At 33.3% G+C, this 72,089-nt stretch overlaps 3 protein-coding genes, 1 long non-coding RNA gene and 2 other non-coding genes across 6 annotated transcripts; 3 read left to right on the top strand and 3 right to left on the bottom strand.

Moving 5' to 3' along the window:
- The first annotated feature begins 18,341 nt into the window (after positions 1-18,341).
- On the top strand, positions 18,342-19,720 carry LOC136070548 (uncharacterized). Its single transcript, XR_010631766.1, has 4 exons — positions 18,342-18,432; positions 18,836-18,960; positions 19,109-19,174; positions 19,597-19,720. It is a non-coding gene; the product is annotated as an uncharacterized LOC136070548 (long non-coding RNA).
- Positions 19,721-25,015: 5,295 nt separating this feature from the next.
- Positions 25,016-34,001, bottom strand: LOC112019242 (cationic peroxidase 1). Its single transcript, XM_065780653.1, is given in 6 exon segments — positions 25,016-25,367; positions 30,961-31,036; positions 32,251-32,416; positions 32,544-32,705; positions 32,708-32,731; positions 33,771-34,001. Coding segments are annotated over 6 exon segments (1,011 nt in total).
- Positions 34,002-40,644: 6,643 nt separating this feature from the next.
- On the top strand, positions 40,645-44,962 carry LOC112030737 (uncharacterized). Its single transcript, XR_010631789.1, has 3 exons — positions 40,645-40,766; positions 40,873-40,935; positions 44,655-44,962. It is a non-coding gene; the product is annotated as an uncharacterized LOC112030737 (transcript).
- Positions 44,963-51,113: 6,151 nt separating this feature from the next.
- Positions 51,114-61,299, bottom strand: LOC112030742 (uncharacterized). The gene is made up of 12 exons (XM_024063409.2): positions 60,441-61,299; positions 59,070-59,154; positions 58,858-58,947; positions 57,594-57,667; positions 57,255-57,339; positions 57,075-57,164; positions 56,447-56,577; positions 55,152-55,233; positions 55,021-55,068; positions 53,356-53,428; positions 53,141-53,244; positions 51,114-51,624 (listed from the first exon to the last, which is right to left on the bottom strand). Exons 1-12 carry the CDS (start codon positions 61,214-61,216, stop codon positions 51,505-51,507), a joined length of 1,758 nt encoding a protein of 585 aa, XP_023919177.1. The 5' UTR covers positions 61,217-61,299; the 3' UTR covers positions 51,114-51,504.
- Positions 61,300-62,529: 1,230 nt separating this feature from the next.
- On the top strand, positions 62,530-62,602 carry TRNAK-UUU (transfer RNA lysine (anticodon UUU)). The gene has a single exon. It is a non-coding gene; the product is annotated as a tRNA-Lys (tRNA).
- Positions 62,603-63,747: 1,145 nt separating this feature from the next.
- On the bottom strand, positions 63,748-71,087 carry LOC112030733 (probable methionine--tRNA ligase). Its single transcript, XM_024063396.2, has 14 exons — positions 70,820-71,087; positions 69,375-69,519; positions 68,537-68,690; positions 68,229-68,384; positions 67,916-68,146; positions 67,558-67,701; positions 66,397-66,487; positions 66,140-66,246; positions 65,943-66,057; positions 64,905-65,023; positions 64,717-64,782; positions 64,498-64,626; positions 64,252-64,392; positions 63,748-64,150 (listed from the first exon to the last, which is right to left on the bottom strand). Exons 1-14 carry the CDS (start codon positions 70,950-70,952, stop codon positions 64,031-64,033), a joined length of 1,851 nt encoding a protein of 616 aa, XP_023919164.1. The 5' UTR covers positions 70,953-71,087; the 3' UTR covers positions 63,748-64,030.
- Positions 71,088-72,089: the final 1,002 nt, after the last annotated feature.

Genomic DNA, 72,089 nt, shown 5'->3' with positions numbered 1-72,089 from the left:
TAACAAGGGGCGCGGGATTCTCGTTTTGGGGGATGCTCGGGAAAGGGATCTTGCTACTATCCCTCAACGGAGAATCCTCGGGAATCCCCAAGGCTTGAAGAGCGGCGAACCAGCCCTCCTCATATCCGAGCCTGTGGGCCTGGCGAATGACCGGTTCGGCTGAATTCTCGGCATCCGCGAACCCCTCGTTATACCACTTGTTTTCACAAGCCTCCAGCGCCGCCTTCGAATCGGCCAATTGTCCTTCCAGCATGGTATTCAAGCTCTGAGCCTCCACCAATTTAAGCTCGGTGCCGCCCAGTTGCAGTTCCAGCTCCTTAGACTTCGTTTCGGCAAGAGCCTGGGCCTTTACGGCTGTGGCAATTTATTCTCTGCCTACTCGGCAATTTTCGACTTCTCCTTCGCCGTGGCCTCGGCGACATCCTTCAGAGCCTTCTCCCGCTCAACCTCCTCAGCCAGCTCCTTCATCCTCCCGTCCACAACGTACGACATTTGCGCAGCCTGACCATACAATATTCACTTTGTAAGGTAAAATGGAAAGTACACGTACATAAGCAAATAGGAAACCGAGAATCGTAAAGAAAAGTGAAACAGTTACCGCTATGGTGTGCCACTGCAAACGCCTCCCCAAAGACTCGTCCGTCGATTCCGTAAAAGCGTTCAAGTCCTCGGGCAAGAGGATACCGCGCGCCAGACTCTGCGCTACACGGCCACCATAACCTTTGTCCCATACTCGGGCACTGCCGTCGATGGTAGAGGCTCGCCGCCAAGTTGGAAGGAGGGTCGCCATGCTGCCCGAGCCCGGGAAGTAGACGCCAGGTCTATCTCGGTTTGCGCTACCGGTTCCCGGATGACAATACCGGCCGAGGGTCGAGGGGGCACGTTGCCCGAGCCCGTCTGAGTCTGATCGGTTATGCGCGGCCTTTTTCGAACTCGGGTTGATGGGACAGCGGGAGGAGAAGCATCTTGGCCGGAGGTTGTCAATGCACGGCAGGCCGGGCACTCGGGACAAAGCGGTCGATCGTCATCTTCCTCCTAGCCACCATGGCGTTGCCTTGATCGGATCCTGTTTCAGAAGAGTCAGTTGGTTCTGCGGCTGCACCCTTCCCATCCCGAACAGGAGCCTCGGGCTCTACGGTTCTCTCGGGCTGAGTAGGAGCTTCTTGCTGGATTTGCTCGTGGGCGCGTCTCTTACGCTCGCCAGATACGCGCTCGGCTGATTCGTCACGGATGGGCTGTCACTCGTCTAAACAAATGAACCGGGGGCCGAGATCACGTGTCTCGCCTACAGTTAGCCTTGGGGGGAAGAAGTTTGCGTGCCGTACGTCGATATATGAAAGGAGAGGGCTGTCAACTAGCAAAGCTTGGCTGAACGCCTGCCAAGTTGAGTAGACGAGATTGACACCGAGGATGAGGTGGGACGCTCGAAGTTGTCCGTCCGTGTGTACGAAGATTTCCGACCTGAACACGAAGTTCAGGTCCCGAACATGTACCACTCTGATGTCCGGCTTGAATCTTTTGCTCTTTGCACAAAGGAAATAAGGGTTAACAATTACATAACTGGACCAAAATCAAAGGAGACCAAAGTAAATAAAGGCTAGTCACCGACCAACGTCGTGCGGCGAAAATGCACAGGGGACCTCCTCGGCAAACCAATTGCCGCTCACCCGAACGAAATCTTTTGCCGAGTTACGATTTGAATCTGGTAGGCATGAAATAAGTCGTACCCTCACATCCCTAGTCTTTATATAATAGCCAGACTCGATATTGCCGCACAGACTATAGATCTGATTAATGTCATAGTGATTTAGTTGCAACCCGTACAACTGGTTCAGCCTACTCACGCAACTCACTACCCGGTAAAAGTTGGGAGGGAGTTGGTCAGGACAAAGGCCGTAAAATCTAAGGGTACTAAGAATTAGAGGGTCAACCGGGAACCTAAGCCCACCCTCTAGAATGGCCATCAAGGGAAAGAACACCGTGTTTTCACCACAGCGCCTCTGGATGTCGATATCGCCCATATTGCAGTAGGCAATGTCTACGTCACTAAGGACATTATATGCTTCCCTAAATCTAGCCAAAGCATGTTCGGAAGAAAGGAGGTGAGAGTAACTCATTTTTCAAAGCGAGTGTTTTTTAAAGAAAATCAAGAAAAGAAATGCTATGATTATCAAAGAATAGACTGAACTGGCTAAACAGAAAAAGTAAGAAGAGGGAAAGGAACTTACTGTGGGCTCTAAGAAGGAAGTGTGTTCTGGGCCAGAGGGTGAACCACGAAGGAGGGATGCTCGGCAGAGTAAGATATGGTAAAATGAGGAATGCAAAAGTGAGAGCCAGTGACTAGAGGGACTATTTATAAGTGTGGGGAGTAAAATGAGAAGCATTAAAATCCACTGGCAGGAAAACACGCGGACCGTCGCTTCAACTGCCACACGCGTAACGCCTCGGTTCACGAACCGTCAGACAGTAATGACGGATAGGCCGTCGGTCAACTCCAAACGCGTCTTTTGAGACACGCATTAATGCACCCATCAACGGCCGAGCACTGACCCTTCGACTTCCCAGATGGGTATCTACCCCCTGTGATCCTTGATTCACCCCCGGGAATGGGGAGCGAATCAAGGGGGGGCTATTGTACGGCCCCCGCACCATGTCCTATATTGGGCTTTGGACCCTGGCCTGGGTATATGGCCCATAAGGCCAATCTCCTTCTACCTGGCGGCCCACCCCCGGGCCACGCGTGCTACAGGCCCAAGCCTTGCCTCTTCATCGTTTCTCGGCAACACCTTCCCAAGCAGTGATAAATATTCGACTCTCGGGACGCCCCGCCCTGTACCTACCCGGCTGTGCCTCGGAGAGGCACCGCTGCCGAGAACTATCGTAGAGGTGGGAACCAAGTTCCAATGCCACCTTCACCGCTTCCCACTCCCACCTGACCACCCACTTACGATCGATAATACTGGACCGCCAGTTGCACTCACTGGCAAGTAATTATGACCTCTCCACTAAACTATGGACTATAAATACAAGAAGTTTTGAGAAGACAAGGGTTGGAAAAGGGGCTGGAAGAATAGTGTAAACAGAGAGAAAGCAGAGTAAGAAGGTGGCCCGGACCCCCGAGGAGAGAAAAGCGATCACATTAAGTCTTAGCGTGAAGAACGACCCAGTGTAGGAAATCCAAACCCACAATACAAGTAAGTTGTGAGTCCAAGTGAGGCCCAGCCCAGCGGGTTTCAGTTTCGAGTGCGCACAGAAGCAATCCTCAGCCTGCATGAACGTACTCTCAAAGGTGGTCACCGGTGTGGTGCCTGCCACAATGCCTCCGATGCTAAAGTCAGTATAAGAAGCTCTCTTAGGAATAAACAATATAATTGAACAGAATGAAAGAGATCTCTTAGTGTCTAGATGTGCATGTACCTTTTACTTGGCAATGTGTGGGCTTTATATATGCTTTTCATAGCTTCTAGCCATTGGAGTAGTTATGGAGGTCTTAATGCTCCTCTTGGTAACGTTTGGTGCTGTGTAATGTGGCTTTAATGTGCTCCAACGGTTCATACGATTGGCTTTGTAACCGTCCGGGGTGTTTATGGGCGGCATTGAATGAGGTGTTTATCATCATCAGTGGAGTGGATATTCGTCACTGAAAGCTGTTCTCGTCTATACTTGATTTCGTCAGTCCCATCATCTTTAGTTATATTTGAGAGGTCAATAACATCCTATAGGCTAAATGTACACCTTTTATTTATTTTATTATTTGGAAGCCTGGTACACCTTTTATAATTTCCCCTTTAATTGTTATCCTTTTTGTAAAGAACACCTAAGAAATTCACCAATGCAGTGATTCAAACACAATTTCAGACACTTTGAAATCTCATATGTGAGTCGTAAAAAGCCAACAAACCCGCACACCTTTAGCACATCATGCTCTACATATTGATCATTTTGTAGCATGCCTAGGGGAGAATCTGTGTTTCTTAAAATACGCACTATTTACTGACGTAATTTCTAAATGAAGTTTATTTATTTCTTATAAAAAAAATTAAAAAAACATTACATCTGAATTTAATTTAATATGATAATTCAAAGACTTTAATGTTTACCGAACAAGGGGGAGTAGCAATTGTACTCTGGTTATGTAATTTATTATAAATTCGGTTTAAAATACTATTATTACTATTTTTGTGTGTGTTCTAATAGGTATTACTATTTATTAAAAAAAAAAAGATGTTTATCTCAAATTGGTTGTATGTGTCTAGTGTTCGCTGTTTATAATCTCAGTTTACAATTACAAAAGTTAGTCTTTTTGTAGTTATACTCTGGTTATGTAATGTATTATAAATTTAGATTAAAACACAAGTATTACGGTTTACTCAAAAAACAAAAAAAAAAAAAAACAAAAATACTTAAATGAGAGAAGTGTAAAATTGAAATAGGAGGAAAGTGACATTACATAAGCTTCTCATTTTCTTTGTGAGCGTTTGGATCCGGAGTCCATGGCCACATTTGCGTTTTTCACCAATTTTTTTTTTTTTTTTAACCAGCAACTATTGCTATATTCATGGAACATGAACAGTGCAAATAGGCAAATGAATAATAACCCACGCGTGAACAGTAATTTTTTTAAAAAATTGTTTTCAATTTTCTCACAAGAATATGAAAAAGGTTTTCCCAATTGAAATAAAGCAAAGTACAAAAGCCAAATCTGGAGCCCAAGCGAGTTATTGCGTTTGCTAACCTATTAGGCTATTACAGTAATACAGCTGTGCGCACTAAAAGCAAAATGGCTATGTCAATGTGAACATCATTGTTTTGATAAATCCTTCTACACAAGTTGGCCATATTAGAGCAAACCGTGTAAGCATAAAAAGAAAATCTAATGGGACAAAGACAATAGTGTAGAATCTGTAGACTACATTTAATATTATTTCGTATTTTATTATTTTGGTTTCCTTGTGTTTTATTTTTATTCTTTTGAGCAGAAATTTATATTTCATTAACACAAGAAAAGGAATACAACAGAGGCCAAAAGCATACAATAAATCATCCTAGGCCTAATTGAATTAGATGATCTAAAAAGGGCGGGGTAACACCCTTCCAAAGGCTGTTCACTTGATTACATTTGGCAAACTGGGCAAGCTCATGCGTAGCCCTGTTGTAGTCCCTTTTCACTTGATGAAAAGAACATAAAGAGAAGGAAGACTTTGCTAGTTGAATACCTTGGATCAAGTGACCCATTTCACTGCCATTGAGGTCTTGGGAAATTGCCTGAATGACCGAGATAGCATCAGTTTCAAAGATGACATTGGGGAGAGTCATCTCCTGGGCCAAGAGAACACCCTGCTCCATTGCAAAGAGCTCTGTCCAATCAGCAGGGTAATGCAAGGGCAGTGCTTTACTAAGGGCTGCAACCACCCTTCCCTCCTCATTGCGAATGATCACACCAACTCCAAAGGTCCCAAGCCATCCAAGGATGTTGCACCATCCACATTTACTTTGAAATAACTAGATAGAGGAGCTACCCAGCCCCTTTGAATAGGCTGCTTTAGGGGAAAATCCACCGAGATGGCTTCCTGGAAATCTTCAACAATGCTTTTAACCATTTCTTAGATTTGCAAGGGTGGCAGACCATTCTCATCATGGATAAGCATGTTCCTATTATACCAGATAGACCAGGAGATAGCAAAGAAAAATTCAAGTTGTTTAGTAGTGGAGTTTAAGCTGATTTGGTGCACCAGACCAGTGAAGTCTTTTGCTTTCAGTGGTACCTCAATAGGGTAGTCTTGCCATAGGGACCACACCGAGAATGCATAGTCACAGGAGATTAAGGCGTGAATTAGACTTTTAGGCTCCTCTCCGCAAATTGGGCAGACGCAAGAAACTTGCAAACCCTTTGCAGCCATATTTGTAAGCACAGGGAGGTCATTTACACATGCTCTTTTTTGCTATTTGGATTCGGTCATATTGTGTGTTTTGCAAGTGCAACTAGGCTCTTTTTTTTTTTACTTACTCCTTACTCATTGTCACATTATCCATCCTGACCACAAATTGCCTCTACATTCTCAAGTAGTGCACTATTGCTAGCATCTTTTCTCCTGGACCATGCCTTTCGGCTAATTTTGAGATGCCCCTTGGCTAATTAAATTCTTAAAGGTCAAATATAACTTTTAAGCCCCAAACTCTCAACTCTAATTCATAATTATATGTTTTTTGAAATATGGGTCTGCCTACGCATACAAGTAAGATAAATAATATTACATAACAAGCTCTCTCTAAACATCAAGATATTAATGAACTGCATGGCTATTTTGTTTTAGGTAAAACATGATAGGGCAATAGGCTTCATGATAAGGTTTGGTTATTATTTGATTATATGGGTAAAACGTGTCTTGTTAAAACAAGATTTTGTTTTGTTTTTGTTTTTTGTTTTTTTTTTTTTGTTTTGTTTTTGTTTTTTGGGAAGAGTGTTAAAACAAGTTGATTCATTTATAGATAAACTCCATATATATAATCTATTTTGAGTTGAACGCGTCTATCTCCTTTCCATGTGCCTGGAATAATTATATTGCACACTGCGCAACACATACTTTGAATCATTTTACAACGTACAAAAAGAAAACTTTGAATGTGGTCTCTACATGGAATGCTAGCAAACAAGTCTACCACTATAAAAGCAAAGCGTGTGGGGCACGGCCGTACTGGTGGCCGTTGAAAATTTCACTCCGGCCGTTCTTCGTTTCACATAAAAATGGATAAAAAAAGAAAACCAATTTTTTTTTTTTTTAATTTCTTTTAAGAGAAGGACAAAAATAATAAGAAAATGTGTAAAAGTTATAAGAGTGGTGTGAACTAGTCTATTTCCAAAAACAGTTTTATAATTCAGTCGGTTATTAAATTACAAAAAAGAAAAAAGAAAAAGTGGTGGGCTATTTTTTAATTAATTTTTTGGGATAATTTTTGGCGGTGGACTAATTAAATAACACTAATCCTTCAATTAGTTTATTTTACATTAATTTTGTGTGAATGTAAAAAATTAAGGCCTAATACTTTTATTAACAAAAGACGAAACATGACTGGATCACAGATAAGCCCACGGTATTTTTTTATTCCGTTTCAGTATCTGTTTGGATCACTTTTTGATTCTTTGCAACAGCAGAATATATACTAGTCTTCCAAAGTTATTCACTTATAATGGGTTAAATGAATCCTAGCTTTCTCTCTTTTTTCTTTTTTCTTTTTTTTTTTTTTAATTTTTTTAAGGAAGATAAATAAGCTAACTGAGTATAAATTCTACGTAATATATAGTATTTTAATTTTAAGTTTGTGAAATAATTGAGTTGGTAATAGAAAACTAAAGATAATATGTGCTTGGATGTAATTAGTTCTATTTTGTAGTATTGACAGCTACCGCAGCCTTTGCCAGCCATATCCAACAAAACTCATTTAGTTTTAATTGTTTTTGGAGAGTAATTATACTTTCATAAACATGTAGTTTTATTTTTATTTTTATTTTTTATTATGGGTCAAATTTGAAGTTTTTCTTTTTTTGTTGACTTTTTCCCTATTGGAACACAACTTTTGTATAAACAATCACTTTTCGTTGGTCTAAAGTTTTGACTATATTAATATTGGATATTTTGAATCTTCCGGGAAAAACTCTAATGAAAATGACCGGTCAATTATTGCCCAGTAATTAAATAACGAAGCTTTACACACACATGAGCTTAAATAAACAAGAAGATCTTAATTTACTATCCTAATTGAATTCCATTTTGAAAAGGATCCAATTCATATTCCAAATTATATGTTATAAATCTAAATATTATTGAATATTAGATTATTTAAAATTTTTATAAGATAAGCTTTATACATTATTAGATTCAAAAATTTAAAAAAAATTTAAAGTGAAAGGATATTATCCATTGCAAATGAAATGGAGAGGATTGTATTCTCTTGGCTCCACTTACTCAAAAAATACAATAAAAATGTTTATAGTATAAATTAACACATATTTATTTCATTTAAAAAAATATATTATTTTTCATTCCAAAGGGAGATCTGCTCTTGTATAAAACTATAAATACACGAGAAGTCTAGTACATAAACCACACAACAAGCTAGAAAGCCTTCTTCTTTATCTGCTTCTTTATATCATTATCATGGCTCCCTTGTTCTCTGTCCATCAGTTCTCACTACCATAATTAAGTCCTGCCTGCTATTTTCACTTCTTGTGGGTATGGTTTCTGCTCAGTTGTCCTCAACTTTCTATGCAAAATCATGCCCTAAGCCCTTTCCACCATTAAATCTGCTATAGACTCTGCAATATCAAGTGAGGCACGAATGGGAGCATCCTTGATTCGCCTGCACTTTCATGACTGCTTTGTTAATGCAAGTTACCTTTAACTCTCTTTTTTTGTGCCTGTGTGTCTGTGTTTTTTGCCCCTTATTAATTATCTTATCTACAAGTACAAATGTTTGCTTGTTTTGTGCATGTGTTTTGGGTGTGTATTTTAAAAGGTAATATTAGAGAATACAATATATTTTCAAATGAACTTGTTAAAGTGAGCATGTTATGTTTAAAGCAATATTACTTTTAGTTAGATCATTATAAACATATCACTTTATTATATGCAATCACAATAAATTATATTAACGTTGTGAAAAAAAATGTAAAAATAAAAAAATAATGCATCACCTTCAAATCAAAATAGACTTCTGGTGTGCTACCCAATCATTTACACTAAAATAAATAAAGAAATGAATTTTTTGTAGTTAACGTTTTCTAAGTTCAAGTGGTGATTCCATATGAAGGTGTCAACAATCTTCAAGTGTTGCCATGCCATCCACAACACTTGCCATGCCGTCCACAAACTACTAATTCCTCTAAGCCCTTAATCATGCTGTCCATAGAGTACTACTAATTCCTCTAGGTCCTTAACGCACCAAGGGCAGCGGATTAAAAAAAAAATAAAAAAAGGTTTCTCTCAAACTAGGGAGAGAAATCCTTCAAACTTCTTTTATATATTTTTATTGGGTGTGAATTTTGAAAAACTAATCATTGGATTGTATGTTCTTATTATATTCTTCATACTTACACAAATTTCTAAAAAATCAAAGATAATTGCTATGACATTAATCAAATGTTTAAATTCCAAGTTTTTATGGTCTAAAATTATGTATAAAAAATAAGTTTATTGATCAAATAGTAAATAACATCCAATTTAAAAGAAATTTGACAAACATGTTAAGAGCATAAAAAATATGCAATCTAATGGTTAGATTTTCATAATTAACATAAAAAAGATATATGATGAGTTTGAAGAGTTTGAAGAGTTTCTTTGCAATCTAGTTTAGAGAGAAACATTATTCTAAAAAATACTTGAATTTTAGGATTGAAAAATGTATATATAATTTCATTTACAATTTTCCGCCAATTGATTCACAAATTTCAATTATAAGAATTATTTTTTAAAAATGTAAGTGGATTTTAACTGTATGATTGGGTATTGATATAGCTAAGAGAACATGGAACAATTTTTTTTTTTTTTTTTTGGGTAGTATAACATAATATTGAGTATTGATAGATTCTTGCTATAACTATGTCTATTGTTTTTTTTCTGTTTGTTTTTTATTTTTGTTGTTTTTTTAGATTACTCCAGAAGTTTCATGGAATGACACTCACTCTCCTAATATTTCAAAAAATGACACTTTCTCTTGAAGTTCTAATAAATGCAATAGAAAAGTATACACTCTTTCACACGGTTACTTCCCTAATAGAATATTTCATTTAAAAAAGAAAAAAAGAAAAAGATATCTACTCATTTATACAAACTTAACAGTTCGACTTTCACCTTCATGAGTTCATTGCTCTTTAGATTCTTCCACCACGAAGAAGAATATTATTCAACTTCATGGCAAAAAGTTTTACCATGTGATGATCTGATACATCCTGGATTGAGATCAAATGCAATAGCCCAATAGCTAGGGCTATTGTACCATATGATTCCTTTTTAATAGTTATGATCAAAAGTTAGAAAGGTTACTTTTAATATCAACCATTGGATTAAAGAGGTTTAAAAAATAATAAAAAAGTTAAATGTTAGAAGAGGTTAAAGATGAAAATGTTGAAACTTTTTGTGAGTGATTTAAGGGGTATTGCATGGTGCAATAGCCCTAACTTTTGCACCGGATCCAAATCTGATACATCCTCATTAGCAAGGATTTGCTCCATTGAGTATGGCCAATTAAAAATCTACTAGTTGTATTATCCCTTCAAACTAGGGAGTATCAACTTTCACATTCAATCAATCTCATTGGAACCCCCTGATTCCTTCAAGCATGAAATTGAGGAAAATACTCTTCACTTGATGCTTGACATTGAGCACGGTAAATATTAGGTTTATGTGAAGCCTAGTTATGTTTGATCTGAATTATGATCTTATTTGATATAAAAGTGTTACAATTTTAATGAGAGATTTTTGAAGCTTAGGCCATGAAGAGGAAGCTTGGGCCTATAGGCCCATTGTGAATTTTCCATGCAATATAAATACTATTGTTTCATATTAGGGTTTGATATGTTGTTTTAAGAGAGAAAAATTGTACTGCCATATTTTATATTGTGCGCACTCGAAACTGAAACCCGCTGGGCTGGGCCTCACTTGGACTCACAACTTACTTGTATTGTGGATTTGGATTTTCCTACACTGGGTCGTTCTTAACGCTAAGACTTAATGTGATCGCTTTTCTCTCCTCGGGGGTCCGGGCCACCTTCTTACTCTGCTTTCTCTCTGTTTACACTCTTCTTCCAGCCCATTTTTCCAACCCTTGTCTTCTCAAAACTTCTTGTATTTATAGTCCATAGTTTAGTGGAGAGGTCATTCCCCCCCCCCCCCCTAAGCTTGAAATCCTGCGTCTATCCCTGTTTGCACCGGATCCAAATTTGATACATCCTCATTAGCAAGGATTTGCTCCATTGAGTATAGCCAATTAAAAATCTACTGGTTGTATTATCCCTTCAAACTAGGGAGTATCAACTTTCACATCCAATCAATCTCATTGGAACCCCCTGATTCCTTCAAGCATGAAATTGAGGAAAATACTCTTCACTTGATGCTTGACATTGAGCACAGTAAATATTAGGTTATGTGAAGCCTAGTTATGTTTGATCTGAATTATGATCTTATTTGATATAAAAGTGTTACAATTTTAATGAGAGATTTTTGAAGCTTAGGCCATGAAGAGGAAGCTTGGGCCTATAGGCCCATTGTGAATTTTCCATGCAGGATATAAATACTATTGTTTCATATTAGGGTTTGATATGTTGTTTTGCGACAGAAAAATTGTAATGCCATATTTTATATTTTTCTCTAAAAATAATTAAATCACTACAACTCTGTAAACATAGGCAAATTGCCGAAACACGTATATTGTTTTATGTGATTGTTTTCTTTAGCTCATATTTTTTTTCTCTATTTTTGCATCTCACAAATTTGGGAATTTGTGGATTTTCCCTATGATAAAAGGGGTTTGGAATCTACAACCCTCTAAATCATGACGAGAATCATCATGCTCAAAAGAGTGAAAGTGCTCAAGACTCTGCTGAAGCTGCTACACTTCTAACTATATATCAGCCACTTCAGCATCACGAAGGTCTCTTTTTCGAGTTGAAGGTGCTTCAACGTTATGCCCACAATGACGACGATAAGCCTTGACAACCAAAACTCAAATACCAAACAGATACTGGATTTGTTTGGAGAGAAAGAAAGGAACATATGTACACACTCACAAGGATAAGTAAGCTCACCACCCAAAGGTACAAAATGAAGGATAGAAATGTACAACACTCTTAAGGAATCCACCTAAGAGATATAAAGCAAGAAACTCACCACCTATATGAATCCACTGAAAGATAACAGTAAAAAAATTATTTTTCTCAAAAGCCAAAGTAACACTCAATATTCACTCTTCGATTTCCATACATACATGAAGTAGGACTTATACTAGACCAACTTGCATGAAACAACCCTCCAATTATTAATCAAAATTAGCATTTTCAAAATCAAAACATGTAATAAAATTCAATAACATGACTAAATACTTAAAACACAACTAAAAAGACTTGGGAATTGAAAAGGACGTACACTTTGGATAACAAATAGACTTAACTAAATGAAAGAGATTTTAAAATTTGTTGTTTCTTGAGTACATTCTGTTAATAAAATAGACAGCCTGAATAAAATGACCATAAATCCTAGAGACATAAAGCTTTCTGATGCTATAGGACTTGAGTAGTGTGCTCGATCAAATTATCAAGAGCCAATATAATTGGCCTTAACAAGAATTCAAAATAATGTCTTTTGATATTGTTTGTTTGTTTAGACCCCTTAAAACAGATTGTTAAACTCAATATATTAACCAAGTGATTACTTAGATTAATTATTCAAATCTAGGTTAAACAACAATATATCATATCATGCAAAACAGTGGAAAAGTAAATAACACTACAATATGATGACTCAGGAAAACCGATAAAACGAATCGTTTCAAGGTAAAAACCTAGGAGGATTTGACCTAACTATCCTCAAGGTAAAGCAAATCTACTATAAGAGAATCGAAGTTTTTACAATCAGATTTAATCCTAAATTTATTGATACCTCCAATAGTAACTTATGAAAATGACCACGTGCAAGCTCCGAATCCACGAACTCCTCTCCTTGGATTTACTGCAACACAAGCACCCATACTTGTGACTTTGAGATCCCACTCAAAGGTTTAGCAACACAAACTCTCCAGTTTGTGACTCCAAGATTACCCTTGAAGGTTTAGATCATCAGCAGTTGTTGATCTTATTGCAGCAACTTTAGATCTACTAGATCTAATGTTATGAGAATGATTTCTAATAGTGACTTTGAAAGAGGAAGGCACAATACTCTTTAGATCTCACAAGAGCACCTCCAAAATCTCTTCAAAACGTGCCTTAGGATTTCCTTTATATATTATGTGAAATAGATCTGAAACCCTAATCACATAACAGGCCAATGGGCTGTTGGGCTTAATTAAAATTCTACAGAATTTGATTTTCTGTGATTTTCGATTGGTCGGATCTAATTTTCAATCGATCGGATTTCACAGAATTTGAATTCTTCTTTCTACAGCTTGTATGTTCTTGTGTTTTGACTTGTAACACCTTAAACATTGTCTAATCGAACCTATAGATCTAGGAATTTATATCTAGACAAGTTTGTGCTCATGGTTTTGCCAATTGTTCTAAACTTTTAGAACCTAATAATCTCTCCATTTGACAATCCGTGACAAAACTTACATACACAATTAAATGCTCAAATACAAGAACATCCCTATTACAATAATATGCCCAATTACATCACAAATTCCAATCTAAGACTCCTAACCTAGAAGTTGCAAGTAAAGGCAAAAGGTCTAATCATAATGTACCTGTCTTTCCTGAAACACTCACAAGAGCACATCAATGCATGTGTAGAAATAAAGACAGTTAAAAAAATAAAAAAATAAAATAAAAAGAGATATGCAAACTAACTCTCCCCCTAAGTTAGATACATAAAAATATTTTTATTTTCTCCCCCTTTCAAAAACAATTTCATCTCCCCCTAAATAAAAATAGTTAAAAAAAATTTTCAAATTTCATCTATTTCTTCCCCTTTTTGTCACGTATTGACAAAAACAACCCAAACAGAAGGTAGACAAAAAACATACACATTAAAGAAGAAAAGAAAATAGAGAATCAAAGAACCATAAAACATAAGCTCTATAGAAAATAGAGGCAACTCCCTTATATAGAAACAGTTTTGGGGAAAATTAGGAGGTGGGGAAAAACTAAAAAGACACAAACCTGACTTAAAAAAAATTAGGCTAAGGATACACATGAACACAAAGATTCTCTCTTTCAATTCAAGCAAACTTGACACTATTTGACCCATAACAAATGCATGCAAACTTTCCGGGCACAATCAGTTAAGACTACAATATAGATCTCAATGATATAAAAATTCAGCATGCTAAGTGTTTTAGAGAAAATATTTGCACATTTATTATCCACCATATCTCAAAAAAAAAAATTCCAATTTTTTCCAGTTCACACATCAAGAAAGACAGCATATACTAATACGTACAGAACTCAAAAATTAATCAATCAATTTTTAAATCAAGTTGAGTGCCCAATTTATCAAAGTGTATGCATGTTATGTGTGAAAAATAATGAGAGAAATGACTGCAAAAATGCAAGATAGACAAGGAAAACAATATAATGCATGTGAATCCTAACAAAAATGATGCATGAAAAGACAGATTGATCAAGAAACTAAAACCAAAAACTTTCTAGTTTCGATCGGTTGAAAGGAATCGAGTCAGGAATCAAAAAACACTTAAAAACAAATTCAACTGATCGAAAGGAATCAAGGCAACCCAAGACTTTTAGCCTTAAAACATGGTTTTTCTTTTTCTTTTCGATTGGTCAAAAAACAAGTCCAATCGATCGAATCCTGAAGAATTAGAAATTTTGAAAAACCTGGAAAATTTTCTGCAGTAACATTTGAAAACCAGTTTTTATGATATGAGATGCATGTTCATGATTTCAAATGCTTTACAAAACCAAACTTTTCTAAGAAAAATTCAAACCATAGCAAATTTCATCAAACTTTTCTTTCCTCGCTCCCCCAAAATGCATTAAACACATCAAGAAGTTAAATCTTGGAAGGCCACAAAACTTGACACACAATCACATGTACAGAGTTTAATAAAGATTTGCTTGTGGTGTGTGCAACTAGTCAATGTATGAGATACTCACAAGGTGAAATGTAGATAGAAAATAAGCACAATTTCTACATTATTCATCACATAAGTTTGAAAGTGACTATCACCTAAAGAGTTACATCATATAACTCCCACATCTCTTGGAAAATATGCTTGCAACCATACAATTTTTTTAAAAAAAATTTACTTCTTTCGCTTTTTCTTTTTCTTTTTAAGCATATTTTTATTTGTTTTTCATTTTTCTTTTTACTTATTTTATTTATTTTGATAGCAACACCTTAAATATCTTGTTGTGCAAGTGTTATACCTTACCGAGCACAACCTTTATGATTTGCACACAGGTGTTCATGATTGGCGAGTAACAGTGGTGAGATGGTTATTTATGTCTTTCTCCTAAGATTTTTTAGTCCTTACAATCAAAGAAATGCAATTCAAAATCAAGAGCGTGTGTTTAAATACCATAAACAACTCACACAATATAAGCACTACATAGCACAAACTGGTAAAGTGCAGAAAAATAAAGCTCATCAAAGCTAAACAAGGTACACAGTCATGAAATGTAAATTTCATAGGCCAACCTTAATTACACATCTTGAAGATGTATAATACAAAAAAAATATATATATTTTTGGATTTTCAAAATTTTTATGACAAAAAAAAAAAAAAAAAACACACACACACACACACACACACACATTATGCAAAAACAAATGCAAACAACAATGCATGAATAGTGCTCAACGAAGCTATAAAGGGTACACAAACAAGAAATATCAATTTCTTAATTAATCCATGAGTATATGTACAACTTAGTACATACTCATACAAAATCAGAAATAGCTTATGCATTCAATTTTACAACACATACTTTCTATGTTTCTCCACAATATCAAGCATGTTCTAAATCAAGAGAGAAATATTATAATTCATGCAATCCTCAAGAATTGTCTTTTTGAAAATTTTCAATGTTTTTGGATTTTGTTTTTTTTTTTTTTTAACAAAACAACATAAAACAGAAATAAAAACATATCCACAAATAATTAAAAGAATTATATCAAGGACAAATAAAACAACACTCACCTTAGCAAGTCTCACTACAACAAAATGTATTTTTAGTGATGAAAATTAGTGAGGAAATATTTTTCGTCACTAAAAATATAGTTTTAGTGATGAAATATGAATTTCGTCACTAATAATGAAAAAAATTATAACATTTAGTGATGAAAAATAAATTTTGTCGCTATTGTGATCTGAAAAATGGGCACCAGTGGAGGGAAACTTTGGCGCGAGTTTAATTAATCTATAGTGACGAAATATTTCGTCGCTAAAAGTTGAAATTTTTAGTGACAAAATATTTCGTCACTGTAGGTATTACTATGGATAGTATTAGTGACAAAAATCCTTTTGTCACTATAAGGAAGAATTAGCGACGAAAAATATTCGTCACTAAAAATAATAATAGTTTTGCACTTATAAGTTTTTAGTGACGAAATCACAATTCGTCAATAAAAGTATGATTTAGCGATGAAATATGAATTTCATTTCTAAAAATCTTAACAAAGGCTGGTCTTTAGTGATGATACTAGAATTCATCACTAAAGACTTAAAAAGCCTAATTTCAATACGCAACACACCAAAAAAAAAAAAAAACAAAAGCCACAAAAATTTCAATTCCCAAAGAGCCAACCAAACATTTCAATACACAAACTCTCTGACCCATTTCGGTCAAAAAAAAAAAAAACAAAAAAACAAAAACAAAAACAAAAACAAAGAGCCAACCAAAAAAACCCAAACCATCGTCGCCGTTAAGCTCCCACCGTCGCTGATTAAGCTCAACCGTCGCCAATGAAGCTCAAACCGTCACCGATGAAGCTCCATTAAGAGCCAACCATTGCCGATTAAGCTCAACGGCGACACTTCAGCTTGCCGTTGCAAATAAACACTTCAAATCGCAACAGCGACCCTTCGCATTCCTTCGAATTGGCAACCTTTCGGCTTCCTTCTAATCGGCAACCCTTCGCCTTCCCGGCGACCGTTCACCTTCATTCGAATCGGCGACCCTTCGCCTTCCTGGTGACCGTTTGCCTTCCTTCGAACTGGCGACCCTTCGCATTCCTTCGAACCGGTGACCCTTCGCCTTCCCTAAAAAAAAAAAAAAAAAAAAAAAAAAAAAAAAAAACAAAGAGCCAACCAAAAAAACCCAAACCATCATCGCCGTTAAGCTCCCACTGTCGCTAATTAAGCTCAGCCATCACCGATGAAGCCCAAACCGTCGCCGATGAAGCTCCGTTAAGAGCCAACCATCGCCGATTAAGCTCAACGGTGACACTTCAGCTTGCCGTTGCAAATAAACACTCCAAATCCCACTCCAAATCGCACCAGCGACCCTTTGCATTCCTTCGAACCAGTGACCCTTCGCCTTCCCGGCAACCGTTCACCTTCATTTGAATCGGCGACCCTTCACCTTCCTAGTGACCATTTGCTTCCTTCGAACTAGCAACCCTTCGCCTTCCTTCGAACCGGCGACCCTTCGCCTTCCTTCAAACCGGCGACAGTTCGCCTTCCTTTGAATCGACGACCCTTCGCCTTCCCTGCGACTCTTCACCTTCACGGCACTCTCTCCCTTCGTTGAGTTCACCAATTCCAAAGGAGGTTCCTACTCCTATGCCAATTTTCGGTAATTGCTGTTAAGGACTTTTCAATTTTTGAGTTTTTTTTTCGTTTTTTTGGATTGGTCTGAATTATATCTAGCGCAGCTTTCAGTGGGAATTGTTATTGTGGTCTTATTTATTGTTTTTGTTCTTTTGCTTGATTAATTTAATCATCTTCTTTTTTAAAATTTTATTAAAAAAAAATCTAGGTGGTGTAAATAAAATCTTAAGTAAAAGTTTGGAGTTGTCACAAAGTTAGATTTGTTATGTTTATCCGTTGTTCTTCTGTGTGGCTGTAATGGTTTGTATGCTAAAAAATACTCACTTGGGTACCCTTTAATTTTTTTCAAAAATTATGAACTTTCTGTTTGTGTGTGTGTGTGTGTTTTTTATAAAATAGTTTTGAAGTTAATCTTGTGATTTTGAATCATGAAGTTAATTATGTGATATATTTTGTATATGGGTAGAATTTTTGGAACTTTTGTAATTTAATCATTTTTTATTCTATTTATTTTCTTTGTTAATTAAGCTTATTTGGATGATGATTTTTTTTTTTTGGTCAAAGTCCCCAGTAGATTTGATTCCTCTCTTTCCATATTTGATTTTGGATTTAGTATTAATATTTTCTGATTGATTGACAATCTAGTGTTTAGCGTCGATTAGCTTATGGTTAAGCCCAATCACTCACTCATTCATAACCCAATTCTTCTTTTCCTTTTTGTCATTTTCACATTTTTTCAATTTAATTTTGTTTGTTTATGATGTTTAGGAATTGGCTGGCTTAAGCGTAGTTGCATCCATAACAAAGGTATATAGTGTGTTTGTGTTAGGAATATATTAAGGCTTGCAATTGCATTCAAATTGTTTGATGATTTGTCTCTGTGAAAATCCAATTTCTTGTTCCTAGGAGGAAAGTATCCTTGCAGATTCTGGCACAGAGCAATTGGAGTTTATTGCTCTATCTCAAAGGACAGGAGACCCAAAGTATCAGCAGAAGGTAGTTGATCATGTTTATATGCACATGATTTTCATTTTTTTTTTGTTTGGGGGGGGAGGGGGGGATGTCGGATTGGTGACATGTGCATGTATGTAGTGTTTGCTGTTTTATTGGACTTTGGGCCCCAGGAGTAAAGGGTGGGGTTTGCATTGGTCGAAGTCTTACAAAACCAAAGATATTGTTTTATGAGTTTCTATTTGTATTAAAGGTCAAAGTCTTGTGAAAATTTTCAATCATTAAGTTCCTTTGTAGGCACAAAGAGCCTGACTTGTATGCAAAGCATATTCAGTTAAGGAGCTATTCTAGGGTTTGCACACTTCCAAGTTCCAATATGGTTATGATGAAGGAACTTTTCTAGGCATTGATATGCTGACAGTGAATTGAATGGCTTGCATATTTTCAGGTGGAGAATGTTATAGCACAAATTAATAAAACTTTTCCTGATGATGGCTTGCTTCCTATCTATATTAGTCCACAAAGAGGAACATCACAATACTCTACCATAACCTTTGGTGCTATGGGTGACAGGTATTCATCATATTGAAATTTTGATGTGATTTATACTACCTTTTGTGAGTTTCAGATTTTATTTTTACTTATGTCTAGGTCCCTAAACAATTATCTTATATTTGTTACCTCTGTTATGTTGTGGTTAACGTAAAAAAATTGATTGCAGCTTTTATGAATACTTGCTCAAATTTTGGATACAGGGGAATAAGACTCCTGCTGTGAAGCTTTATAGGTGAGAAGTCTTTGCCATTTCATCTATATCAATAAGACTGCATTTTAATCACCTTAACTAACTAAATACCTTCTGTTTTTATTTTATTTTATTTTATTTTTTATTTATTAAATCATCTTGATTCAAAAGCTAAGAAAATCATATTTGCTTCAAAAAATAAGACTTTTCATGGAGCCAAACTCATTAATAGTTATAGTAGGCTTAGTAGCAGAAAGAAACTGTCATTTTTACTTGGATTCAAAGGAAAATAATTTTCTTTTATATTTGACATGATTTTTATTTAATATGGTATGTGACTTATATTTGTCTTTCTGTTTTTCAAAAAATTTAGATTAAGCTGAATATCCAGTTTAATATCATTAGCATTCTTCCCCTTGAATTTCATCTTGATGTTAATAATTCTTGTGGAATCTTGGAAGCAGAGAAATGTGGGAGAAATCAATGAAAGGTCTATTAAGCTTGATTAGGAGAACAACACCATCATCTTTTACATACATCTGTGAGAAGAATGGGGATTCTCTGTCAAACAAGGTAAATTTATGTGTATAGTACTAGTAATATCGCATTTTTGTCATGGTTTGGGGGTGATGTACTGGATTTTTTCACTTTGTTTTGGTCTGATCAAGCAGGAATATATCACATTAGTAATATCAAAAGGTGAATCAAAATTCGGGTTTTGGGGTGTTCTGGCTTGAAAAGCAAAAGCAATCCTTGATGATGGCAACATGTCCCAGCAATATGATATGCTTGAGAGAATGAGATCGCAGCCCTTCAACAACTCAGCAGTTGGCTAGGTAATACAAAGTTAACATCTTTCTTTTGAATCAGGCAAGCATGAATATCAAATTTAAAATGATCCTAGCGATGCCTTGGTTTTGAATCTCGAAACTATTGCTTGTACTAATCTAGCATCTAGATACATAATGTCCATATATATCATGTTTACCAGCTGAATTCGACTTTCTGGTTTTTTGTTTTGCTTTTTGTTTTGTTTTCTTTTGCTTTTTTCTAATACTTCCCTTTAAAATATTAATTACAGCAATCATACCAATCGTCTGAGAACTTCAGAAAATTGGAAAGTCCTAAATTACGAAAAGGATTGGATGTAATCACATATTCCCTTAATCACATTGGTGACAACTTTGAAAAGGCTTTCAAGGTAAAATGTGTTAGATGATTTCTTGTTAATGGATTTTTTTTTTTCCTCTTGAATTTTAGATGTTAGTTGTTGGCTTGCCTTGTCAAGTCAGCTTTAGGTCTCTAAATCTTATTATTTTATTTTGGTTCTACTTGATAATCTAATTCACATTTTGTTTTTACATGCTTTAAATCCTGTATCTTTTGGCTGTTGGGATTGTTATTTATTAATTGCTGACAGTTGCCTTTTCCTGAAAAACATAACACAATAATTTTCCGTTTAAAGAAACAACCGCTTTTTATTTCCTTTTGTTCAACCTTCGTTTTATCTCATCTTGATTTTACCAAGAAAAGAAAAAAAAAATCAAAACCAAGAAATACCCTTTTGATGACCCTGAATCCCGGGTTTTTATTCGGTGATTATTGGGTTTTCTTTAGATTTTTATATTTTTTTTAATTGTAGTTGTATCCTATGTTAGAGTTAGGTGTATTACATAGATTTTTTTTTTCTTTGATATTGAATTTTTTAGCGGAAAAGTTTGGATTTTTGAGCTTAGTTTTTGAAGAGTAGAAAAGGGTTTTTTTTTTTTTTTTTCCTTTTTCTTTTTCTTTTTCTTGGAATTTTTTTTTTTTTTTTTTTTTTTTTTTTTTTTTCTTTTCTTTTTCTTTTCTTCTTCTTCTTCTTCTTCTTGGAATCATTGTGTTTATGTTGGAGTTAGGTGGATCTGAGAGTAGATTAGAATCAAAGATCTATTGGTGATGAGATTTTTGGATAAGCAAAAAGCTTTTTGATCATTTTAGTACTATATTAAAAGAGTTAGGAGGGTGACTTTGTTTTAATACTACTATTAACTAGCCTATGTTTTTAATTGGCTTACAATGAAAGTTAACATTTGGGATTGGGGGATATTGAACATTGGTTTCTCATTTTAATACTGTATTAACTTTCTTTTTTTAGTGTGCTGTTTTTCTTCCTAGAAATGTTAGTTTCATGTCTCTCTTTTTTTTCTTTTCTTTTTTTTCTTTTTTTTTTCTTTTTGTTATATTTAGGCTAAATTGTAACTTACACTCTTAAAGTTTGAGAGTGTTTAGATTTTATACTTTGAAATTTCAGAATTTGGATTTCACTTCCTAAAGTTTGGAGATGTTTGGATTTTACATCCAGAAATTCTATTCAGTTTGTATCAATGGCTTGCATGGTGTTATAAGGTGGTTTAAATACATATTGGGAGTATTTTTCAATTCTTGCAAATGTGAATGAGTATTGTTGATTAGATGCGATGAATAGTATTTATTTGATTTAAAAACTTATAAAGCTCTATATATACTTGTGATATTGGAAATTGATTTTGTGGTGGGTTGTTGTGTTGGAGCAAGCGGGTGGCTTGCATGGTGTTATAAGGTGGTTTAAACTAATATTGGGAGTGTTTGAGTGTGCAATGTATATTTGTTTAAGTATTAATATAGACTTGTGCATTCATGAATAGGATAGAACTTTATTTAAGTAGCTTAGAAAATGAGATAATTGAGCTCAAAGAGGCAAGAGCTAGAGATCAAGAGGAACGATCTAAGGACCAAGATGCACGAACTAAGCAAGATGAGTTCCAAAAGAATATTCTTAACTTTTTGAGGAGCAAGGGTTATGATGATGCTCTTACTTATGGGGGTGGTTCAACTTCAAGTTAAAACACTTTTTGGTTAGTACTTTATTTGCTTTCTACAACCTATACATTAGGAGTTGTGATTTTAATTTATTGGTGTGGTTACTCTTAATGCATTGTTAGAAATGTTTCTTATAACATAGTTAATGTTTTTACTTTACGATTTTAATGAAGTATTGTTTTTATATTTGTGCAGATTTCTTATTGGTGGCTTTTAGGGGATTTACTTTTGGCATTACTTGAAGACATATGAGGACATCTTTTGTTAGTTCTAAAATAGGGTTTAGGTAGAGTTATTATATGTATTGCGAACGATTATTGTATGGAAGGAGTTTGAATTGGATACTTGTTTTATTTTTTTACTTGTGGAATGTATGGATCTTTTTTTATAAATGTGTTGTTGAAATAAATGTGTTATTCAAATGTGAGATTTTAATAATGTAATGACAAGTTACAGGTTAATATCAAAGCCATGAAAAAAATAAAAACAGAAAATAAGTTTTAGTGACGAATTTTTTCGTCACAAATATAGCAATAAAAAATTGTTTTAGTGACGAAAATTTCGTCACTAAATATAGAAAAATTTTGTAAGAAATGGTTTTAGTGACGAAAATTTTCATCACTATATGTGCTTGGATATTCTTAAAAATAGTTTTAGTGATGAATTTTTTCATCACTATATGTACCAAAAATTAGTTTTAGTGATGAAATTATTCGTCACTAAATATGATTTAGTAAACTAAAGTGTTTTTAGTGACGAAATATTTTTGTCACTGAATAGTGTTTTTAGTTTTAAAAAAAAAAAAATCAAATCGGACTTTTAGTGACGAAACTTTTCGTCACCATGACTTTTAGTGATGGGGCTACAGTGACAAAATGAGTTTCATCACTAAAAGTCCAATTTCGTCACTAAAGGTCCTTAGTGACGAAAATTTGGACTTTTAATTCGTCACTGAAAATACATTTTGTTGTAGTGTCTTTTCTCACCCATATAGCACGTATCTTTGTCTTTGTAGGTGAAAAACCATGAGAAGTAGAGTATATTTGAGGGATTACACTAATCTTCTAAGAGAGACTGAAATCTTACAATTTCCTTTCACAAGCCAACAAGCTTAAATTTTTCAAAAGCATATGAAACAATCTATCAAGACTTGTAGTAGGAGAAATATCATCACATATCTTAGACTGAAACACAGAATGCTTAAATTTCAATTTACAACAGTTAGGACGAATGCAACTAAACACACCACAAAAGTGACAAACAGGAACAAATTTAGGAGCATCAGTATTCCTAATAGCAAATCTAGTCTCAAACTTTGGTTTTTGCCTCAACAAAGAACAATTTGGTCTAATGTGATCAACAACACCACAAAGATGGCAAATAGGCACAAAAACAAATTTCTTTTATACTCTACCAGTAGGTTTACACTTAGGTTTAGAAATATCAGCGTCTACATCAGAACTTTTACCATTGTCTAACTTAGCAAAGTAAGCATTTTGTTTATGATTCCTCTTGAATGGAGGAATATAAATTTTGTCTTTAGGCCTAACAGGAACAGGAACAGAAACAGAAATAGATCTATTATCAACAGCAAGTTTGGTATTAAACAAATTTTCAAGTTTAGCTTCAGCCTCAACTAACTTTTGTTCCAAACTTTTCATCTTTTCATCTTGAGAGGAAAATTGATTTCTCAAGAATTCATTCTTTTTATTAGATTCATATAATCTCAAAATCAATTCCTCTTCTTCAAGATTAGCCAATTTTAACTCTTCCTTGAATTTCTTAGCAATTTTCATATATTTAAATAATTCTTTACGGTGAGTTTCACAGGCATCAATAAAATCAAAGGAAACATTAGTGTCCTTTTTATTCAAATCATCACAGCTAAAAGCAGTAAGACACTTAAGATTATCCATGACAGCAGGGATCAATGATCTCACTCAGGACATTAATCCAATTAGACTGAACCCGTTCTGATACCACTTGTTTGTTTGTTTAGACCCATTAAAACAAATTTTTTAATCTAATATATTAACCAAGTGATTACTTAGATTAATTATTCAGATTTAGATTAAACAACAATATATCATATCATGCAAAATAGCGAAAAAGTAAGTAACACCACAATATGATGACCTAGGAAAATCAATGAAACGGACCATTTCAAAGTAAAAACCTAAGGAAGATTTGACTTAGCTATTCTCAAGGTAAAGCAAATCCACTATAAGAGAATCGAAATTTTTACAATTAGATTTAATCCTAAATCTATTGCTACCTCCAATAGTAACTTACTAACACGACCACATGCAAGCTCCGAATTCATAAAGTCCTTCTCTCCTTAGATATATTGCAACACAAGCACCCACACTTGTGATTTTGAGATCTCATTCAAAGGTTTAGCAACACAAACTCTCCATTTTGTAACTCCAAGACCACCCTTGAAGGTTTAGATCATCATTAGTTATTGATCTTGTTGCAGGAACTTCAAATCTACTGGATCTAATGATATGAGAATGATTTCCGATAGTGACTTTGAAAGAGGAAGACACGATACATTTTAGATCTCACAAGAGCACCTCCAAAATCACTTCAAAACGTGCCTTAGAGTTTCCTTTATATACTATGTGAAATAGATCTGAAACCCTAATCACATAATAGGCCAATGGGCTTAATCAAAATTCTGCAGAATCTAATTTTCTACGATTTTCGATCAGTCAGATCTAATTTTCGATCAATTAGATTTCACAAAATTTGAATTCTTCTTTCTGCAGCCTGTATGCTTTTGTGTTCTAACTTGTAACACCTTGAGCATTGTCTAATCAAACCAATAGATCTAGGAATCTATATCTAGACAAGTTTGTGCTCACAATTTTCCAATTGTTCTAAACTTTTAGAACCTAATAGATATATCTCATACTCACTTCTCTATCACTAGAAAGCTAAATTACATGAGCAATAATGCCCTTATTTTTTTTTTATTATTTGCCCAACCACATAATAGCGAAGAACAATGAGAATACATGAACACTTAAACGGCAAACTCTAGTGCCTTAACTCAGTTTGCGTTGTTGCAATTGTTCTAATTTGACCACTTGTACCGGTGAGAGGGCTAAGCTCCCCTATCTTTAACATTGCATTAGCAAAGTCTGTTAGGAAGCTTGCCGAGTTGGTGCTATAAGCATTAACAAGGGAATTTGTGGAACCCTCGTTGAAGAGTTGTTGGTTTGAGGGCAAGAGACCTTTTTTGCTTATCAAATTCTTGAAGTATTCATTGTCAAAGGATTCTGAACTGGTCACATCTAGAGGGGCAAGATTGCTATCACCACCAGTGCTTGGACAGTTCGATTGCAATGAAGTTGTGAATGAGGAATCTATGTTGGTTTCATTGTAAACCCTGGTTCATAAGTTTTTGCACTGTGGATTAAAGCAATCACCACCCTTAAAATGCAAACTATTATCCTCTATTTAAAATATCATCTGTGACCCTTCTGATAGGAAATTTTAGATTTTTTAGAGCATTTTTTTTTTTTTTTTACATTTTTTTAACACGTGTTTTTAGTCATTCAAGAGAGGTTAGTATAAATAATTTTCATTTTAAGCTAAAATTAAAGCCAACAATATATATATATATATATAATACAAGTACACAAATAAACTAACAAAACACAACTAAAAGCATCACCATTGGTGGTGGTAAAAAAACTATTTTACCACCTCAAACTACGATTTAAGTGCCAATATTGGTAGAGCCAAAGGCAAAATATTTTTCCTTCTTGCTATTGTGGTAGTTCACTGTAACAAGGTGGTATAAAAAGAATTATTACTTTATCACTTTTTGGGATTGGTGGCAGGGAAAAAGAGAGAGGAAGTGAAAAGAAATTAAAAACAAGACCATTAATGTAGGGTGTGTTATGAAATTATGTGTTAAAATAGATAAAGTAGCTTTTTAAGATGTTAAATGCTAAAATTTTTAGCTCTACTGAAGTGGATGCTCTAATAATAGATCTAACATAGGTCCAAACATTAAAACAACCAAACTACCTCTTAGAGCCATCGTACCAGGGGCGGCAGCACATTAAGGCCAGGGTGGTCACAAGACAACCCTAACCTAAAAAAAAAAAATTATATATAATAATTTAAAATTTTATATTTGTCTACCCTTCAAAAAACATTTGTGAACACCCTCAGTTTTTTTTTTTTTTTTTTTTTTATGCGAATAAAATTAAACTTTGCTCCATATTTTGTTCTACTAACAATATATTGGGGTTTTCAAGCAAAAAGAAAAAAACCCAAACAAAATTTTGAACTAAAATCTGAAAATAAAAAATTATAACATAGCAAGCCCAAATGCCCAATAGACCTAGGGAAAAAAGCCCTAGATCAATCCTAAATAGACCCTAACAGATTTTTAAATCAATAAAAATAAAAATAATTAAATTTTTATAAACTAAATACCCAATATGCGATTGATCAAATTTTAAAGCAAAATTGAGATCCTAACCTAAAGGGAAAAGAACGTCATCTTGAGCTTTCACCCTAGCAGTTAACGTCTAAGCTCCAGCGATAGTGCCTTCCCTTAGACTCAGCAACAGCAATAGCAATTGCAACAGAGCTTATGGCAATAGTGAGATGGATCGGAGATAAAGATTGCCTTGGCCTCAGAGCAACACAACAAGCAACTCAGCAAGACCCTACCCCTGGTCCCAGAGCACATTACATCGGGGATGGCAAGATCGGATCAGAGATTGCCTTGGCCTGAGTCCTCAATGTGCTCCGCCCCTCAAGGTATTTAGTTCTCTCTCTTTTTCTCTATCATCTTTGCTTACTCTGAGAGTGAGAGGAAGATCTCTCTCTATTTCTCTTTGAATTGAAAAATGAGATTCTCTCTTTGGAATTGAATAGCTTTACCTAATGTCTAGTTGCCTTTATTTGACATTTTGACTTTATGTTTGTGAGTTTGTCGTTTTGTGTATTTGAATGTTTTATATCTTTAATTTTTTGTGTAATGTTGATTGGCTCTTGCTTTGAGTGGGGGTGGATGGGGGCTGGGGCCGTGGGGTTGATATTTGAATTGGGAAAGTGGACAAGAAGGCAGTAAAGGCATAAAAGTAACTGAACAAGACATTATTAAAGAAAACAAATTAAATTATGTTAAGTAGTGGGTTGAGCCAGGTGGTAATGCACAGTGGGGTGTGTGCTAGACTGCTAGCATTAGTAAAGAAAAATAATGAAACAACTAAACAACAATAATTAATAATTTTATTAATACTTCAAATAAATTTTAGTTTATTGTTTATTCTTTTGCTAAATTTATGGACAAATATTTGATAAGAAAACCACGTACTCAAGATTCATCTCTGTGCAAGATTCATTTCCTGTGCAAGGTTCATCTTCATCTTCTAAGGAATTTGTGTTGACTTTAACTTAGAAAATCTTCTTCAAATCCTGGCTACAAGAAAAGATATCATCTTATCATCCAATAATCATGATGAAATAAGAAGATTTTATCTACAAAAAGGCCCTTGTCAACCTGTCTCCATGAATACCCTCCAACGGATTTTTCTAGAAGCCCCGTCAATTTATATCCAATTGGTATGTAAATAGAAATTGGTTGGAATATAGTATAGAAAAGATGCAATATTTTGTTTATATTGCTACCTATTTGGGCAGATGTTCATAAGCAAGGAGGAGGAAAGACTTTTGTAATAAAGGGATTCAAACTTTGGAATCAGAAAGAGAAGTTATCATCCCATGTTAAGGAGTTAATAGTGCTCATAACCAAGTCTGTAAGAAGAGTGAAGATCTAATGAAGGAAAAGAAACACATTCAAAGTGTTTTGGTTAAGCAATCAAATCAAGATAAAATTGAATATCGGTTCAATTAAATGCAAAAGTTGATTGCATTAGATTTCTTTTATGCTGGGGGTTAGCTTTTTGTAGTCATCTGATGAATCTCAAATTTTTGAGATCACATTGAATCTATCAATGAAGTGTCGCAAAAATCTGAAAATTGCAATTACCCACCATGAAATTCAAAAGACATGTCAATGCAGTTGCACATGAAACATCCAAAGCCATCATCAAGGATCTTGACAATGGGTTCTTTTCAATATTAGTTGATGATTCGTGTGATATCTCAGTGAAAGACAAATGGCCCTCGTTCTTCGTTATGTGAATAAAAAGGGAATTATTATAGAGTGGTTCATTGGTATTGTACATGTAGCAAGTACCACTGTTTTGTCACTCAAATATGCTGTTGAATGTTTACTTTGTGAACATAATTTGAGTTTATCGAAACTACATGGGCAAGGTTATGACTGGGCTAGTAACATGCAAGGTGATATCAACAGTCTCAAAACTTTAATTTTAAAGAGAATAAGTCGCATTTTATGTCTGTTGTTTTGCTCTATAACTTCAGTTGACTCTTATTGTGTTGCTAAAAATCACATTAACATTGCTGAATTTTTTTTTATGTGTTAATATTAGTAACTGTTGTTGAGGCTCTTGTAAGAGACGAGATGCTCTTCGAGATGCACAATTTGCCAAAATTAAAGAAGAATTAAAAAGGGTGTACGTAGAAGCGGGTGAGGTTTGAATCAAGAGACAAATCTTAAACGTCTTAGTGATACACGTTGGGGATCATATTATGGGACTATTCTCAACTTGATTTTGATTATCTCTACTATTGTTGATGTACTTGAGATTATTGAAGAAGATGCCCCTTCGAACAAAAGTTGAAACTCGAATCTATTATGAGGTCAATACTATCTTTTACTTATACCTTGATGAAAAATATTTTAGGGATCACAAATGAGTTGTCAATAGCATTGCCAAAAAAAAAAAAAAAATCAAGATATAGTAAATGCTATGGATCTTGTTAAAGTGTCTAAGCAACGATTGCAAGTAATGAGAGATGATGAATGTATATTTTTATTAACTGAAGTGTCTTCATTTTGTACCACACATGATATTCCTATCTTGAACATTGATGAAATATTTGTAGTTAGTGGGAGGCCGTGACACAACACCCAACCTAATACAAATTTATATCATTATTGCGTTGAGCTATTCTACACAGTCATAGATTTGCAACTTCAAGAGCTTAACAACCGTTTTTCAGAGGCAAATACCAATTTGCTACTTTGTATGGCTTGCTTGAATCCAAGTAATTCATTTGTGGTTTTTTATAAGAAAAAGTTAATACGTCTAGCAAAGTTCTATCCATCTAATTTTTCTGGGACAAATATCTTGGCACTTGGCTCTTAAATTCAGAATTACATTTTTCATATACACAGCATAGCAATGACTTATTTTTAGAGCTTCAAGAAGTTGGTGAACTTGTTGAAAAGTTAGTGAAGACAGGGAAGCATGACACTTATCCATTAGTCTATTTGCTTGTGAAGTTAGTTTTGACATTTCCTATCACTACTACAACAATAGAAAAAAGTTTTTCAGCAATGAAATATATAAAAAATGAACTACACAATCGAATGGGAGATTAGTGGATGAATAATTGCTTGGTTGTATATATTGAAAGAGATATAGTTTGTAGCATTGATAATGAAACTATTATGCAACGATTTCAAAATATGAAAACTCATAGAAGGAAATTGTAAATTTTTAATATTGTTGTTGTTGTCAATATATGAATTTCTCTTTTTATTAAATTATGTAATTTATGCTTCTTAAGGAACATCCTGAAAAAAATTCATAAAGCCGCCACTGCACGATACATCTGTAAATTAATTTTGTCTATGTTGTTTGGAGTTTATGCCTTTATGGTGATCCACAAACCCAATAAATTTCCAATGGTTTCTCCATTTCCCCTAAAAAAGAAGGAATAAAAAATAAAAATAAAAAGTCTAAAATTAAGTATGTTGCCAACTTACATGCCATGGTACTCACTCGATTATTTGGGGGGTTTATATGGAATTATATTTACCCTTTAACGCTCATATGAAGAAATTGGATCACTTTGTTTAAATATTGGATTCAGTAAGCCTGAAATTTACTTGCATCAATTGTCGAGACAGTCAAGTTAATGTTCTTCTCCATAAAAAAAAAAATATATATATATATATATATAAAAGTTTGCAGAGTTAATGGATTGTCCATTGGATTGCTGTTAATTAAGGTTAAACTTGGCTTGCTCTCTCTTGATTGTGTTTCTTTGCCATCTCAATAGTGAAAAGTTGTTTATTTTAAGATTATCTTGCTACATATATATTAGTTGTTGAATTCTCTTGTTTTTATTATATTTTTTGTAATAATAATAATAATAATAATAATAAATCAAAAAAAAAAGAATAACTATATTTAAACCAATGTCCATTATTTTTATATAACAATATTAGAGATATAAATTTTTTTTTTGCTACATGTTTTACAACTTATTCACAACTTATTAAGATAATAAGTTTTTTTTTTTTTTTTTTTTTTTTTTTTTTTTTTTTTTTTTTTTTTAAGTAGTGATTGGAGTAACACAATTTTTACATAAACTTCACTAATATCACATTATCACTTTTTATTATGCACCAACCACCAAAAAAAAAAAAAAAATTATAAAAGAATAAATATTGTAAATCTTTTGTATCACAAGATTTATTGTTCTTAATATTATCTACCAAATCACCAAACAACAATAGCAATGAGAAGGAACACTTTATTCTCAAAAGCCACACAAATGGTAGATTAATTAGTGCCTTAAATTAGTTGACTTTCCGGCAATTTTTCCTGATTTGGCCGCTTGTGCCTGTGAGTGGGCTACGGTATCTTCACCATTGCGTTCGCAAAGTTTATTTGAAAGCTTCTGAAGTCAGAGCTATAAGTACCAACTTGGAAATCTGTGGAACCTCCATTAAAGAGTTGTTGATCTGAGTGCAAGAGACCCTTTTTGCGTGACAAATTTCTCGAAGTAAGCATTGTCAAGAATCAAGATTGTCGTCACCACCAGCGCTTGGACAATTTGATTTCAATGAAGTTGCATACGAGGAATCTATATTGGTTTCATTGTAAATCTTGTCTCAAAAAATTGTGCACCTTCCTTGGCCTATTGTGTGAGATCCTGAACAAATTTTATAAAAATAATATGTTGGGTCATTTTATACATGGCTTTAAACACCATTGATGGGTTAATTTAATTTATTTTATTTTGAGCGAGATAATTACAGCATACTGTTAATCTCACAATTCGAATTATTTTTCCCCTAAACTCCAAATAACTGATGGGTTAATTAAATATTAAGTTTATAAGAACTTTTTACCATTGCGTTTAGACACTACAAAAAAAGAGTGCAATAGTTGCATTTGAAAAACGCAGCTGTAGACCCTAAGAACGCAGTTATATGCTATAGCTGCGTTTTCCATAGCCATGTTTCCAAACGCAACCTATCCTATGTGACTATAGCCCCTTGTGGGACCTAGAGTTGCGTTTTAAAAACGCAACTACAAATCACCCTATAGCTGCGTTTTCTACCCCCCTATAGCCGTGCTTTTACACATCCATAGATGCAGGACCTATAGCTGTGTTTTGTAAAAAATGCGACTATAGAACCAATTTGGGCTGCGTTTAAAACGTGGGTATAGGCTAAGGACCAATAACTGCATTTTGTATTAAACGTGGCTATAGGTCCAACTTATAACCGCGTTCTAAACGCAGGCCAAACCGAGCCTATAGCCGTGTTTTCTACAAAACATAACTATAGGTCCTGAAGTTGTGAGTATGGAAAAACGCAGCTAGATGAGATTTACTAATTTACAAAGTAGTTTTTTATTAAAATAAATAAACAAATAAAATTTGGATCTACCAAAATTTTATAGTAAAAAAAACCTTTCCTTTTTTTGCTTGCCAACTGTACTCTTTCATATGTGCTTTGTTAGTTGTATATTTCTTGTAAAGTTGCGTAGGAATCAGGAAGAAAAGTTTGTAGTATAGGACCAGCGAAAATAAGTTTAAAAAACTAGGTTTTCATTATTTTTTTAAAGAAAAATGTTAATGAATGCCCTAAGGACATTTGTTGATGAACCATTTTAGGAATGTATTTATGGGAAAAAAGAAAAAGTAATTAATATTTTGACCATTTTTTCAATTTTTCATAAAAGTGATACAAAAACTTTCCTAAAATTGTTATTTAACAATTATGTTATGGGCATTTGTTAACATGACCCCATTTTTTTATTTATAATTATTGTGGATTAGTTTGCTTTCATAAATTTATTTTGTTTCTTTTGTACATGACTGTACCTTGAAAAAATGTAATATTTTTAAACAATACTCACCTGATAGGGCCACCATTTCTTGGGCAGTGAAACCCTTGTTTGAGAAGGCACTTAGAAGGCCACTAAGATTCAATGCAGGAGACGGAAGGTCGGAATTAGAAGCACTTAAATTTGCAGTAGTAGAGTCTCTTCCGCCCAATAGGAGCTGCCAACTAGGACCACCCAGCTGGATTGAAACAAATAATTTCAACAGAAAAAGAACTCGATTTTAATATATGTTCTAATATTATGGTCTGAATTAAAATTTATAAATAATATGAATTTGAAACTTTTTCTTACAGCAACAAGCCAACAACAGAGTCTCTAGCAGCAACCGTTACAATGTCAACACACAATACAACACCAGGGCACATATTCTCCAACTGAGATTTGATGGTGTCTATTACGTCAAATCTCCTTAGTGAATTATTATTTGGAAAAGCTGTTTTCTCTCCTACGAAATTTGTTGTGTCATCCTTAAGAGGACCGATGCATCACACCCCTATTACATAATATTACTCAAATTTGTTATTTTTCTGATGCTAAATATTCCTATCATCTATATTTTCTATATTCATTACAAGGAAAATGTCAAAGTTACTATTAATTTTACTAAAAAAAAAAAAATCTACAATATGATAGTGACAAAATATATGATTGATGTCATATAATAATAAAATTTTAAATTGTTATTTTTTTTAAATTTTAAAAATTAACATAAGAATGTGTAAAATTTATGTAATAAAATTTGTAATAGCTATAGTACTACTCCTCACCACATATGCAGGGATAATACCTCAACAAATCAAGGGGATTCAATAATCCATTAGCACAATTTAGTATAGTCTTTTATGTTGTCATGAACCTTTAAATTTATGTTGGGTTAAACAAGTAAATGACTTTACATGGCTCATAAAACATTATTGCATGTGCAGAGCTTGCTAGACATTTTTTTTAAAACAAATAAGGGTATCCAGACCTTTTCAAGTATTTTCCTTAGTATGTATAGTCTCCCCATCCCACACACACCAGATTATTACAAGAAAAAAATTCTTGGGAGTGGACCCAAGATATTGGCAAAAGGTTTTGAATCTAAGATCTCATAGACATCACGACGCCTTACAATTTAAATTATTTAGCCAAAACAAGTGATCACAATAATTTTGGGTGCATCTTAATGACATTTGGTTCATGACTTTATTCTAAACTTGTGGTTATCATTAAGTTTAAATACCCAAAAAAAAAAAAATTACAATTTTTTTCACTACTAATTATGCGACTTGTTATGTGAGAACCTTATTGTTCAATTGACACATTTTTGTACTTTCAATGAAAACGTTTAGAATTCAAATTCTCCCTCCCCCATTGTAATTATCAAATTATAAATAGAAAATTTTGAGAAAAAGTACGTGACTACTTGTGATTGATACATGACAAAATTGTGTCAATAGTAGACCCATATATATATAAAAAAAGGTATGTGACTTTATTTAAAAAAAATTAAAGCAGTCAAGAGAGAGAGAGAGAGAGAGAGAGATGACTTGAACAAAGCAGTCATGAAAGTGAAGACGGAGCAAGGATGCTCCCATGCGTGGCTCACTTGACACTGCAGAGTCTACAGCTGATTTAATGGTGGTAAGGGCATTAGGGCATGTTCTTGCATAGAAAAAAGGGGACAATACTTGAGCTGAGACCATTACCACAAAAAGTGAAAATAAGAGGTAGAATCTAATGGCAGCTAGAATGGCTGAGCTAGAATAATAGTGAGCCATAATGATTATTGAAGATAGAGAAACAAGAAGAAGAAGACGGATTTTTTTGCTTAGTTGGGTGGTTAAGGCACTAGAGTTCTCATGTATTTATACAAGAGTTCCAGCTAACATGCACGTTCTGGAATAATGTATTTTTCTCATTACCCGGCCGAGTGGATGCTGTGGACAGAAAAGGAATAAAATAAATTAATGAAAGATGTACATGAGGTTGTTTGTTTAACTTTTAATTTGTGAGTTTGACTTACCTACAATATTTTTTTAATTGGATTTTTCTAAATAAATGAAATACTACCTCATCACCCACTAACTGCCGCTAGCAGTTTTGGAGTTGGCCTGTTGTTGTTGTTTGAGTGTTATCAAAAAAAAAAAAAACGATATCGAGTTAAAAAAATACTAGAAGTAAGACAAACCCTTAATTTGTGGATTCCAATTAGCTCATCTAGTAATATCCATATTTTTCAAATAAAATATCTGGAGTTGAATCCATGTTGTTCTTAAGAACAATAAATAAATTGAATTTTATAACATTCAAAATATCATTTATGTTAGGTTCTAAAAAACTAGGAACTAATGTATTAAAACTTCAAGATGTATATGTTGGCAAATCATGATCAAAATGTTTAGTTTAGATTTAGGCTGCTCAAAGTGTATGTATGTGTAAAGTTAGAATCGAGTAAGTACAGGAAATTACTATTCAATTTCTACAAGGCTCAATCGATCGAAGCTTGTGCAGATTGTTTTTCTGCAGAATTTTCCAATTCAGCCCAAGCTCAGTTTGATGTGTAGCGTTTTATGTTTTGCCTTAAGTATAAAAGGAACAACCCTAGCCACGTTTTAAAAGTTGTTGATATGCTATGTGTGTGAATCTCTTGTGAGATTTAGAGGTGTTTGCCTTCATACATACTTAGGGTTATCACGATCAAGATTGATGTTGAGAGCTTGGTGATTACTTCAGTTGCTATTTCAAAGAGGTTAAAGAAAACACAAGTGGGAGTACTTGTGGTTGATAGGAATTAAGAAAAGAAGTAATTCGTGGACTCGGGGCTGTCATGTGATCATGGTAGTAAGTTTTCTACTCGACGTAGCAATAAGATGTTAGTGGTCTAAATCACTATTGTAAAACTTTAATTCTTTCATAGTGGATCTGTTTTACTTTAAGGATAGCTAAGTTAGATCCTCCTTAGGTTTTTTACCGGTTTGGTTTTTCTGGGTTATCATATCGTTGTGTTTTTTATTTTCCGCTTTGTTTACTTGATATGATTTACTTGTGTTAACCTAGATTTGAATAATTTACCTAAGTAATCACTTGGCTAAATAACTAGGTTAAACAACTTGTGTTTTAAGAGATCTAAAAACATACAATTTAGATTAAAATAATTTCTGCAAGTTGTAAATAATTCAGATTAAAACAATTTACTTGTCTAAAAACGTACACAAGCTGTAGATTTAACAACTAGATTTGAATAATTTACCTAAGTAATTACTTGGCTAAATAACTAGGTTAAACAACTTGTGTTTTAAGGGGTCTAAAAATGTACAATTTAGATTAAAATAATTTCTGCAAGTTGTAAATAATTTAGATTAAAACAATTTACTTGTCTAAAAACGTACACAATTCAAGCTATAGATTTAACAACTAGATTTGAATAATTTACCTAAATAATCACTTGGCTAAATAACTAAGTTAAACAACTTATGTTTTAAGAGGTCTAAAAACGTACAATTTAGATTAAAATAATTTCTGCAAGTTGTAGATTTTACCATCAAATAGAAATAAAATTAAGAGATATTACTTGGTGCTTAAAGTGCAGCTTATGATATGATAAACAATTTATAGTCAATTCATGAATGTTTTTAGATGGTGGAGTTGAGGCATGGACCAAATTACTATCTTGAGACAATACACGTCGTCTATGGGATTTTCAGCGTAGTAGACTAACAACATTAGCATGCCACGCCCAGGATACAACAACCTAGTCACCTTGCTAATTATCCTTACAAGCCTAAGATATAAAGATTTCCCACCCGATCTAATCAAGTCAGTTGTGGGTTGGGCACAATCCAAACCTGTGGACAGCCTTAATCACTAACTACCGCATTCGCATACGATCAAAGAAATAATCTTTTTTTTTTTTTTTAAATATATTCTTATGATTTTTATTTTATTTGTAGATTGTGGAAAACCAACTAAATAAATAATTTTTTAAAGATAACAAAGATGCAAATGATAAGAAAATTATTCTAATAACCGTGGACAATGTTCTGCATCAAAGAACAAAAGAAATCAATGAAAATTGTTCCATATATAGTCACTTAAAATAAAATTTAGAAAGATATATCAACTTAACCTTTTTTTTAGACCCACCCATCACATGTGTGGAGGAATTGACGAACTGTCTAGCAGACCTAAAAAAATTTCTAGTATCTTCCCAATTATTACTCTTATAAATATATATAACTCATTAAGTTAAAAAATATATATTTAATATATCTTTTCCAAAAAAATAGATAAGTTTATATAAATAATTAATGCATTATTTTTTGCTCTTATTTTAGTTCATTAAATTAAAGCATATTCAAGATACATGTTTCTAAACAATAGCTAAGTCAATTATTTAATATAAGTTTTCTTCATCATTTTCCCCCTTTTTTTAGGATTAAAAAAAAAAAAAAAGACTCTCTCCCTTTTTCTTTTTCTTTTTTCCTTTTGTTTTTTTCATTATTTTGCATTTGGAGGATAAGAGATATCAGATATGGACAATATTTTTTATATATAAGAAAATATGATTGCAGATTTTGTAGTTGAGAGTTAGAGCTCCATATTGCATTTGTTTTTGTTATCTATGAAATATAATTTTTTTAAAAAAATATTTTTTCTTATTATTATAATAATTTTCTTATATTGACTTGTATAATTTATGCATAAATACGTTACTCTTTCAATTTAATTTTATTTATAGAATTATTTTGGTCCCCCTGAATATTTTTTGGTTCCGCCGTTGTATCTTCTTGATCTTTATTAAGAAATGAATAATATTTGCACCTTAACTTAGATCTTTTACTTTCTCCAAAAAAAAAAAAAAAGAACTTAGATATTTTATATGAAATTTAATGATTAATTATTTCATGCCTCATTTTTCCAATACCTTGTACATTGGGCTAAACTGTGAACCTATTCATTTATGCTTAACCTATACTTTTTTTATATGGAGTTTCAACCTATCACATCCATTTCTAGCAATTTTGCTCCTGATCATTAGACTAAGATATCAATCAGTTTTTTGTGTAGACTGAAATTGAATTTCAGATCTCTTATTTAATCATTAAAGACTTTATCAGTTAAGTTAATTGAAACCTATACTTTTGAGCATGCTTATCTATGATCATATGCATTCAATTTTCGTGCTTGTACCCATAAATAAAATAAAATAAAATTTCCATTCCCATATGTAGGATTGGTTGGTTGGTACGACACCAACAACATAATAATTATAATATTTAATTCAATCTTTGTTAATGTTTAAAATTTTCAATAGATTACGGTGCCCATTAACAAATTTTTTTGATAGCTTTTCGTCTTTTTTGCAGGTTTATGTCAATTAAAAAAAAAAAAAAATTTAAGCTATAGGACCAGCTTCATAGAGAGAAAAAAATATATTAAAATAAACTATGAGGCTATTTTATAGTCTTTTTTTTTTTCATTTTTTTAATTTTTTTATTAAGTGAGACCCACATTAGAAAAACCTTAACAATCACCGTACGGTGCTTAATTGTAAACATTTCCCATAATTTCTTTTTTTATGCTTTAGGACTTTAAGGTTTTGACAAAAACGTGGAGGCGTTTTGAACGGATAAGTTAATGTATACAGGCACAACTAAGCTGAGCCGATGTCATGGAGCTCGTGTCAAAAACAAAGAGCATTTCTCTATTTGTATCCGTCTTTTGTCACTTATTTTCCACTTTTAATGTGGATATTCAAAAAATTTCAAAAATTTGACTATAATTTGATTTTTGAGTATACATAATACTTCGCATACATGAAAAATAAATGAATTAAAATTCCCTTGAAAGTTTACCGTTCAACAAATTATATATATATATACATATTTTTTTTGCTATCAACAAATTATATAATTTTTGGTTTCCATCAATGGTATTAATGTATCATACCCCAACTTCTGACTAGAATGCACATAGATTTGAACATTTCACTTTACTTTTGGTAAGTAATAGTATTTTACTTGTAATGAAGATTATGGTGCATTTGGATAGGCTATTACAAAATGGCATTTTGAGTTTAAAATAAGTATTTGTAAAAAAGAAACTATACATAGTTGCAAAATGGCATTTTGAGTTTAAAATAAGTATTTGTAAAAAAGAAACTATACATAGTTGCTATTGCGAAAAAAAATTTTGAATTTTTAAAATGTGCTTTTAGGCTCATAAAATGCCTAACCAAATGAACTCTAAGACTTGGAAATGTATTGAGGGTACGGTTAATGACCTGCTGCTAGTTCGGTACCATCCAAATTTCCTTTTCGTATATCTTAAATGCATTGCAGGGGACCATCCTAGCTAAAAATGGTTGTTACAAAATGAGGACTTGTTTAGCTTCCTATAATATACATTCATAGTCTTTTCTAAGTAAAAATTTAATAGGGGACCATCCTACGTAAAAATGGTTGTTACCAATTGAGGATTTGTTTAGCTCCTTGTAATATACATTCATTAGTCTTAAATTTTAATAGTATATATATATATATATATATTAAATGTTGCATTAACTTTGTAGGTTAATTTTGCATCACATATTCTATCTATATATATATATATATATATATATATTTTTCTTTTTTTAATTGTGCTAAGTGGGGGGGGGTGTGGGTTGGAGGAGGGGGCAAATAGTTCTTCACTTGGTAACCTCTGTAATTTTTGTTACATCATTTAATTGTGCATGTGTCACTAGGACTTGCTTTACAGATTACTGTCAATGCACTAGTCACAAATTGCGATATTATACCTTAGGTATCTCAAGAAATAGAGGTGGACTAAGGATTTGGAAAGTATTAGGGTGGGTATAAAAATAACTGTATCCATAGACCAAAAAAAAAGCTGCACTTTATAGTGAGAAATAAAACATGGAGAACTGAAGAAGATATTGTATTGGTTTCAGTGTGTGTTTTCCTAGTCACACTTTAGACGTGTAATTGGTCTGGTCTGTTTATTAGTTAGAGAAGAGAAATAAAACCCTTGTTGCCAAAGCAAAATGATGGGGATGGTTCCATCTTTTAAACCTACCTTGCATTGCAATCATTTTTGCTAATAAACTAAGCGAAGAGAATGCTCCATCATTCTTCAAGAACAATTGGAAGAAGTCCCTACAAAATCCCTACTTAAGAGGTAAACTGTGCTGGAAATCAGATGTGAAAAAGGGATTTAAAGTTAGTGGGTACTATCAGGTTCTGCTTTGCAATAGTGATCAATCATTTCCTTGGGGAAAATTTGATGATTGATAATTCATGGAGAAAGAATGTTTGGATTTCGGATTGGTGTTATATGTGCAAACGCAAAGGTGAATCAGTAGATTACCTATTACTAAACTGCTCTATTGTTACAGACTTATGGTCTGAGGTGTTGGGTTTTTTAGAATTTGTTAGATGATGCCAAAGACTGTTGTCAAGTTGCTAGCTTGTTGACAAGGACATTTTGGGGTTTGGGCCCCTCATTGCTTGATATGGTGCTTGTGGAGGGAGAGAAATAAACAGAGCTTTAAAAATGTAGAGAAAACTATGGCTGAACTCAAATTATTTTTCTTTAGAACTTTTTGGATTGGGTATCTGTTTTGCATAGTCAGTCCTCATGGTCTGTTAATGATTGATATATGTACTTTGTGTGATTGATTGTATGGTTCCCAGCTGTATACTCCCTGTATACTTGGGTGACTCTATTTGTTTATATCAATAAAATTTCATTACTTATCAAAAAAGATTGATTCTTTTGCTATCAGTTAGTGGTGGACCAAAGCAGGGGGAGATTGCATTATTAAGTAAAATTCCTAGACTTACTGTAGAGTAATGATAGCTATTAAAAATTCCAATTCTTCAATTATTGTAATATTAAAGTTGAAAGAAAACTTTTATGAAATGCTTGTGTTGTGTGTCATATCAGTAAAGTTGAAAACAGCCCTTTGACATTGATCTTGAATCCACAACCTCACCCTCCACCTTATTATGAGGGGAGGAGGTGCTATTTGAGTTGGAGCCCATTGGCTAGCACTTCCCTGGTGTATCTCAGAGATTTGGTGATCCTGCTATTATCATGTTTATGCAACAGGAGTCCCTTTATTGTTAGCCCCTGGTCCAACCATCCAAGTGGCTAGTGGGTCAAAAATTTAAAAAGTAATTGAAAAACATGGTCTGTATTATAATTATGCCGTGCACGTATCTTTATTGCTATAGCTTGATCAGCCAAAACAACCCTCTTTGCATGAAAGTAATTTTTGGGGATTAAACTGGGTAAAGTGGAGGTGTATCTTGATCAATCTTGGTACCAGGAGCTCATTTATATATATATATATATATATATAACCTTAAAGTAGTGATTAGTCTTCTAGTGGACCTTCTATGCATCAATACAAATACATTACTACAGTTCCACATAGTTTCTGAGTCCTGCTTCTTTTTGTGCAGGCTGGTACATCAGTGGATGACTTTTTGAACTCTTTGGGTCTCGAAAAGTATCTTATTACTTTTCAAGCAGAGGAAGTATGAAGATTTTTCCCACTTGTGTTTTGCAAAATTCTCTACTATATTTGTTGTTTTCTATCTCTACTTTCAGGCTTGACTTAACTTTACCTTTCGGTTTCTGGAGGTTGACATGACTGCCCTAGTACACATGACTGATGATGACCTCAAGGCTCTAGGCATACCAATGGTAAACCCAATGAAACTTGGCCCCAACATATGTAGTTTAATGTTGCATTTCTTTTGTCTTAACATTGGATTTGTGGAACTTCTGATAGCAATCACCCAAACAAAGAAGAAGAGGAAGAAAATGTTGGATTTGTGGCACATCTCATATATCTATGTTAGGAAGAGTACTTAAATTTTGACTTCTCCCCTGACCATCTTTTTTTAAGACAAAGAAGAACAGGTGTTGGTAAAAGCGCGCTTAAGCGCAAAGTGTGAAGCCCCAAGGCTCTAGTGCTTTTTGCCTCTAAAGCAAGGTGCATTCAAAGAAGTGTGCTTTAGGCACGCTTTTTTGCACTTTTTCAAAAAGCTCAAAGTGCGCTTTTTGGCGCTATTTATATTTTTCAAAAAAATAAACCAATATGGAATTAAAACTATAGGATCTTAACATTATTGATATAAACCTTTGATTTGGCATATTTTTTGTGTAACTTATTGTCCTGAAAGGATGAAACCCACAACCCCCTAGTTCTTCTCTATTTTTTATTTTTTCTTGGTTATTTCTCCCGGAAATAGTAACCCACCCTTGCTTCTTATTATTATTATTATTATTTTTTTTCCCTTTTGAATATCTGCTTGGTACCAATTACCATACTGCTATGTCCTGAAATTCTTAGCTAATTCATGAAAAAAAAAGTATGATATAATATATTTGTGGTAATTCTTTAGTTACTTTATTAGTTGTTGAACATAGCATTTAGAGTTATATTGACTAATCTCTATAGACTTATTAACTGATTAAATTATTAACTAATATTGGCATTTAGTCATAGGGCATTATGGCCAATGGAGATTTAAGAAAGAATATGACATGGAAGTAGTCATAACTAGCTGATCCAAAAAATAAAAAATGACTTGACTTGCAATTTTTGTGTTAAAGTTGCAAAATTTGGGATTAGATAAATGTTATATGAAATGTATAAAATGTTTTATTTCATTTTACATGATAATTTGATCATTTGATTGTTGTATTGCCCATTAATAATTATTTTTAAATTTATTAATTTTTTAAAAAAATGTACGCTTCACTTCAACTTCGCACTTTGTGCCTAGGCTCCAAGAGGCCTCTGTTCTGTAGTGCTCTTCACACTTTTACCAACACTGAGAACGACTTTTCAAAATTATTCTAAATAAAACCTAATTTCAACCTGCAAAATGGGTTTACCATTTTGAACCCCACCACTTCCCTGCTATCTACCTATAAAAAAAGAAGAAGTAATTTTGTAAGTAATAATTTTGGAAGTGAAAAGATCGTGGTGAACTAACCCAGACCCAAGTCTTTATTCCTGCTGAAATCCCTAAGGTCCCTTACCACTTGTTTTTCAAAACTGTTTTCCAGCAGCAGTAACATATCATCCAAATGATTAGAAGTGCAAACCCATCTATCCTTTGTCACCAGTCAACTGATTCTTTATAAAGGTTCTTGTAAAGTGGATTCAAATATGTAACTTGTAGACCAAGGTACTAACACTATTTTTATGTGCCATCCCAGCATTGTAATTTAGATTGGAGAACAAAATTTCAAATTGGATTTCTTTGTTTTCTTCTATTTTTTCTTTAGGTTTTGGGTTTCAGTTTGACCCCCCATAGCTCTGGACCTTTGAGTTGTTCTCTCACAGAAACCAGATTTGATGTCAGGTTCTTCAGTTTTTCTGAGTTGATCTGGGTTGACCACTATCTGAGTTATGTCACATCTTGTGTCCCTATGGAAGCATGAATTTTCTGCATGAGCAGAAACCATATGTTGAATCATTGATTACAACTGCAAATTCTAAAATAATTTTAACTATACACATGAACTAAATTCATTTATAGGTGGAACTATCAGTACTAATTTCAGTAATATCTAGGGTATATTAGTTAGTGGTTGGTTCTAAATTCTAAAGATAATTAATCACATTTCTCTAAGCTGGTAGTTGCATTACTTTACTAAATAACTTATTTTTTCCTGTCAACTATTTTAGAAAGAAGATAAAAGCAGAAAAAATATTTGAACGAACTTCAAAGTAAAAGTTTTTAGAAGTTGAACATCTTGTCATAAACATAATGACAGATTTATTGTTAATCTCAGCATGCTTTGAAGGCTGTTTCAGAGATCAACAATGTTTTTTTAAGAGCGATGCTTAGGGTACTATAAAAGTTACAAATTGAGGTGACTGTTTACTGTTGAGTTGTCAAGCTGTGTATAGAGTGAGTCCCCTGAATTTGGGTACTTGAGGTGCACAGACAGTAGTTATCACTTATTACATTTATATTATCTCAATTTCTCAAATGACTGTCAGTTTGTAATTGTGTGGTAGTAAAATTTGTACCCCTACAATTGCCTTTTTTCTTAAGATGGATAAGTCGAAATATAAGGAAAAATCACTTTTAAAAAAAATCTATTTCAATCCTACTTCCAGGTCAGATGGGATGAGAGAGAGAAATATTTGAGCTGGGTTGGGTAGTACAGGACTGCACACTACGTGACTTGCCTAGAGCGTATTAAGATGGATAAATGAAAATACAAGGAAATATGGGATTTGAATTGAGGAAATTTACTTTAAAATTGAAGTGGCCTCTATTGATGAAAAGATGAGGGAGTCACATGAGATGATTTGGTCATGTGTACAGGAGTGATTAATGCACAAGTGTATAGTTAGTTGATTTGAGTTGAAGTAATGAAAAAAGATAGAGGATGACCTAAATAAATAACTATGGTAGAAGTAGTAGAAAAGGACATGTCAATAAAGAGGTTACAAAGAGTATGATTTCGGATAGAATAGAATGGCTAAGAAGAATGCATGTGGTTGACCTTGATTAGTCTATTGAAGATCCATAGTTGACTCCAAAATTTTTGGAACTAAGATTTGTTTTTTGTTGTTGCCATTCAGACAACTGTCAAGTTTTTGACAGTTGAGGCTCCTATGCAGGGCACATTCTCCAACCTAATGATCCTACCCTGATTATCAGTAGATCTTTTCCATTAGAATAGGAGATAATTTTTGGCGCCCGTGGTAAGGGGGGAGGTTTTTGGTTCTCAATATTTTCTTGGGGTTGTGTTGTAGCATCTGCTAGTTTTGTTTTTTAGAATAACTCCAAGTATCAGTTTGGATAAGTCTTTCTGACTTTCGTATTTAGCATTCTTGTCAAGATTAATTCTTTCAGATTGAGCTATATTGATGATGTGGTTTGTCATCAGAAATTATTGATTCAGTAGAACATAGAATGTATTATTTGACTGAACTCTGCCTAGTACTAAGTTGCAGCTGGCAATGCTTCTTATCCCCTTCTTCATTTTGGTCATTTTCCTTTGCCATTTTCTACACACAAAGATCTATTTGTCTGATCAGTCACATGCTAATGCAGCAGCCATGATCTTTTGCCACGTCTATCCAAATTATTACAGATAACTTTATCCAATCTTTTCACCCATAGGTGGTACCTTTTTGTTATTACAATGCCTTATTGTGAAATTCTTTCCTCTTTGTACAGTTGTATTATGTGTTTATGCTAATTGTTGCAGGCAATTTTAAAGTTCAAAATCTAAGAGAATGTCGTCATTTTTGTTCTGTTAGGCTCGTTGGTGATCAATCACATGTTATTACTATTATTCTTATTTTGTTCTTTTCCTATTGGCTGAAGTGTGGCTTTTTTTTTTTTTTTTAATATCAATTCCTAAGGTTTGATTCGGTTTGGTTTCAGGGTCCAAGAAAGAAGATAATTTTAGCTTTGGAATCCAGAGCCTGACATAAGAGAGGGGAGCCAGTTATTTTCCGGATGTGTTCCATGTATCATTATTTCGGTACAACAATTGCATGTTAGCAGGCCTGTTTTGAATGCTCAAGTCTGCATAACGTTTTTCCCCCCTTTTTACTGCCTGTATTGCTGAAAGTTGCTTAACCAAGTGCATTATTGATGTCAAACCGATGTGAAATTGTTAGCTTGCAACAGAGGTAGAAGTTCTAATGTAATGATTTACTGCTTTTTATGAAGCTGTCTTTTGGACTTAATTTTGCACTGAGAGAGAGAGAGAGAGAGAGTGCTTAAAAAGTCCACTCAAAATAGAGTTTGAGATGTGATGTACTACAGACCAAATACTAGACTGTGATATCACCAAGCCCAATGTGCTATCACCATTCTGACCAAAATGGGTTAAACGGATTAAGCGTTAATTGCATCCACTTTTATATCATGGGAGTTGGGTCCGCTGTTTAGATATAGATATAGATGGATGGATAGATACCCGAGAATGAATTTAAAAGTTGCTAATGTGATCTGGATTCATTCTGTAATCAGAGTTTGCACAATATAATTTTAGGTCTAAGTCGAAAATTTTAAATTGATTTTGTATTAATATTTAACTATTGCTTAAATAATATTTAGTATATTAAGAATCAAATTTTTTTTTTTATTGTTTTATATTTTTTTAATATTTAAAACTCATTATTCTTGAGGTTTAATATGACTAATTCACCTTATAAGGATACTATAAGTTTTATTGTATAGGCCTTACTGACATTAATATTAAAAAGTTTATTCAAACATTCATTATTTAATGATTATTAGAACTAATTAGCACTTTTTTTTTCACTTAATGGTGATTTGATTGGATTACTATTATTCTATATATATATTTGAAAAAAATGCTAAATTACAACAAACTTTACTACAAAAGCTTATAAACTAATGTGGAAAAAAATTGTGATTGGTGGCATTTCAACTAAGGTTTTGAATTCTATTTTGAAGGCCATTCCGAATTTATTATTGGAAAGAAATATTCCATTATTGATGTATTGTTTCAAATTATAGACAGTATATAATATATATATATATATATATATTGCATTATATCTAATTAAGCAACACAAAATTTTATATATGATATGAGAATAAAATTAGTCAAATGATGAATTTGGTCTTCAACATTTTTAAGAAGAAAATCTAACATAGTTTGGAAGAGTTCAAAATCTAGAATTTGTCCGAAACACCGGAATAGAACAAGGGGGCATAAGTGCACTGGATGTGATTAGTGACACAACAATTTGTAATATCTATATAATAAATTTTATAGTATTACAAACATAACTCAATTGTTTAGAATCTCTTAAAAAAAGAGGAAAAAAAAAAGTACAAGTCGCTTATTTATTTATTTATTTATTTTTAAAAAACACTTATTTCCTCATTCGGGGCCCTAGTCCGAGGCCTAGGGTGGGGAACAAGAACTTCTGACAAGTAATATACAACTCATTATTATTTATATATATATATATATATATAACGCTTATTTCCTCATTTGGGACCTAGGCCATGGGCTAGGGGGAAGTAGGGGGGAGCAAGAGCTTTTTCTATGTAATGCATTTCTAACTGCAATGTTGCTGAAAAATAATTAGAATGTGAAACGAAAGATATTGAACCATTTGTACTACTTCGTGATAGTCCCTATTGAATTTTGGATATATATATATATATAGTGATTAATTTAAACTAAATATCACTTATCTATTGTCAAGAGTTTTATAGCTAAGGAAAGGAGTGTTGTTTGATCTTTTTATGAGTAGGTTCAAGATTCGAATCCCCCACACTCAATTTGTAACAATTATTGAAAACTAAATTAAAATTTAAAATATATATATGAGAGTTGGAGTTAGTGTGACACATGGTATATGCAATCACATATTTTGCCAAGATTTTACAATTAGAAGTTCGGTTTACCAAATAAATTTGAAACCTAAAATAAAAGTAAAAATAATAAGAGTAGTAATGTTACAGACACAAACTATTTTACAACAATTTTACAAACTACTGATGTGGCTTTAGTAATTTTTAAATAATTATTGATAAATATAAATGTGATGTTACTAGTGGATACATATTAGAATTAATAAGAATTTGTCACATCAATAGTTTGTAAAAATATTATAAAATAGTTTGTGACTATAGCATTACTTAAATCATAATAATAATAATAATAATAATAAACTAATTTTGAATGCTAAGGAAATCAATATTAATCATAAATCCAGGGAAATTACTCATCTTGAGTATGGCCGGTCATATTCTGAATGATACTCCTTTGCTAGCTGCTAGTTTATGTTTCTGTTTCTTCTCTCATTTTAAAAGATCATACAACCCCGTTGCTGGAGGTTTGGTTTGAATCCATTCCATGCTTGATGATATAGCTCTTGTAACTTGTGACTTTTTTGTAGTCTTTTTCAGTATCTTTTTCTAATAAATTTGGCCTTTGGGTCTGGATTTTCCAAAAAAATAAAAAATATTAATGCCCAAACTCCTTAGGACTCCCAAAAATCCGATTCCTAACACATAAAGATATACTAGTAGATAATTGGTTGGTTATTAATGGTTATTTTTGAAAATTTTTTTAATGTCGGTTAATGGTTATTAAAGAGGACAAAACATAAATTATAATAGGAAACGGATTCCGAAAAGAAATAGGATTAGAACATATATAAATTAAACACGACTTGCTATGCTACTCATCAGATTCTTAAAGTCTTTTTTAACTTTTTACCAACTTCATTCTGATTTCTTAGTTTGAAGATGGCGTCTACAACAACTCTGAATTCGAATCCTTATAATGATCACGATGTCTATATCTGTGCATCCCTTATTCCTCTCCCGAGGGACAATGAATCCCATATCGACATCAACTACAAAGTCATCACAAACTTATCGGATGCTGAATTTGCAAGGAACCAGACATATACTAGAGAACAGCCATTCGACCCAATCAGCTTGCCATGCGACCTGTTAACATCCGAAGGTGGCAATAACCCATCATGGAATATCATATCAAGAATGATTTCTGACATTAAAATCTCGTCGCAAAGGCTCCACTGGAGAGAACAAGAACAAGGTGAAGGAGTAGTCTCATCATCATCAACAATGCCAGTACCTTGGACAGTATTGAATGATGTTGACGATTTGATCAAGCACATACTTGATTTTGCTCAATCCTTTGTGAAGAATAATAATAATAAGAAACAAGTTGTCATGGGGATGATGCTGTCAATTACAAAGGAGATAACTTTGCCACACCATGAGTTTGAATGGAGCAGAAACAAGTTAGAACAAACAGATAAGTATCTTGACATGTTTAGATACATGCTACGTGAGGAGGCTAGAAGGGGTTCTAGGCCTATAGATTTGGACTCACTTTGGCTGCTCGAGGAGGTGATTTTTAAGGATACTGATGATGACTGGGTGAGTGAACCAACATGTGCGGTTTGTTTGGAGAATTTCTTGATAGGGTCTAATGTCACAACCATGCCTTGCTCTCACATCTTCCACACAAAATGCATTCTTAAGTGGCTCGCGAGAAATCATGTCTGCCCTTTGTGCCGTTTCGAGTTGCCAAAGTTAAAAGCTTTGGGGCGTGCTTAGTCACTTTTTTATTTTATTTTTTTGAATAGGTGTTTAGTCTATTTTTTTTTTAGTGCAAAAAGTGGAGAATATGTCTGTAATTTTTGTGATATGTTACTTAGATTTAGTAGTTCTTTGCTGTCTATCTTGGTCCTGTAATTAGCTACATATAGCTAGTGTTCGAAGCTTTTTTCAGGCGTGGTCCCAGCTGTGTATTTAACAAACGAATGGAGATATAAAAAAAAAAAAATTGATAAACATGATACATTAAAAATAAAAAAGAAGTGAAGGAAAAAAAGAGTTGATAACAATGATAAAGCTTTTGTGTATATCCTAAAAATCGATAAAGCATTAGAGGAAAAGTTTATAACAATTAAGTTGCTATTTTATTCCCAAAAAAAAAAAAAAATTGTTGTTTTATCCCAAAAAAATTGCTAAAATTTCATGTAGCTACTTGGTACATTTACAGCTTTTAAGCTCAACTATGCAATTTGGTGTAGTTACTTGACACAATCACAACTTCTAAACACAACTTTTATTTTATATATATCTGTGTGTGTGTGTGATAACTATCAAGAGGATATGGGTTGAGCTTGTGTTTAGTGGCCAGTTCCACTGGGCATGTTGAGATGCGGCTACGTGTCCAATTTTGGACATGTGTCTGTATCCTAACGTGTCCAGTGGAACTAGCCACTGGACAGAAACCTTTCCCGAAAGATACCACTTATGTCTCTCATAAAATATAATCTCATATTTTAATTAAATTGAATTAAAAAAAAGAAGACAAATAGACCATAAGTAATTTAATTTCATTTTTCTCCACTTTTATTACTACTTTCTCCATTGCTATGCGTTCTTTTTGAAAAAATTATTAAGTACTCTCAAAATACAATGACGTGATATTCCCTCATCTAACATTTATAATGGATCTCATCATGAATTAATAAGTAAAATCTACTATAAATGTGATAGAAAATACACCACGTCACTATGTTTTGAAAGCACCTATTTAATTACTCGTTTTCTTTGGTTTGGTCCTTTTGGAAGAAAAATTGGGAAAGATGAGATAGGTATGGGCTAGCTTGGGTTTACCTGAGGACAGCTAGACAAATAAGTTCAGGTTTAAACTTGGTACCCATCAGAAAACTATTTCTTACATGTATGGCAGGTTTTTATACAATTTTTTTTGGAAGTAGGAACCTAATAATAATAACAATAATAAAAAAAGTGTTCTTTGAAAAATAAAAATCATGGTCAATTAATTTTATCCTATTAAATCCTCAATACGACAATAGAAAATTTTTCATTTTAAATAAGTAGACGGGTAGCAATGTTTGAACATGATAAGATTTTTGTACGTTAGGATTTAATGTAAATGGATTCATGTCAAAGCAAGTTGACAGGCTTCAAAACGATTAATAAATTGGTCAATTGCAAGTTGACCTACTTGACTTACAATTAACCTAAAATGATTTGTTCATATGTGTGTGTCATTTATCTAACATAAATTTGAATTCTACCAAAAAAAAAAAAAAGTAATTAAAAGAAATTTAATAGTTATATTGATAAATTCTTTGTTGAAACTCTAAACTCCTAACCCTTTACCCAAAACAAAGAAATTTAAAAACTCTAGTTTCTTTTTATTTTTCTAAAATTGTGTATTAAACTGGTTAAAATGGATTATATCATGTCAACCTACTTCCCAAATAGTTCGAATTTTATAAGAATGCTAAAAGTCCACTTTTACACCCTCCAATAATATTGCACCACATCCGATTTTAACAAACAGACAATTAGATGCTATCACACACGATCACACTTCTGCTACTAGAAAATTAAAACTCAAGCCGGACTTCTTCCTCTACAAGCTGCCGAAGATCTGCCAGGAGATTTCACTGTCGACATAAGAGCCTGTAAGCTTTCATTGACGACATAAGAGCCTATAAAAGACGCCGAAGCCGTTGTGGACATCGTGGTTCTAGGTCGAATCTGGATGTTTTGGTATTAACCCAACATTCTTGTCCGTTATTCCAAAGAAACACCGTAAAATTCAGCCAAGAGAGGAAAAACAATGACGTTTTTCTCTGATCCTCTATCTCCGACAACTTGTACAGACAGTACAAGTAACAGGAAGAAGGTTGCTTTGAGTTTTAATGGCTGGAAGCGTGAACGTGCGTGGCAGCATCTAATCTCTTCTTCTTAAAAATTTGATGGGCACAATATCATTGACGGGTGTAAACTGGACATTTACACCACATACTTATTAAATTTAATATCCTTAATAAAAAAAAAACTATGTTAGAGTTGGGGTATTTGGACACGATTATTAAAAGAGTCTAATTAGAGTTGAATATCCTTACCTTGACACAACACAACACAACACAAACACAAGTTACACTACCCTCTTAACACAAATTACCACCCTTGTAAGGGATAAATTATACTTACATTTACATTATATTTTCTAGTTAAATCATTTTTTTTGTTAAATAAATTAAATAATCTTTTTTCTTTTATTAATGAACATTTTTATAAATAATTTGTGCTCAATATTTATTCTAATCTTGCCCTCGCCCAAACCAAAATCTTGGCTCTGCCACTGAGTTAAGGCAATGAGAGATAAGGGTTCAAATCACAGACATTGAGTCTCAAGGGATCATATTACCATTGAACCATCACTTATTCACTTTAAACCCCAACCTTAGCAAATTCAATTGCCTTCTCAGTTGTTTTCTTACTTTGATGAACATGGTACAATTTCAACTTAAATATATCAAGGAATAGGGAAGAATGACTGCATTTAGAGACTTGATTTTGTGTAAAAGATTAATCCTGAAGGATGTTACCAAAAATAAAATTATCAAACGAATGCCTTTCAATCAAAGGACCATAAGTATCACTGTCTACAGATATTTACAAAAAGACAATGGTATTGGTGTATCTTGAGCTTTGCATGTGGTTTGAGGGGAACTTACATCCGAAGAAAGGAAGAACAAACACAAGCCAAAATGCAAGAACATATAGTGCCAAATTCTTCCCGGAAGCCTATAGAGGCAGGGCAACTGTGTGCTTTTTGCGCCCAACTGGCTCCTCCTGTGCTCATTAGGCTAGCTTAGTAGCCATCCAACTATTGGAGCCTTGCTTCATGTCAACTCAGTTTTAGGAAATGATTTCAAGAATTTTTTTTCACTTCAGCCTTCCATGCTAAGTACTTTCTATTTTCTATCTTGTATCTTCTCCATTCTCTTAATGCTGCCAGGAGGACATGCATTGAAACTGGTAGAAAGAAAGGCTGTGCAAACAGGCAGCAGAAAACATTCATATATAAGATCTGGGGCCGATGGTAAAGAGTTCAAAGAATAATGAGATTAAATACTAAAAAATTCAAGAATTGTGGTCTAGTTTCAATGTGGAACCCAACGCCTTTATAAAATCAGTATAGTTATAACTGAGTCTTACTATTAAGTTTCTTTATGTTAAAAAAGTTGCTAGTCCAGTTTTAATAGAATAGGGTAAACAAGCTCTAGCTCAAATGACATCTCCCCTAAGTCCTATGCAAAGAGTGAGGTCATGTATTGGGTTAGTGTGTAACTTACCAATCAAAAAATAATAATAAAGCTCTGATAAAATAGGGTGGTTTGGTAGTTTGCATATCTTTTGTAAAAAGTTGCAATGGGGTTATAGAGGCTCATGAATCTTATTTTTAGTTTTTGAGTCCTTTTTCTGTTTGATTTAGAAGTTCTTTATTATTTTTCATTATTATAGGGATTCTGTCTTTCTAGGAAAATGTTATCTAGGAGGAAAAGGTTATTTAGGATTCCTTGTCCTTCTAAAAGAACTAACAATACCCTATAAAAGTCTCTTTGTGTATTCAATAAAGGAAACATAATGACATTGATTTTATTGAAATTCCAACAGCTAATTTTAAGGGTATGATTCCTTCTCCTACTCCTACGTAAGTGTGATTGCTTAGAAAAACCTAGGTGAGATTGCCAAGTATTTATCTTTCTTTATTTCTCGTTCTCACTGTTTTAATACCAAAACATATTCAAGATCCAATCTTCTTATTAATTAAGGCTTACATAAACCTTAAAAACCAAACCCCATTCAAGAACCCTTTAAAATCTCACAAGAAATCTAAATAATTCTTAAAGATTCTACATCAAAATTGGTATTAGAGCCCATTAAGACTTCTTTCTAGGGTCAAGATTACTTCAAGTTGCAAACAAGCAAGACAAGTCCACAATCTGAACTGTATAAAAATCTATACATGTTAACATAAAAGTTCAACAGCAGCATATTCAGCTCAGCTGAGTGCCATTTAATGTAGGTAGGACTAACTATTGAAATACATCTTAAAATTTTGGTTTACAGTAATCAACACGACCTTTTGGGAATGAAAATGGGCATTGATCCAAAAACTTCAGAAAAAGGCTTTATTTTATTTTTGTTAGCACAGATTTTTTTTTTCATTCAAATTCTTTTTATTGAAAAGTAAATATTAGCTTAAGTAGTGATATAGATAAATGATATTTGAACCCATTTAAAACTTTAGACTATATTTGTATATATATATATATGGTCATGGTTTAGCAAATATTTCTTTCCAACATATAACTATCAATCATCTGAACATAAAATATAATTCTCATCAAACCATACAGATCTCCAGCATGCAACTAGAGTATATCTGCACATATTCTACATGGACAATTTAAACATTATCAACAAAAAATTTGACCGTAAAGATATTCAAAATAAATTTCTTTCAAAAGGAGCTACAATACTCAAATGTTCAAGTAACTAACCGAATAGACAGCAAAACAATGCTCAAAGGAGTAGTAGCTGACAGAAATAATTGATGGGTGAAAGAAGGCATCTTCTGCCAGAGATCTTGCTTGCCTAGAGGACACTGACAAGGAAAGAGAGAAAACTACATATTAGGTTGCTGCAATGAGAATATAGCAGAAATCCTCAATTGAAGCTAAAGTACTACAACCTACAAGGAGCTGGAGTAACATACCAGCTGAAGCATCATAAAGTCCAAGAGAGGCATTCCTTTGAGCCAAGTTTGCTGCCTCAAGAGAATATTTTACCTTATCCAGGAGAAAACCAAAAAATAAATTAGTTCCATATGCTAGAACTGCTAAAAGTTTATCAAAACAAGAGGCATGATCTCATATACAAAAGAGCGAGACCTTTCAAGGTGTCAAGAAGAATTGGTTTGGAATAAGCTTAATCTATTATTTTTTTAGATCAGTCTTTTTGAGTCAATGTCTGTTTTGGAAACCGTTCCTTCTCTTTTCTTTTCAGAGTTTTTATTGATGTTACAGATTTATATCATAGGTTGTAGCTATTTGGGTGTCCCATTTATGTACTCCTCATGTTTTAACAATTTCTCATTTTTCTTTTAATAAAAATAAATACAGTGAAAACTCGCCAAAAGTATATATCAACTCACAGCCCTTGTCCCTTGAGTATTATTAGGATGATTTCGTAATCTTAACTTACAATAAACTCAAGGCTACATATTTATTTGGGTGTAAAATACAAAACATGAAGGCAGCAAATACAAAAAATGAAATAATGCTCATAGCATCTGGAAGTTTATTTTAGAAATCTTTTCAACAAAAGTGTATTAGATGTCTTTTTTCATAAAAATATCTTCCAACTCAAATTTATTTTCTCTGTTCTAAAAAACAAAGAACCATTTCAGAAAATGTGCACTCATGAAGGAAATAAAGCAGAAAGTCTGGAAGGAAAAAGATGCTACATTTCGTTATAGGAAGTAGACACATTCTTCCTAATAGCAAGAATTAATAACACACAATGGTAAGTTAATTAATGCACTTAAAGTCTTCTCTTCCGGCCATAAGAAAAAAGTGGCAGTAAACAAAAGACAACTGTACATGTCATGAAAATGCAGGATGGCCAAAAGATTATAGTTTGGGGATTTAAGCTAACAAAAACAGAAAGAAGAAAGAAGGGTAATAAAAGCACAAGGAGGAAGGGAGAGAGAGAGGAATAACTGAAGTGCTTAAAATAGACCTCAATAATCATGTTCTTCTAAATGTTCATTAGAACACATTGTTTACAAAAATAAATACAAAATGAAAGCAATGTCTACCGATCGTGTGCATGAAACCTAATAAAATTAAACTGTCATATTTTAGGTAGATAAATTTTTTCTATTACTCTGTTTTCAATTCAGATCCCCAACTTAATGGTTGCAATCATGGTATCTAAATTTCGGCTTGAAATATAGTATTATAACCATATTTTCAACTGTCATTTAAATGACTTGCTCACAAAGATAAACACAAAGTGGAAAATATAGTGAAGTAGTAACATAAAAGTGTACAGAAATAACTTCTAAGCAGAACATAGTTAAGCATAATCTTCATCCATTAATGCTTTCACTGTGATTCCTCTTTCGTCTCATGCGAAGGCAGAATGTTCATGTCCTTTTCCCATATACCTAATAGTGAAGTAACTTTCTCTTCAACCATTATTATAATTTTCATTTAAAAGGAAGGTCATATATTTTGCACAATGACATCGGCAATAAACCCAAATAACTGTTTACACTCCTCAATTAGGGAGCAGAACATCCACCAGTTACTTAAACAATTGCAGCAAAACAGAAATACAGAAGATCAATCAGAAAGCATTCATCTAGATAACTCACCTGTTTACCAATCTCATCCATGATAATCATCCTTGGCAGTGATTGAACCTACATGAAAAAGAAATGGGGCGTTATTACCAATACCTAAACTGAACAGAAGAAAACGAAATGGGGAAGAACTGTGAATATACCAATCTGGAAAGAGATCCAAGTGTTGTAGCACACGAATGAAGATTAAAGCATGTATGTCGCCGTGCCAGGAAATCCAATTCCCTACAGACAAATGCCCAGTAAGAATACCCTTATAGTGGATGCAATACAAACCAAGTCAATATATGGAAAGTACATATGATAATATAAGGTAAAGTTCAATCAACTATTACAAGCCTTTAAAACTCACAAAACCTTGTTTCTAGAAGACCTAAATATGCACCATACCGTATTGAGAAAAGCATAAGAAAGCATACAATTAAAACAGCAATGCATTTGTGCCACTTGGAATACTAAGATTAATACAGTCTGTCAATGTTTACGCCACAAAATTTTACATGCATAATTAAGAAGACTTGTTTTAATTAATGCTCTGTTTGTTTCAAAGTAAAATTTTACAGTGAAGACATTTTCAAGTGTTTGGCATGACTAAACACTTGAAAATGCAAACCACCACCAGCCACCACTAACCACCCAAATGCAAGCTCAAACCACCAACCACCCAAAAACCAGATCTGGAAGAGGGAAAAAAGCCAGCCATGCGCCACCACCATGACCTATCACAAACTACCAACCACCACAAGCCACCACCTAAAAATCAGAGCATTAAACCACAAATCTGAGCATAAAACCACCAGCAACCCACTAATTTAAACATTAAACCACCAAATCGGCACAAATCCGACCAAACCACTCCAAAAACCATCGAAAAGAAAGAAAAAAAAAACACTCAAAAACCTAGATCAAAAACCCAAAACCTGCAAACCCAAAAACTCAGATCGAAACTTAAAAGCCTTCGTGGCGGTGAGATCAAAAAAATGTGAGATGAAAGGAGTACACCGCCTCTGGTGGCGGTGGCAGGTTGTGGCGGGTTTGGAGGAGCTCGGCCATAGAGGCTATGCTGAGAGAGAGGAGATAGTATATCATGTTTCGGGTGTATATGCCATCTCGCTGACAGCAGCTATACACCCGAAACATAATATAATTTTGAGAGAGAGAGAGAGATGGTCAGCCATGATGGTTGTGGCTGATGAGAATTTGGGGAAGGGGATGATACCATGGCAGCATGGCTGATGAGGAGTCAGACGTAAAATGTTTTACACTTGTTTTAAGTGTAAAACATTTTTCTTGCCTTAATTTTACAGTTTGACCAGAAAATATTTTACAGTTAACCAAATTTTACAACAAAACAAACATGGTAAAATATGCGTAAGCATACAGTAAAAGTTACTCAACCCATCGTTTTAATTAGATGACAAAAGAATCATTTTCTTACCATTCTGAGAAGCCTTTTTCACTGGCTAAAAGACTGTATGTGCCGGAGGAACAAAAATAAAGATTGTCAGATTTAAGACCAAAAAGTTGTCGGAACTGCCCCATGAAAACTTCAAAAATCTTCTGCAGATCCTGTTTCAGATTAAGGATTCATCAATATTTCAGTCTTGAGAAAATAACTAAATCCCATTTGCAATGATAGAACATGAATGTCTAACCATCTCAAGTTCTTAATAAAAATCTGACGAGCTAGATAGTGCATGTTTGTATTATAAGCACACTTTCACTAATGGAGTCTCTAGCCCATTATAATTATATAACTTTATTCCTTCTCATATGTTTGTGTTTATTTTGTACTCTCTCCTTCTATTATGGTTCAACTTTTTCTTTTTCTGTAAAATTTATCTCTTGTAAAAAACATGCCACACATTTTTTCCCAAGGTGTAGAAAAATTTGTAAATCATATGTTCTGTCACTACACAGTTTCAAGCAAAAACAAGAAATAAATGGAAATTGGCAAAGGCAAATGGCATCATGCTTTGATAAACATCAACTTTTAAATTCAGAAGTCAGTTTTCAAATTATATATACAGAATACATATAAACAACTTTGAAAAAAAACATCTAACCTGGCGGGAAATTGTTTGCCTGATAGGATGCTGGCTTTCTGAATCCTTCAGACAACCTTGGGGATTCCAAACAATAACGCCTCCCCACATCTTCATCATGTCATTAGTCAGACTTAGTAACATTAGGAAATTTCACAAGAACTGTAAGTATGAAGATAATATAAAGGCATGATAACTCACAGGAGATATAAATCCATTCGTCTTAGAAATCTCTCCATTGGGCAGCTGTAGTAGAAGAGGGCATTCCTTAGCAGATGGTACGTATCTGAAAGCAAATAAAAAGAACATTGACATTGACGCTGTTAAGAATGGAAACATCTTCCTGCTACTGAGTACAGACACCCATTTTTAGAATATGGACATACATCAACTAAAGGCCACATATCCTCAGATCCTTCTATCACATGTTCAATAGATGGAAGCACATTGCAATTTTGCTCAAAGAGTTCATTTAAAAATCAGATAAAAATACTTCCATTGAGATATTAATTAAAAGGAGAATCTAGTTAAAGAATATACACCACAAATTGCAATATCTTTGACCTCCCTCCTGCTGCAATAGAAGTATCCAAGTGCCACTCATTTGAATTGACCTATTATAATAGGGCAGTAACATTAACAAAATAAAATAGAAAGAAATTACAGATATAATTCAAACTACAAAGAAAAGAAGATCAAAAAACCTCTATTGTTAAAAAAATATATATATATATACAAAACAATATCCACACATAGAGACAGACAAATAAGAAAATTGGCCCTTGCTTACATTGCACACATACTTCAATGAAGAAAATGGAGAAAGGTTTTTTAACTACAGTGACCTCATTTTTTCGGAGCAAACAAAAGGTAAGGAGATTTTGGCTTCAATTAATTTGGGTTTCTCCAAACATACAAAAAAATAACTTATGGCCAATTAACAAAATAAAATAGAAAGAAATTACAGATATAATTCAAACTACAAAGAAAAGAAGATCAAAAAACCTCTATTGTTAAAAAAAAATATATATATATATACAAAACAATATCCACACATAGAGACAGACAAATAAGAAAATTGGCCCTTGCTTACATTGCACACATACTTCAATGAAGAAAATGGAGAAAGGTTTTTTAACTACAGTGACCTCATTTTTTCGGAGCAAACAAAAGGTAAGGAGATTTTGGCTTCAATTAATTTGGGTTTCTCCAAACATACAAAAAAATAACTTATGGCCAATGCATTTTGACAAATGAATAATGAAACTCAGCACTTATGTAAGTTGATTAAACAATATAATGCTGATATACATTATGTTGCCATTGTGTCACCACACATTGCCACTATCATTATCAGTAACATCATAAAACAATAAAAGTCTCTAACTAATGCACAAATTTCTTAGGTCTTGAAGGAAAATACTCCATAAATTACTACCCCTTTAATGAAAAGTGATATGTAAGTCACCTGTTGGATCTTGAAGTAAAATAATCCATACATTACTTTCCATTTTACACTCTTAAAAGGGGAGAAAAGGTGATTTAAGGTAACCACAACCCCACCCCCCCCAAAAAAAAAACTTTTGTTTTTGGGTTCTTGTAGAGAGCAAACATGTAGGTGACTGCATTCATGCACACACACACTAAATGTACTAGGCTTTTAGATCTTTGCACCAAGAAACTTCAAGAACTTAAAAAAAAATATATTAAAGGGGGGAAAGAGAATATAGATTATTAGAAATACTCTTCTAAATTTCTATTTGACAATTAAGTCATGAGGAGTTAAAGATTTAAAGAAGCATACAAAGAAAGGAAGATCCTTGGTGCTAAAGATGTAGCCTTTCCTCTTATCGTCCCAGAAGGAAAATGAAGACTTTGGTGTATGGTATAAAACCTGTCCAGCAGGCAGACAACAAAATCAAATGACAATCAGACATGAGGACGTTATAGATAGCCAATTAGCCATAATACAAAACAATGATAAGCATTTTCTAAAAATTTTGGAACATTTATTACCTGACTTTCCGCACTGATGTTAGCTACCGGTCCTAGAGCCTTAATTATAGGGGCCAATAGTGTATCATCTATTGCTTGAAAATCCCTGCAGTAACAAGAGAATGCAAGAACAAAATGGAATAAATATTATGTGATGATAATCCTGTTTTGATTAGGTTTCCTACCATGTCAAAGATGAAAATGATCCATAAAAAATATTAATAATAACACTAAGCCCAATTCATATAATTATAACCACAGCATAAAGCAATAAAAAAATTACTCCAAATATAAATCTATCAAGAATGCAAGAAAAACTGGAATAAATATTATTTTCTGCTAAACGTGTTTTTAGTAGGTTACCTACCATCTAAAGGATGGATATGATCCAAAATAAAATTAAGTAAAAAACAATTGACATAACTTTCACCACAGCATAAAGCAAGAAATTATGACTTCAAATGTATACCCAACAACTCAAAACACCAAAACAGAGAATCTTCACTTTGAGCTGTTATCTTATTATTATGTTATCCATCAGAGATATTGAGATATTTGAGGAGATCAGCAATATTAAGATATTTGTACTGAAAGCCACAACCAAAGACATGATAAACGTCTACAAGGAAACCAGTTCAAGATTCTATTGGCTACCAATGCTTTCAAAAAAAAAAAAAAAAAAAATTTAAGGAGAAATGACTTAATATTTGTATCCAACCATGTGTTATAAATGTTTTTTTTTTTTATTCAATCAACTTAATTACCAAATTATTTTCCCTTAAAATCAAACATAACAAAAATGAAACAACTTTAACATGTCTCCAACATAAAACCCTACAAACAAAAAGTAATAATTTGGTAACTTAGACACACAACCAACGAATTTTCAAACCCACAACCTCAGCCTTCAGGCCCTTCACCCATTCTTAAGAAGAAGGAAGCGTCAATTGAACTAGAGCTCATTGGAAAACAATACCATTTTAACAATATAACTTTCAACAATGACCTCTTGATGCTTCTAACAACGACATTCAAGGTTCAAATCCCATAAATACATATAGAACATTGAATTAAAGCAGTCAAAGGCCAAGATTCATACCAATCATAAACACAATCATGTGAATTTGAATTGAGCAAATTATAGGAAATCACAACATAGACAACTTTGAATTAAAAGAGTCAAAACCCAATATCCATACCAATCATAAACACAATCATGTGAATTTGAATTGAGCAAATTATAGGAAATCACAGAATATAGACAACTTTGAATTTAAAGAGTCAAAACCCAATATTCATACCAATCATAAACACAGCATGTGAATTTGAATTGAGCAAATTATAGGAAATCACAATACAAATAACAAAAGAGTCGAAAGCCAAGATTCATACCAATCATAAACCCAATCATGTGGGTTAGAATTAAGCAAATTAAAGGAAAGCACAATCCTCCCATCAGCCCCAACAGGCATAAACTCCCCATGAATGAACCCTTCCTCCTTCCCACCATTCACAAACACCTTAACAAACATCTCCGCCACCCTCTCCGCCGCCTCCACCTCCGAAACCCTCCCCACAACCCATCCATGCCTATATTTCCCCACCACCCCCTTCACCTCCTCACTCTCCCCTTTCACCACCACCACACTATACAACTTCTCACCACCCAACACACCCGCCAAAGCCTCGTCAACACTCTCATCGTCACCGCCAAAATCGACGGCCCCGATCAAGGACCAAATTGGACCAGAATTCACGAGCTTTACCGATAAAGTACTGCATTGCGAGGTTGTGTTGGAGGTCAACTTGGTCAATTCGTCAAAAATCAAAGACTCTAGGGTTTCCGCGTTGGAATTGTTGAAATTTACGAAGATTGCTTGGAAATGGCAAGGGAATGAAAGCGAGGGGCGGTTGTTGTTTGATCTGATTTGGGACGAGAGGGAATCGATTTCGCGAAAGGGAAGCGGAGCGCGGTGGATTTCGACGGATTTGTAGAGGAAAGGGAAAGCGAAGATGAAAGAGACGAGGACTGAGAGAGTGAGAGTGAGACGCTTGAGTCCAGGTTTGGCTTTTCGAATGGTTGATTCGGATGGTTGGTGTGTGTGTTGTGGTTGTGGTTGCGGTTGTGGAGGTATTGGATTTGGAGGTTCTTCGGAGATTTCCGCCATTGTTGAAGTGAAAGAAGCTTCTTTGTTTTTTGAAGTTTGAACTCACACAAAAGTGTGACTGTCTATAATGGCAAGAGAGAGCCTATTCTTCATCTCTATAATATTTCTAAAGCTTCCTAAAAATAAATAAAATTATTAATTAATTAATTAAAGAAAAAATTACTCCTCTAAATTTTTTTTAATAATTATAGAAATTAAGAATGAAAAATGTTTTCATTGTTTGATTACATATTCTTTATATTTTTTAGTAAGTATACTAATTCTTGTGCAAATTAAATTTTATTTGCTATTGGATCAATAAAATTCATATTTTATGCATAATTTTATATATAAAAACTTAAAATTTAAGCATCTGAATGATGATATGGCTATTAATATCAAATTATCTTAAGATTTTGAAAACATGTCAAGTGTAAGGAAAAAAAAAATCAATGAGAGATTTGTTAAAAATTACATCTAATAAAAAAAAGATTGAATAGTATAAATGTATAATATAGTGTGAGACAAGCAAAGTTCGCTCATGCTCTTCACCTATTTGATATGGAAAAATTTATGCTAGATAAGAAGATTTTGCCAACCCTATATAGAATAAATTGATTATTTTTTTTCTTATAAAAAATGATTATTTTTTTTAACAAGTTGTTACTAATTAAATATAGTAAAATGCTAAAGCATGTTACAAATTTTAGTGCAAACTACTTAGAAACCAACTCGGAATAAATGTGATTGATCATTGGTGTCACTTTAACAATATAATAAATTTCCATATCAGTTTAAATGTTTAATTACTTTATATTTAATTTTAAAAAAAAACCAATTTTGTAAAATCTATGTAATCAAATTTGCAATATTTATAATATTAAAATTAAGAGTGATAAAAATTAAAAACAAAAACAAAAAAAAATTAATTGTAGTTGATTTTTATCTCCTTACTAAACAAATCAGTTGCTTAAAGCCTTATAGCAAATAACATATTTGTAGTAATAATAATAATAACAAACAATTCATTTTATGCTGTTTTATTTTAATTTTTAAGTGCCTAGATAGGTTAAGCTTAAAGCCATAAAACAACAATACTTCAAGGAGACGTTTTTTTAAGGATTAAAATTGTAAAAAATTCAATTGTATTTTTTTTTTAAAATTTATAATAGGTAAATATTATTATTACTTCTTTTTTTTTTCTTTTTTTTTGGGATAAACAGGTAACTATCAATTTTGATATTGACGCAATTGTCTTCTTGGTTGTAATATGCAGAATCAAGGTTAAATTCTAAATGTAAGATATAATCTTATTTAGATGCCATAATAAAAGAGCCGTCTTAGCTCAGCCGGTAGAGCGCATGGCTTTTAACCATGTGGTCGTGGGTTCGATTCCCACAGACGGCGACTTCTTTAATAAGTGTAATTCTATTTGGTATCTTTTTGGTGCTATTTTCACTGCTCTGATTTGCTTTATAAACACTATCTTCCATAAATAAATAAAACACAATCTTTTCCTTCTTTGATAACTTAAAAATATTAATCATTTTAAATCTCAATGCCTTTTTATAGTTGTTTAAGCTTTATATTATAATGATTAATAACTCATGAGTTTCTTTTAATAAAAAGAAATTACAAACTCATGCGTTTGATATACCCCCTAAGGTTGTGATGGATGTTTAATTGTATATATGCTAATTTAATTAAAAAAAAAATCTTATGTTTTTTTTCTTGGATAAAAATTCAATAGAAATAACTGTTAAAGTAAGCATGCATTTGGATGAGGCGTTTTGCCCAATCCGCGCGTTCAGCGTTTTTTTAGTGGGTACCATGAGTATTGTTCACATATCACCAAACTCACTTTTTCACAGATTTCTAGGTAAATTTGGGTCTCATAGTACTATTCACACCTTTAAAAATTATTTTGCTACACTGTTTTCAATAATAAGTTTTCAGTTTTCCGCAAATAAGCGTTATCCAAACACACTCTAATTCTCCATCTGGCATCAATTTTTAGCATTAGCAAATTGAAGGGGAGAAATTCATGTATTTTTGTGCAGATTGACAAAATCGTTTTGGGTTCTATTTTGCATTGTTAAAGGAAATTTTGTTGGTGACAATTTAATTGTTAAATTATATTTGTGGAAATTAAATGATGGGTGAGTATCTTTGTCAATGGTGCAAGCTTCTTTTTTCCCGCTATGTTCATGGTGATAGTATTGCTGGGGTTGCATTTGAGCACATTCAATGTGAATATCCTTTAAGACCTCTCTGCAAGAAGCTGGTAATGGAGCTAGTGTTTTCAAATAGCTGAAATTTAGGCCCCAAAGAATTACCCTAACATTTTGTTAGAAATAGAACTTATAGGATTAATGTAGATTTGTATTTCTAAAAGGGTTCCCTAAATCAAATTCCTGGCTCCATCCCTGGTTTTTAACTTGAACCTATTAGGCTACTACAAGCTGAGAATGGGCTTGTTAAACCAAATTTAGCAAAACTTTCAATGTGGAGAAGCAGCATGCTGAGAAAAACTGCAGCAGTGAGGCTGAATGTTTAATACCAGTAGACAAATTACTATCTGTACTTTATATATCCAATATTGGAAGTATCCCCTCAATAGACAAATTATCCTCAAGGCTATTTGTCATTGTGAGAGCCTGTTCATTCTTATGTTCTCTACTTATCTGCCATTAACAGTTAGTCATAAATTTACATGAAATGTTAGCTTATTACAAGGTGATATGCTAGAGAAATCTTTCAACATTAATTTTCAAGTAATATGGAACATGTCATAAAAGTTTTCCAGACTCCCTGGAATGAGATTATAGTTGGATATTAAGTAAGTTTTGTTTTCCCTAGTTGCTCTGTGATTTCTTTTCGACTTCTGTCTTTTACATCCCTATCAGCTTGACTTCCAGCAAACTTCTCCCGGAAAAATTCCACATCCTCATCTTTCTGTACCATTGAAGATAAATTACAATATAAACATTTAGAAAAGCAAACAGATTGGGGAAAAATCATTATTGGAGGTGGGAGTAAAAGAATTAAACATGTACCAACTCCTTAAACAAAGGTTCTGGTGTCCCAATTTTATGACCAGCAGGTAGACTTTCCCAAGGTTTTTTCGCCCTATCAAGATCTCCAGTCTCATCACAAAGTGAAATTTTTTCAGGAGGCAAATTAAGCTGCTTTAGTACCTTCAGCGTTGGAAAAAGCAGAATCGGTCAGTGGTTGACAACCATTTGGAAGATACCTCTTACTCTTAAGCTAACAATGTATTGAGTGCAGGATGTGAAGCATACCTTGATAGAAAATGATGGCATGAAAGGTTCTAACAAACACGTGAGAAGATAAACCAGCCCCACTGAAGTTCTCACAACAAGAGAGCAGGAAGCTTGGTCTTGCTTGTAAAGTTTCCAGAATTGGCTCTCCTGTATATTAAAAAATTTGATGAATAAGCAGTAGTTGAAAATAGAGTGAACAATCAATAAAATATAACTTTTAAGTTTTAATGAGCTTACTTGCAGATATGCATTCCCCTCACTAGAGATGCTCATTGCAATTTTTAATGCCTGCTTTAGTTTAACCTGTCATATGAAACATGGATAGTTCCCCCTTCTTGGTAAAATAATGCATAGAGGATACTTAAGTCTGAATTATAGAAAATTATTATGCATAAAGATTAAAACCCATAACTATATTTAATCACCTTTTCCATTGCTTCGACATATTGCTCCACATAATTACCAATTTTTTCTGACAATGTCTTTGTCAAGAGATTTGATTCCACCCCTGGAGCATCAGGAATGACAGATCCATACCCTAGTCCTGCAAAAATTAATTCTCACTAAAAAGATGTAGGAACATATGACATAGGGAGGGAAAGAAAGAAACCAATAAGTGACTGCCTGAAGTTTCAGTTGCACAAGTGAACACATGTAACCCAAACTTTCAATCATCATATGACGATCCAAAAGGTCAAGTTATAAAAAATGGACGCTAAGACATGAATTTAAGATAATAAGGCGGTCTACTCTGAGATAATATACTATTCACTGCACTTTTAGGCCAAATTTTTTGAAATAATGCCACAGTTACTAGATATGTAGATACATAATCCTAGGACTTTAACAGTACAAAATATAAATAAAATTATTCTGCAAGTAGTTTTTTTTTAAATTAATAGCCCATATCATTGAAGTTATTGATAACAATTCTAGTTATGATTTAAATCCTTGATCAATTACAGAAACTCTTGTTTAATAATACTGGACCAGATATGACATATTTAAGTATATATGATTATATTCTTCTGTGAAGTTCCTGGGAATCCAAATATTTCTACTGTCCAATACGTAAGAATATTTATGGAGACAATAATACATCTCTGTTTCTTTTGCAACAAAGAACAGTAAAGTAGAAAGCAAGACGGCTTTATCATATGAGAGTTTTATTGTTAATTGCACAGTACCATGATCTGCCATCTCCAGTTACATTCAACCCATGTAGTTTTTCTCTTTTAGGAAAGTGATATTTTTATCCCACAACTTGATAATTGTTCTTTTTAGCACTAGAAGGATTAAAGTCATGTTCATTTCTTTCCAGAATGCAAAGATTTTTAGGGTACAGAAATATGACTAAAAATATATCCAAAGACTGGGTGTTTTAGTAATTTATTTTTCAAAGAGAATTCCAATTTGAGAGAGCAGCACTATGAGGATTTGATGTCTGCAAGCAGCTTACTGACCTGGAGGTTTGGCAATGAAACTCAATACTCGGTTAATGAAATTGCCCAAATTATTCAGTAACTCAGTATTTAGTTTTGCTTGCAAGTCTGCCCATGTAAACAATGTGTCTGAGACCTAATGGGAAAAAACTGCATTAGAACTTGCAAGTAGAGTGCAGCAATCAAGAATCACCAGAAGCCTCATCAACAGAACTTACCTCTGGCCTGTTAGTCAGCAAGTAGTATCGCCACACTTCTGAGGGAATGTTAGTATCTTTGACATCATTGCCAAAAACTCCTATACCCTTGCTTTTGGAGAACTTTCCTGCAACATTTATAATAAAACCAACAGTAGTGATGATGATAATGATATAAAGAGAGCTTAAAAATAAATAATTAAAGCATCAAATACCCAATCAACGTAAGGTGTGACATAATGACAAGTTGACAACCACTTCAGGTGGCTAAAGTATACCTGCTTCATAGTTTAAATACTCTGTAACACTAATGCTCTTCATCAATGTCCAGTTTTCTCCAGTACCAAGGAGTGCAGATGGAAACATCACCTGGAATGAGATTATAAAAAGCAAATAAGCAGTTAGTAGGAAAAATCTGACTCTTATTGATATAGTGAAATAATGCTTTAACTAACCCGTGTAAGTTTTAACTTCAAAAACTTTTTTTTGATAAATCAATAGCTAAGAGAGGGAGATTTAAACTCTAGATGTCTCTGTTGTAAATACACGGAGGTGTTGGTTGAGCTAAAAGGCTTTTGGCACTAACTTCAAAAATTAACATTTCAAAGGTCTAATAATGACATCTCAACTCCCAATTTTATGAAGAAAGGGACAGGAGGGGACCTGATTGATTGATACTAGAGGATGGTGGCATGCAGTACATCCATGCGGGTGGTTGCCAATGCATGAAAATATAATGTTTACCTTAATAAACTTGGAACACCAGATTATATACTGGATTGGCCTTTTCAGATATCATTTGAAACAATAGTTTCCTCTAAGGAGAGACCAAAATTAATATGTAAAAAATCACTATTGCACTCAAGTAATAGTAGCATTGCACAAAACCAAGATTGAGCCAGGCTTAGTTGAAATTGACTAACTCAATAACTTGATAGTCATAAACATACAAGAATGTGTGCACTATATTATATAATAATATCAGGTATATATATATTTTTTTTTTGATAAGTAATGAGAATTGTATTAAACTTGAAGAAAAATTGAAAACATCAAACACAAGGTGTTCATTAGGTATATGTATATGTATATTGATTAGATGAGGTGCATCAAATAGTGTTGCATTGATGTGTGTGTGTGTCTATGTATATTATATGAATAGTTGGTAGGAAATAAAAATACCCACTATATGTGTACACCTGGAGCAATAGAAAACAGTAAAAGGAAAACAACAACAAAAAAATACTGAAAAATACAAAGCTAACAAAATCTCAGAGAATTCAGAAAGTTGACTCCCTCAACAGAAAATGCCATAGATGAAGATATTATCCTTGATAGAACGAGTTCTTGCATCCTTTTTTTAAGCTAAAACATGGAAGACAAGCTGTTGTAAATTAACAAATATAAATCTAAGATTATATGTGATTAAAAATTCTTACAGTATGGAATGGCACATTGTCCTTGCCCATGAACTGATACAGCTCTACATTTTCAGGGTTCTTCCACCACTTCTCCCAATCAGGTGTGTAGCATGCAGTGATTGAGACATAACCAATAGGTGCATCAAACCATACGTAGAAAACCTTAGCATCACGAAATTGGAGGGGTCATGATCAATCAGTGAAAGCAAAAGGATTACTTGCCAAAACTACTACAAGCAAAAAGACCGGAAGTCAACCTGCAAACTTCTTTAGGACTACTACAAAAAGGAACTTCTTCACTTCAAGAGAAATGGTAAATCCCCAAAATCAAGAGAAATGGCAAATTAAAAAAAAACATGAAAAATTACTTGCTAACCTTATCCTTAAATTTTTCATGTGGAACAGGAACCCCCCACTTAAGATCCCTAGTAATACAGCGGGGTTTTAATCCTCCTTTAAGCCATCCATGAGTAGCTTGAATAGCATTCTGGCTCCAAGATCCTGCAACTGACATGTCATTGATATATACCTCCAATTTATCCTTCAGCAGTGGGAGCTCTAGAAATAAATGGTTCGTATCACGAATTTGGGGAGTTTTCCGACATACCTGTTAATTCTAACTTAAGTATAAACTAGGGAAAATATTCAAAAAGAAAGCAGAACTTAAGAGAAAGTAGAGGCACACATACCTTACATCTTGGATCTTTAAGTTCAGTTGTATTTAGAAGCTCACCACACTTTTCACATTGGTCCCCACGTGCAGAATCATAATTACAAGTTGGAAATGGACAGGTGCCTTCCACAAATCGATCAGCCAAGAAACGATCGCATGTGTCACAATAAAGCTGAATTGTTGTAGAATTAAAATTCATTATTGAGTAAAGAATGCTGCAGGTTTGCAGTATTCAACAAAAAAAGAAGAAGAAAAAAGAACAGTGGCTAAGGAAGAAGAGAATCACTTTTACAAGCACATCAAACCATTATGGTAACTTTGTACCTGTTGTATCATGTTTTCAGAAAGCCAATTGTTCTCCATCAGTTTCTTGAATATTGATTGGCAGATATCAGTTTGTTGAGGAGTTGATGTGCGCCCGAATTCATCAAAACTTATGTTAAACCAATTGTAAACTTCCTTATGAATTGCGTAATATCTACATTGCAATTAAAAGTTGAAATTTCTCTGAGATACAACTTTTTGTTAGAGTTATGATTATATGATCAAATTCACCATTCCTAACAACTTAAGCTTTTGAGAAAATTAGTAATTTATCACCTACAGCCATCTTATTGAAGTCATTAACCAAGAGAAAAAGTTTTTAAGAGGAATAGGGGAATGCCAACAATATCAATGCGCAGAGACTCTATTGGTCCGTTTGGATTGAGAGGGAGTAGAGTAGAGTTGCCTAAAAATTAGGCTAATTTGCTAATTTTTAGGCAACACTACTCTACTCCCCCTTGCTTCCCCCCCCACCCACCCCCCTCTCAATCCAAACAAGGCCTATAGGAAGAATATAGTAATTAAAATGAATTGTAACAGAGGCGTGAAAAGCAACTCAGTGACATATCCAAAAATTTAAGGTGAAAGTAAAACATTCTGGCCTGCATTTCTCACCAGTCACCATACTTATCACCAAAAATAAAAGGACAAAAGAAATCATAACAGATTTTATATATCATCATACAAAGTTTCCTCTTTCTGACCTTGCACTAGAAAGTGACCATCAGTGAATGAGTTAGATATTCTATTTCTAGATATGCAGATCAAAAGGAAACCTTCAATAACCAAAACATCAATTGAAATCATAAAAAATGCTCTGCCACAATGAACAATTTACTTGTCACAAATTTGCTTTGGGGTACAATTCTCCTCCAAAGCTTTTGTCTCTGTTGTTGTTCCATATTCATCAGTTCCACATATGTAAATCACATTATAGCTGCGAAGACGGCAATATCTAGCAAAAACATCAGCACTTAAAACACCTGTACCATGTGTATCAAAATTAGCTATGAAGACAGTGATTGGACATTCAACAACAAAGATAAATCGAGCAATGTTATGCACATACTAAATACTAAGAATGTGAAGAAAAATTAAAGGGAAGATATATTTTACCCCCTCATGATTAGCACCATAAAACACATATCTCGCAAGAATTTAGTTCATAGTACTTAACCCCTATTCATCATTTCTAAAATGTAAAATTCAAAAACATATACTACACATAGCCTCCTATTAAATCAAAAAATGCTATGTCACTAAACATTTTTACACCTTTTCTTGCTGTATCACTTTTTCATTCATAACAAATTACTAAAAGACAATAAATCATTAGTGAGATTTTTTTTTTTTTTTTTCATTCAAAAAGTAGATATTTGATTTGGCTATACAATTAATTCATGACATTAACAACGAAATTGGTATAAATACACATGTTGACTGTATGTTATGAATACAAATTCTCTATCCCACTTTTAGCATGGCACTCTATGCTCCACTAATCTAATTGCAATATATCATGAGTGTGTGTGTGTTTTTTTTTTCCACTTTAAACTTTGTAAGAGGAAAAAAAGACGTGCTTGCTGGAACATAAAATGTTAACGCTCATAGTGGGACAGAATTTTTATTCGTATGTTGCAAACTAAATTTAGATATTGCAAGCTAAAAGAGGAATATAAAAATAGTACTCCAACCTCCCCCCTCCCCACTATATTGTACTCCAATTATGGTAAATACACTCACAGACAATACAGGTATGTGAAGATCATGGAATAAAAATCATATTGTCTCATTCTTAGTGTGCCAATTTATCATTTATGTTCCACCAATTGCAACACACCGTGTATATAAACTTTTTTTTTTCTATTTTAAACCTAAGTTACTCCATGACAAAAAAAAAAAAGTGACATGCGGTAACCTGCCATTAATAAAGAAGATTTTTAGTCAATTATCATGGCATGTTTTAGTTCTTTAAAAAAAAAAGAAGACTGTAAAGCTAGAATACGAATAGAAATTCTCTATACCACTTTATTTTTTACCATCACAACTTGGCATTTATTAATTTTACTTTCTTTATAAAATAGTTTATGACGAAAAAAGATCAAAACACGACAAGTTGTGATTTGTGAAACATAAACGACAAGTTGTGATTTGTGAAATATAAATTGATACGGATAATTTGTATTAAGTAAAACAATTATTAGTTATTACAAGAAAAGAAAAGAGTAAAACAAAGCAGACAGAAATAAAAATAAAAGGAGAGTAGTGGTACATAGTACATACTGCCAATGATGTTTCCGAGATGAGGAACGTTGTTAACGTAAGGCAAGGCGCTTGTGATGAGTATGTTCCTCTTTCCAGCTATCGGTACCTTCTTCCCGGTTTCAACTTTTTTGTCCTTCTTTTCGTCTCCCATGCTTCCTTTTCTTCTGTGTCTGTCTCAGACAGAGTCTCAGTCTTTGTGGGACTTTCTTTTTTTTGTTTGGGGTTAGTTTAGAAAGAGAGAAATAGTGCCAAGCAGAGAGGGTCAAGCACAAACCACAAGTGTACCTGCTTCTGAGAGAGACTTATATCAACCAACAAAAGCGTGTCTTCCAAGAAATTGTTGATTTGGGAAACTGATTTAAACAACAGTACCTAATATTTCGTTTACTTTCTGTTTTTTTTTTTTTTTTCTTATTTTTCTATCCATATATGGGCAAGTGGCAACTTTAGTGAAAGCAAATAAAATACTAAAATTTTTTAAAGCAGCTACAAAAATAAGATTCCAATTCTTCCCCTAAAAATTATGAGCAACATTCTTCCGAGTGATTCCTTGCCAACTTACTTTTTATTTTTATTATTATTATTGTGGATAAAGCCAACTTACTTCTTTTTCTTTGTTGATAAGAAGCCAACCTACTTTAGTTAAGGGAATATTGTTGTGATGGTCTTTAATGAAAGTGTATAATAGCTTTCAGACATGGTGACTGGGACAATTTATTCATTAAAAAAAAAAAAAGTCAACTCTTGAACATTAAAATACAACTAGCCTGAGCGCGTGCTCAGAGGTTTTTTTATTTTTTGGGTAAGGGTTAATTTAGAGCATTTATTATAGTTTGGGATTATTATATTTTTCAATCACAAAAAAACCTAGGGATGTGATGAGTATTATGAGTGATAAAATAATTTTTTCATCACATCCCTAGGTTTTTTTTTTTTTTTTTGTGATTAGAGAATGTAGTAATTCCAAATTATAATAAATACTCTAAATTAACATTTATCCAAAAAATAGAAGAGCCTTTGAGCACGCGCGTAAGCACGTGCTCAAAGGCTAGTATTTTGTAATTATTATCCATTTTTGCCAATTTTTTCTATGCAGTAATCAACGTGTTATTGATTGGAAGATGATGCAATAATTTAGTATTAACCTTTAGGGGGAGGAAAAAAAAGAGTGGGTGAAATACTAACTGTTAATTCTTGTAAAGTCTCTCACTCGAACTTATCTAATATTCTATTCCAATGACTCCTCAATGCAATCCAAAAAATTTGTGCGTACGTGAACCTGAGAGAG

This window comes from Quercus suber, unplaced genomic scaffold (assembly GCF_002906115.3).
Source record: "Quercus suber isolate HL8 unplaced genomic scaffold, Cork oak 2.0 scaffold_242, whole genome shotgun sequence".
NCBI classification, from domain to species: Eukaryota; Viridiplantae; Streptophyta; class Magnoliopsida; order Fagales; family Fagaceae; genus Quercus; species Quercus suber.
Note: the sequence above shows the minus strand (reverse complement) of the source record. Positions and strands in the feature narration are given on the sequence as shown.

Excerpts from the sequence above, each read along its gene's own strand:
- LOC112030742 (XM_024063409.2), bottom strand. The coding sequence starts at position 61,216 with ATGGCGGAAATCTCCGAAGAACCTCCAAATCCAATACCTCCACAACCG. Across the intron at positions 57,165-57,254 it reads CGAATGGATTTATATCTCCT|ATGTGGGGAGGCGTTATTGT; the intron begins GTGAGTTATCAT and ends GACATGATGAAG. Across the intron at positions 55,234-56,446 it reads GAAAAAGGCTTCTCAGAATG|GGAATTGGATTTCCTGGCAC; the intron begins GTAAGAAAATGA and ends ATTTGTCTGTAG.
- LOC112030733 (XM_024063396.2), bottom strand. The coding sequence starts at position 70,952 with ATGGGAGACGAAAAGAAGGACAAAAAAGTTGAAACCGGGAAGAAGGTA. Across the intron at positions 68,385-68,536 it reads CTGAAAACATGATACAACAG|CTTTATTGTGACACATGCGA; the intron begins GTACAAAGTTAC and ends ACAACAATTCAG. Across the intron at positions 66,247-66,396 it reads GTATTTAAACTATGAAGCAG|GAAAGTTCTCCAAAAGCAAG; the intron begins GTATACTTTAGC and ends TAAATGTTGCAG.